General features: G+C 40.0%; 3 protein-coding genes across 3 annotated transcripts; 2 read left to right on the plus strand and 1 right to left on the minus strand.

Moving 5' to 3' along the window:
• Positions 1-465: 465 nt before the first annotated feature.
• On the plus strand, positions 466-13,901 carry LOC101403139 (antiviral innate immune response effector IFIT1). Its single transcript, XM_087432237.1, is given in 8 exon segments — positions 466-650; positions 3,055-3,228; positions 4,382-4,523; positions 12,216-12,424; positions 12,427-12,583; positions 12,585-13,290; positions 13,293-13,543; positions 13,545-13,901. Coding segments are annotated over 6 exon segments (1,452 nt in total). The 5' UTR covers positions 466-650; positions 3,055-3,228; positions 4,382-4,446; the 3' UTR covers positions 13,597-13,901.
• A 6,552-nt stretch (positions 13,902-20,453) lies between these two features.
• LOC101403399 (interferon-induced protein with tetratricopeptide repeats 5) lies at positions 20,454-36,136 on the plus strand. The gene is made up of 2 exons (XM_014785528.2): positions 20,454-20,625; positions 32,833-36,136. Exons 1-2 carry the CDS (start codon positions 20,621-20,623, stop codon positions 34,274-34,276), a joined length of 1,449 nt encoding a protein of 482 aa, XP_014641014.1. The 5' UTR covers positions 20,454-20,620; the 3' UTR covers positions 34,277-36,136.
• A 14,274-nt stretch (positions 36,137-50,410) lies between these two features.
• Positions 50,411-70,711, minus strand: SLC16A12 (solute carrier family 16 member 12). The gene is given in 7 exon segments (XM_004428152.3): positions 50,411-52,145; positions 52,147-52,391; positions 55,261-55,520; positions 57,481-58,060; positions 59,663-59,806; positions 63,035-63,138; positions 70,466-70,711. Coding segments are annotated over 7 exon segments (1,473 nt in total). The 5' UTR covers positions 70,576-70,711; the 3' UTR covers positions 50,411-52,115.
• Positions 70,712-72,089: the final 1,378 nt, after the last annotated feature.

Raw genomic sequence — 72,089 nt, forward strand, 5'->3', positions numbered from 1 at the left:
AGGGGGCAGAAAAATCAGAAAGATACAACCTCTCAGAGAATTGGAGCAAATTTGGGTTAAGACTCCAGTTTAGTGATTTGCAGAACTTTATACCATAAAAAGAACAGTCTCTGTTTCCAGTTGAGCAAACAGAGGCATGGATCAGGGGGCCAATTTTCACAGGTCTCCCTGGCTCTGGGTTCAGTAGACTCTACATAACTGGCATGTCCTAGCTCCAAGGCTTCTACAAGGTCTTGTAGAACCTGAGAGAGGAGTTAGCACATCAATAAAACTGCTTTTCACCAGCCTCTTCTCAATCAGTTTTCAAAAGAGAACAAAAAAAGCTATTACTGTTTAAGTGTCATTTTCCACAAGCAGGAACTCTGCCAACTTTAGTTGCACTTTCTACTTTCAGTTTTCATCTTGGTTTCTAATTTATCTTTGCAACAACATGCCCACAGATTACATCATTAGCTGCTGTTTATCTCCCTTATATATGTAGCCCTGCAGGTTGCTTCATTAGCTGCTGTTTATCTCCCTTCTATGTGTAGCCTTGTCCTGGGGCTCAGATTTATCTGAAAAGCCACAAGACAGGCTGGCCAGATCACAGAGGAGCCCAAGCAGCTAAACAAAACACTGCGGAACTGCTGCCACTTCATACCAACCAGGAGGTAAGGATTTCTCTGCTTCTCTGCCTTCCTGTCTAAAGCTTTTGGAAACATGTTAATCAATACTATCTCAGCAGACTTAGTTTCAGTGACGTCAATTTTCCTTACTCTTCTATTTGAGCATCTGCTTATGGACTGAATGTGTGTGTGTGAATGTGTGTGCGTACACACATTCACACACACACATAAACTCTCTTATTAATTCAGGCATTTTTATTTTTGTTAGCATTGCCCTGAGGAAGCTTATCTCATGTTAAAGCCCAAAGAAGAAGAGGGAAGTGGGAAAACGGTTTTGCAGGAAGGGAGAAAATGATCTCAATCTCTGAAATTATTTTCCACCAAACTCACTTCTGCCTGACCTAAGGAGGGAACGGACAGTTTGTCTGGATAGGGACATTGCTTTCTGCAGGCTCCTCTCACCATGGAGGAAAAGTAGGACCCACACAGCTGTTTGAGCCACAGTCATGGAGTCTCTCAGATGTCTTGAGGGAAATATCGTGGGGATGTGGTGGGAGAAGCTCACTGCTTAGAGAGCAAGGCCTTTCTCTGGAGGCTTCTGGTCTCACTATCTGCACTGCTGGGCGCCTAGGTCAGGTCTTCTCAGTCTGACTGGATTTAAGATTAGCAGATTACCTCTCCCCTAAGGAAGCCAGGTGGTCTGCAGATTCTTGATATCCTCCTGTCCACAAGGCTTGCCTGGAGTTCTGTGCTTGGAAATATCCACACCTTCCTTAGCTAAAGGGCCTAATGTGGGATTTTCTATATTGTCCAAATTGAATCTTGATTCAAATAACCCCCGATGTCAGCAGATTAAAAAAAAGACACATTCGGGCCGGCCCCGTGCCTTAGTGGTTAAGTGAGCGCGCTCCACTGCTGGCGACCCTGGTTCGGATCCCGGGCTCGCACCGACGCGCTGCTTCTCTGGCCATGCTGAGGCCGCGTCCCACATACAGCAACTAGAAGGATGTGCAGCTATGACATACAACTATCTACTGGGGCTTTGGGGGGAAAAAATAAATAAATAAAATCTTTAAAAAAAAAAAAAAAAGACACATTCATTAATATTGAACTGCAAATTTTCCCTCAGTGTTCCCGTGGGCAAAATTTTGAAGGGGCAAAATTTCCAGAAAATGTGCAATTAAGGGCTTATGATCAACTGTCCTCCCCCTCTTTGGCCCATAGACTAAGTTGTCACTGATAATTAAAATTATAAAATAAAAGTAGCTATCACTTCCTGAGAGCTTATTAAGTGCCAGCCTGCCTTCTAAAAGTATTATGTAAATTATTACATTTAACCCTCAAACGAAACCTGTGACACAGGTACTCATATTATACAGATTTTGCAATAACAAATCTTAGATTTAGAAAAGTTAAGATCACACAGATAATAAGTGATACAGCTGAAACATGAACCAGAGTCTCTAGTCAATGACACCTTATCGAACCCTTAAGCCAATGTTTCTTAAAGGGTACCAGAAAGGGTTTATGAGATCATTTCAGATGGCATACTCATTAGCTTTTATGTTTTAATGCTTTTGTGTTTATTTGAACATGTACTAGAAAATATACATATAATTTGTAAAGTTTCTGTTCAAGTTCGTAATATGATTTTTTATTATGATACATATAAGATGAAATTTACCATTTTAACTTTTTTTTTTGGTGAGGAAGATTGGCCCTGAGCTAACATCTGTTCCAATCTTCCCCTATTTTGTATGTGGCATGCTGCCACAGCATGGCTTGATGAGCAGTGTGTAGGTCTGCACCCGGGATCCCACCGCCAACCCCAGGCTGCCGAAGAAGAACATGCGAACTTAACTACTATGCCACCAGGCCAGCTCCCTTTTAACTATTTTTAAGTATACAGTTTGGTAGTATTTAGTACATTCACAATGTTGTGGAATTGTACCTCATACCATTAAGCATTCAATCTCCACTCATCCTTCACCCCAGCCCCGGCAACTATTAATCTGCTTTCTGTCTCTATGGATTTACCTATTGTGGATATTTCATATAAATGGAAGCAAACCATATGTGGCCTTTTGTGACTGGCTTATTTCACTTAGCATAATGTCTTCAAGGTTCATCCATGTTGTAGCATGTGTCAGAATGTCCCTCCATTTGAGGCTGAGTAATATCCATTGCATGTATATACCACATTTTGTTTATCCATTCATCCATTGATGGATACTTGGGTTGCTTCCACCTTTTGGCTATTGTGAATAATGCTGCTATAAATATAAGTATAAAAATATCTGTTAAGCCCCTGCTTTCCCTTATTTTGTGTATATACCCAGAAGTGGAATTGCTGAATCATATGGTAATTTTTTTTTTTTTTTTTTTTTTTTGGTGAGGAAGATCAGCCCTGAGCTAACATCCATGCCTATCCTCCTCCTTTTTTTTTTAGGAAGACTGGCCCTGGGTTAACATCCGTGCCCATCTTCCTCCACTTTATATGGGATGCCGCCACAGCATGGCCTGACAAGTGGAGCATCGGTGTGCGCCCGGGATCCGAACCCAGGTCGCCAGCAGTGGAGCGTGCGTGCTTAACAGCTACGCCACGGGGCCGGCCCCTCATATGGTAATTCTACATTTAATTTTTTGAGAAATCACCACCATCTTCCACAGCAGCTGCCCCATTTTACATTCCCACTAATAATGCATAAGGGTTCTAATTTCTCCACATCCTTGCCAACCCTTGTTATTTATTTATTTTATAATAGCCATCCTAACGGGTGTGAAGTGGTATCTCATTATGGTTTTGATTTGCATTTCACTAATGATTGGTGATGCTGCGCATCATTTCATGTGCTTATTGCCATTTGTATATCTTTTTTGGAGAAATGTGTATTTAAGTCCTTTGCCTACTTTTTAATCAGTTGTTTTTTTGTGGTTGAGTTGCAGGAGTTGTTTATATAGTCTGGATATAAATCTCTTATCAGATACATGATTTACAATATTTTCTCCTATTCTATAAGTTTTCTTTTCACTCTGTTGTGTGCTTTGATGCACAAAGTTTTTTTCTTTTCCTTTGGTGAGGATGATTCACCCTGAGCTAACAACTGTTTGCAGTCTTCCTCTTTTTTTGCTTGAGGAAGATTAGCCCTGAGCTAATATATGTGCCAATCTTCCTCTATTTTGTATGTGGGATGCCTCCACAGCATGACTGATGAGTGGAGTAGGTCCGCGCCAAGGATCTGAACCCATGAACCTGGGCCGTCGAAGCAGAGAGCCTGGAACTTTAACCCCTTGGCCATGAGGCCGGCCCCTGCACATGTTTTTATATTGATGAAGTCTAACTTATCTATTTTTACTCCTGTTGCCTGTGTTTTGCTGTCATGTTCAAGACATCGTTGCCAAATCCCACGTCACGAAGCTTTTTCCCAATGTTTTCTTCTAAGATATTTATAGTTTTAGGTCTTACATTGAGGTCTTTGGTCTTTTGAGTTCATTTTTTTGTATACGGTGTAAGGTAATGGTTCAGCTTCTTTCTTTGGCATGCAGTTATCTAGTTTTCCCAACACCATTTGTTGAAACACTGACCTTTCTACATTAAATGGCCATGGTACATGTGTCAAAAATAATTGGACCATTGTTATGGACTGAATTGTCCCCCATCCCCCCAAAAAATTCATATTCCTAACCCCCAATGTAACTATATTTGGAGATAGGGCCTGAAAGGAGGTAATATATAGGTTAGCTGAGATCATAAGTGCGGGGCCTTAATCTCACAGGGCTGATGTCCTTGTAAGAAGAGGAAGAACAGTCTCTCCATGCACCAGTAGAGGAAAGACCATGTATGGATTCCAGAAGGAGAGCCCTTCCCAGAAACCGAATTAGTGGGCACCTTGATCTGGACTTCAAACCTCAAGAACTGTGAGAAGATAAATTTCTGTTGTTTAAGCCACTCAGTCCATAGTACTTTGCTATGGTAGCCCTAGCTGACTAATACAACCATATATGTGAGGGTTTATTTCTGGACTCTTCATTCTATTTCTTTAGTCTATATGTCTGTCTTTATACCAGTACCACACTATTTTGATTACCGTAGATTTACAGTGAATTTTGGAATGAGCAAGTGTGAGACCTCCAACTTTGTTCTTTTTCAAGATTATTTTCGGTATTCAAGATCCCTTGAAATTCCGTATGAATTTTAGGATAGATTTTTCTATTTCTGCACAAAACATCATTGGGATTTTGATAGCGATTGCACTGAAGCTGAAGATTGCTTTGTGTAGTATTGATATCTTAACAATAGTAAGTCTTCTGGTCCATGAAGACAGGATCCCTTTCCCTTCATTTGTGTCTTTAATTTCTTTCAGCGATGTTTTATAGTTTTCAGTATACAGGTCTTTTGCCTCCTCGGTTAAGTTTATTTCTAAGTATTTTATTCTTTTTAGTGCTATTATAAATGGGATTGTTTTCTTAATTTCCTTTTTAGATTGTTCATTAGTAGTGTATAGACACAAAACTGATTTTTGCATATTGATTTTGTACACTGCAATTGTGCTGAAATCGTTTATTAGTTCTCACAATTTTTGTGCGGAATCTTTAGGATTTCCTACATACAAGATCATATTGGTTGTGAACAGAGATAATTTTACTTCTTCCTTTCCAATTTAGATGTAGTTTATTTCTTTATCTTGACTAATTTCTCGGGCTAGGACTTCTAGTACTATGTTGAATAGAAGTGGCAACAGTGAGCATCCTTGCCTTGCTCCTGATCTTAGAGGAAAATCTTTCAGTCTCTCACCATTGAGTATGATGCTAGCTGTCGATTTTCAATATATGGCTTTATTTGAGATAGATTCCTTATATCCTAGTTTGTTCGAGTGTTTTTATTATTAAAGGGTATTGTATTTTGTCAAATACTTTTTCTACATCAATTGAGATGATCATGTAGGTGTTTTTCCCTTCATTTTGTTAATGTTGGTGTATTAAATTTATCAATTTTCATTCACCGAACCATTCTTGCATCCCAGGAATAAATCCCACTTGCTCATGGTGTATAATCCTTTTAATATGCTGTTAAGTTCAATGTGCCAGTATTTTGTTGAGCATTTTGAATCAATATTCATTAGAAAATTCATCTATGGTTTAATTTTTTTGTTTTTGTCTTTGTTTGGTTTTAGTATCAGGGTCTCAGAATTTATGAGTTTGCAAGTGTAGTGTTCTTCCTCTTTAATTTTGGAAGACTTTTAGAATTGGTTTTAATTCTTTTTTATGAGGAGTTGCACTCCGGGTTTAAAATCTACGTGTGATTTTTCAGGCCTGACCATAGGTAATTACAGAGGCTTACCTGACAGGCCTCAGTGGGGAAAGCTGTCTTCCCCACACAGACCTGGTGCACAGCCAATGCACTGCAGTCTCTGAGCAGAGTTGTAGTCAAGGACTCATGCCCCTCTGGCTCATCACGCTCTTCACATAGCTGCATTCCTAGCCCAGGCATCTTCATTCCTTGGTCTCTTGATCTGAGGCCTTGGGGAGAGTCTTTTCCAGGCACTTTTGTTGACACCTCCTTATAGGCAGAAGGAGAGGAAAACTTGAAGACACTTTTCCCCACTCTGACTCAGTACCCTGTACTTTTCCACTCCTAGCTCACACTGCCCCCACTTCAGGGTCCAGAGACTTTTGTTCAGGGCTTTCAGCCATGTCTATGCTGATCTACCTAAGCATCAACTTGTGTGCTGTTCTGTTGAAGGAAATGGAACAGGGGTGTCAACATTTTCTCCAGTTTTCTCCTCTTGCTTATATCATCATAGTAATGATGAAAGGCTTAACTCTTTCATTTTTGCCTTGTTGCTTTAATGGGCTACTTTGACACCTGGCGGATCAGGTCCCTCTCTCTCCCAGCTTAGCTGTGCTCCTGACACTTGAAAGGCATGGTAGAATTCACCAGTGAAACCATCTGGTCCTGAGCTTTTCTTTGTTGGGAGAGTTTTTAAATTGTATACACATATACCTATTGTCTCCTAGATTATCATCTAATATTTTTATTGTTTTCTGGGTTAGGGTTTTTTTTTTTATTTAAGTCATTTAATTTGAGTGGAAGGTAGGGTAGTTACTTATTGAGATTGTAGTCTACCCAGTCTGCCTCTTTCCCATAGGAAGTATGGAATGACTGATGTAACTGAGAAGGCCAGAAACTGTCATCCATGGGCCACATTCTTACTCAGTAAAAGGCAACTATTTCTGACTTGGCTTACTTGGACATGCACGGTGTTTTCTTCTCCTCAGTTTCCTTTCCCCGGTGCCCTAGGACTGGCTGGATAAATTCAATATGACATGTCAGATCAACGCATCCTCATATTCCCTGATCCAGCTCTACCATTCGAAACCGTGGTAGGCCTAACTCTCTATTCTGGAAGTCAGTATCCTACGGAGAAGGCATAAGAGGAAGTGTTCTTTCCCTTGAATAACAAATCTAATTGCCTTACCTACAGAGCAAATGGAGAACATGGGGAAAAAAGCAACAGCACCTTTCCTCCACTCTTCCTAACACACACACACACACTCACACACACACATACCTTCAAACACAATCGTTATTCTCATTTCTCTTGATAGCATTTTAGGGATGGCAGTGGGATAAACCATATTAATACTTGGGCAAAGGACTTCTGCATCCAGAAAGATGGAGTAGATGTATATTTCCCATTTCCTCTTAGTACGTACAGTTAAAATATAAAACAAATATAAGAACATGCTGACTGGTGGATAAACGACGGCAGACCAGCTAGGAAACTTGGGACCCAAGGAACAACACTGCAGTGAGTCTTACGGGCATTCTCTTTTCTGCATATATCCCAGACTGAGTGCTGGAGAAGCCAGCAACCTAGAAATGCCAACAGGCATGGACGGAAATGTCTCATGAAAAGCCTGCTCTCTCTAGCCAGAGGACCAAGAAAGGGACAGCTTAGCAAGACAGAAAACTTATAAACAACAACCATTCAACTCCAGCCAAACAGCAAAGGAAAAAATAAACAAATAAACAAAAACTGTAGCCCCATTCTGAACAGTGCCAGCAAGGCTGAGTGGGGAGCCTAAACTTTTACCCTAACCAGGCTATTGCTAGGCATCCCATCTCTCTCCCTCACCCTCTGCCCACCAGGGTGATGCCAGACAAGGCCAAGTGGGGTGCAAGACTTTCACGGGTGGTAATGAGGGTCCCTCTCTCTGCAGTGTCCGTGAAGTCCACAAAGAGAGTCTGGACATAACCCCCACCTGGTGGTAATGAGATGCCCTCCCACTCCCCACTGAGGTGGTTTCAGAGAGGCCTAGTGGAGTTCAGGATTTTCACCACCACTCAGAGGTAATAAGGCCACATTTCCCCACTCTTCTCCCTTCTTGGCTTCAGTAAAGGCCACATGGTGAAGAATAACAAGGCACATCTGCCCCTCCCAGCCAGGGTAGTATCAGCAGAGGCCTGGGGGGAGCCTGACCTTCCACCCCCATCCAGCAACAATGAGGAGCCCAGGACCCCCATAAAGTGTTACTGAAAGACAAGTGGGTAAACTGGATTCCACCTTGACCTGGTGGTGTGGAATGAGATGGCCTTCCTCTACTCCTAGAAAAGCAGTATTAGAGGAGGCATGATTTAAATTTAAATGTGACTCAGAGTCTCATAATACAATACCCTAATGTCCAGGTTTCTACTAAAAATTGCTTGTCATACCAAGAACCAAGGAAATCCCAATGTGAATGAGAAAGAATAATCATCAGACAACAACAGTGAAATGACAGAGATGTTACCAGTGTCTAACAAGCATTTTAAAGTTGCCATCACAAAAATGCTACAATGAGCAATGATGAACAAACCTGAAACAAATGAAAATATAGAAAGTCTCAGCAAAGAAAGAGAAGATATAAAGAACCAAATGGGAATTTTTGAACTGATAAGTACAATAACCAAAATGAAAACTCAATGATTGGGCTCATGTGCAACCATGACATACAACTATCCACTGGGGCTTTGGGGAAAAAATGGAGGAGGATTGGCGATAGATGTTAGCTCAGATCCGGTCTTTCTCAGCAAAAAGAGGAGGATTAGCACAGATGTTAGCTCAGGGCTGATCTTCCTCAAAAAAAAAAAAAATGATTGGGCTCAACAGCAGGATAGAGAGGACAGAGGGAGGAATTCATGAACTTGAAGATAGCATTATAGAAATTATCCAATCTGATACTAATTTCAAGCAGCTGAGCAAACTCCACAAAGGACAAACCCCCCAAAATCCAAGACACATCATAGTCAAAATTCTGAAAACTAAAGACTAAGAAAAAAACCCATGAAAGTAGTAGAGAGAAATGACACCTTACCTGTAAGGAAAAACCCTGCAGTCCTAATGGCAGCTAATTTCTCATTAGAAACCATAGAGCCTAGAAGAAAGGAGCAAAACAATTTTCAAGTGCTTATGGAAAAGAACTTTCAACCCAGAATCACATATCTAGCAAAAATATTCTTCTGGAATGAGGAGAAAATCAAGAAATTCTCAAATGAAGGAAAACTAGGAGATTTCACATCAGCAGACCCACCTAAAGGTATAGCTAAAGGAAGTTCTCTAATAAATAAAAAAGGTATACAGGTCAGAAAGAAAACATAAAACTGTCTCTATTTACAGATGGCATGATGTCTCATAGAAAATCCCAAGGTATCTACAAAATAACTCCTGGAACTAACAAGTGAGTTCATCAAGGTTGCAGAATACAAGACTGACATACAAAAATTAATTGTATTTCTATATACTAGCAATGAACATGTGGAAATTGAAGTTAAAAATACAATATAATTTAAAATTGCTGAAAAAGACATACTTTAGTGTAAATGTAACATATGTGCAGGACTTGATGGCCTAAAACTACAAAATGCTGATGAAAGAAATCAAAGAAGATCTAAACAAACAGATATAGCATGTTCATGAATTAGAAGACTCAACATAGCAAATATGTCAATTCTCCCCTAATTGATACAAAATTCCTATCATAACTACAGCAAGATTTTTTATGGATATAGATAATATTAATCTAAAATTTATATGGAAAGACAAAAGAACTAGAATAACAATTTTGAAAAACAAGAATAAAGTGAGAGGAATCACCCTACCCAATTTTAACACTGATTATATGCAAAGCTGTATGGTATTGGTGGAGGGATAAACACGTAGAGCAGTGGAACAGAATAGGAATCCAGACATAATCCCACACAAGTACTGCCAACTGATTTTTTTTTAGTGAGGGAGATTGGCCCTTAGCTAACATCCGTTGCCAATCTTCCTCCTTTTGCTGAGGAAGATTGATCCTGAGCTAACATCTGTGCTCATCTTCCTCTATTTTGTATGTGGGATGCCCCCACAGCATGGCCTAATGATCCGTGCATATGTCCCCACCCAGGATTCGAACCTGCCAACCCCAGGCTGCCAAAGAGGAGTGCTTGAACTTAACCACTGCACCACCTGGCTGGTCCCTGCCAACTGATTTTTGACAAAGGTGCAAAAGCAATTCAATGGAGGAAGAAGACTCTTTCCAACAAATGGTGCTGGAGCAATTGGATATCCATGGGCAAAAAAATGAGCCAGCAACCTAATCTTCACATGTTATGCAAAAACTAACTAGAAATGGATCATAGATTTAAATGTAAAATGTAAAACTACAAAACTTGTAGAAGAAATCACAGGAGAAAATCTTCAGGACCTAGGGCTTGGTGAAGAGTTCCTGGACATGATAACAAAAGCATGATCCATAAGAGGAAAAGATCAATAAATTATACTTCATTAAAAGTAAAAACTTTCGCTCTTCAAAAGACCTTATTATAAAGGTAAAAGACGGGGCTGGCCCAGTGCCGTAGTGGTTAAGTTCGTGCCCTCCACTTTGGCGCCTCAGGGTTCACAGGTTCAGATCCCAGGTGCAGGCATATGCACCACTTATCAAGCCATGCTGTGGCAGGCATCCCACATATAAAGTAGAGGAAGATGGGCATGGATGTTAGCCAGGGACAATCTTTCTCACCCAAAAAAAAAAAAGGTAAAAAACAAGCTACATACCAAAAGAAAATATTTGAAAAAAATATACCTCACAAAGGACTCATATCTAGAACCTATAAAGAATTCTTGAAACCCAACAATAAAAAACAAACAATCCAATTAGAAAATAGGGAAAGAGATATTTCACTAAACAAGATATATGGATGGCAAATAAGCAGGTGAAAAGATGTTCAAACCACTGGCCATTAGGGAAATGCAAATTATACCACAATGAGAGATTACTGGAAAACCTATTTAAAAAAAAAGTGGAAATACCAAATACTGATAAGGATGCAGAGAACTAAATCATCCACACATTGCTACTAGGAGTCTAAAATGATACAGTCACTCTAGGAAATAGTTTGGCAGTTTCTTAAAAACATAAGCACACACTTAGCATATGACCTAGCAATTACACTCCTGGCATTTATCCCAGAGAAATCAAAATTCACGTCCATGCAAAAGCCTGTACACAACTCTTCACTGCACCTTTATTTGTAATAGGCCAAACCCAGAAACAACTGAAATGCCCTACAACAGATGAATAGTTAAACAAACTGTGGTATACCCATACCATGGAATATTACTCCCCAATAAAAAGGAATGAACTATGGACAAACTGAACAACTTGGATGGATGTAAAGGGCATTCCGATGAGTGAAAAAAGCCAATCTCAAAAGGTCACATACTGTACAATTCCATTTATATGACATTCTCAAAATGACAAAATTATAGACATGAAGAGCAAATTAGTGGCTACCAGAGGCTAGAGATGTTTGAGGAGGTAGGGAGGCAGCAGGTGTGACTATAAAGAGATAGCATGAGGGAGATGATTATGATGATGGGATAGTTTCTGTGTCTTGATCGAAGTAGTGTTTCCATGGATTTACTCACGTGATAAAATGACACAGACCTATACACATATTGTACCAAGTCAATTTCCTAGTTTTGAGATTGCACTCGAGTTGTGTAAGATATTATCAGGGGAGAACTGAGTGAAGGGTACACTGAACCTATATACTATCTTTGCAACTTTCTGTGAATCTAGAATTATTTCCAAATAGTAAGTGGAAAAAAAATTGGTCAAATATTATCTCTTTTAGGTGGTCTTAATTTGTTACATAATCTGCAGACTAAGGTCCTGAGGTCAATAATGTTTTCTAAGTTTCTGTATTTCTAACTGATCTCTGTCCTAATTATATTAATAGGAAAATAGGAAACTCTTATATAGTACATAATATGCTCTAAGTCTTTTACTATACAGGCCTATTAATCCTCACCAAACCCAGTGTACTAAGTACTATTATTATTCCCTTTTTACAAATAAGAGTCTGAGCACAGAGCGGTTACTTGGCTAGAAAGAGCTGGAGCCAGCATATGGAGCCAAGCAAATGCACTCAAAGTCTATGTGGATCTTAGACATACAGAGACTCTAAGGAAAATCAAAGCAGGTATTCCCTTTTCAAGGCTCAGCTCTAAATATGAGGTGTTTCATCTGGCTTTTTTCTGTTGGCTGTTCCTCACCAAAGAAAATCTGCTTTTATTTTTACAGTAAGAATGCCGATGAAGATCAGATCAAGGACAGGCTGGAGCAGAGGAGATGTCACTTTACATGGGATTTGCTAATTGAAGACACTGAAATGCCTGATTTGGAAAACAGGATCTTGGATGAGATTGAGTTCCTGGACACCAAATACAATGTGGGAATACACAACCTACTGGCCTATGTGAAACACCTGAAAGGCCAGAATGAGGAAGCCCTGAAGAGTCTGAAGACTTAATCCAGCGAGAACATGCCGACCAATCAGGCATGAGAAGTCTGGTTACCTGGGGCAACTATGCCTGGCTGTACTACCACATGGGCAGACTAGCAGAAGCCCAGGCTTACGTAGACAAGGTAGAGAACAAGAAGTTTGCAAATTCAGATGGACTGTGAGGAAGGATGGGCCTTGCTGAAATGTGGAGGGAAGAATTATAAACGGGCCAAAGCCTGCTTTGAAAAGGCTCTGGAAGTGGACCCCAAAAACCCTGAATTCAGCACTGGGTATGCAATCACCGCCTATCGCCTGGACGGCCTTAATGGAGCACCACACAATAGTGAGGAAATTTGTCTGAACCCACTAAAACAGGCCATCAGGCTAAATCCAGAAGATGCGTATATTAAGGCTCTCCTTGCCCTGAAGCTTCAGGATGTAGGACAAGAAGCTGAAGGAGAAAAGTACATTGAAGAAGCACAGACCAACATGTCCTCGCAGACCTATGTGCTTCGATATGTGGCCAAGTTTTACTGAAGAAAAGGCTCTCTGAATAAAGCTCTCCAGTTCTTTAAAAAGGCCCTGAAGGCAACAACCTCCTCTGCCCTCCTGCATCACCAGATAGGGCTTTGCTATAAAGCACAAGTGATTCAAATAAAGAAAACTGTAAACTGGCAGCCTAGAGGACAGGATAGAGAAAATGTTGACAGAATTGCAAGATCAGCCATATCTCATTTGGAATTTGCTCTGAAAGAAAAACCCACACTTGATATTGCTTATGTACACCTGGCAGAAATGTACATAGAAGCAGGGGACCACAGAAAAGTTGAAGACATTTATCAAAAAGTGTTATGCATGAACATACTCCAAGAAGAGAAAAGCTGCAAAGGATACATTTCTCCTATGGCCGATTTCAGCAATTTCAAATGAAATCTGAAGACCCTGCATTTATCCATTATTTAAAAGTAGCAAAAATAGAAAAGGCAACATTTGTAAGGGATAAAAGTATCAGTTCTTTGGAGAAATTGGCTCTAAAGAAATGTCAGAGAAATCCATTAGACACAGAAACCTTGAGCATCTTTGAGTCCATCCACAAATTGAAAGGAGAAATGAATAAAGCCCTGGAGGGTCCTCAGGCTGACTGCTGACTTTGAGAACTCTGTGGGACATGATGCCTAGGCACTGAAATATTGACCACTTCCCTATTTCAGCTGATTTTAGGTTAATATGTACTAATCATCTTATCTGCTTGCTGCTTTCAGATCAGATTATGCAATTCACTGTAAAGATGTGATTTTTGAACAATTACTCAAACCTAGTTAAATAGGTACATTCAGAAAATAGTGAAACAGAATATATTGTCTGTGTGTGTGAGAGAAAGGAAGAGAGAGGGAATGGAAGCATTTCTCTGTGAATGCTATATAGTAGAAAAAAACGGTTTGTTGAGTAGATTTGCAGCAAATAAAACAATGGACTTACATAAAATAAAATGTTTAATTCATTCATTTTATCAACAAATTGTTTTCAGTGCTAGATACCAAAAACACTATGGGGATGTAGGAGATGAAAAAATTCTTTTTCCTTTACCCTTCTTAAGTTCATTGGCTGGGGCCCGTAAATTAGACAAAAGACAGTTTATCAAGAAAAAACAAGTTTATAAACATACACATCACATATAAACATGGGAGTACCTAGTGATGAGTAACTCAAAGAAATGGTTAGAACTTGTGCTTATACAGCATCCTAACAAACAAACAATACATTTTTAGAGAACTGCTAAGACAAAAGAACTTTTGAGTTTCTAGGGTAGCAAAGTAAATATGTGAGGGAAACTAATGGAAGATGAGGGCTGGGTAGTAAGGTTTGTTGTGTAGATTTCTCTGGTAGTGACTCTGGGCTGATAAGATCCTAGAGTTATTTCAGGAGATTAACTTCTGTCCTTCCTGGTGGGGGGAGGAGGAGACACCTTTACAAATTTATGTTCTGCTTTTAGGCAGATATGGGGATGACAGAGAACTTTTCTAATATCTGCTTCTTCTCAATTACTTTCAACTCAAAATAACACTTATGCCAACGTGGTATATTTTGGGATGGCATATTCTGCTATCCATCAGTGAACAAAGCAGACATTTTCCCCAAACCTCATGTAGCATATAGTCTAGTGAGAGAGAGAGAGACAGTAAAACAAGAACACAGTCAATTAAAGGTCAGCTTTCTCCATGAAGCTGTTTGAAATTTAATTCATTGTCAAACTGTCCCAAGTAGTTTCTCTTGTTTTACACCATTTTGTTTGAAGCACTATTTATTCAGTCATTTGCTGGTACTGATCTAGTTGGATCAAGAAATATGAAAAGGATGCTAAATGATCTGGGAGATGATCTATAGCAATCACCTTTGATTATGACATTTTATTAAAAGGCAATGCACAACAAACAACATTTTAAAAAGGAAAACTAAGGAAACAATGTAATTGTTTTTTCATTCTTGGATTTGTTTTGGGAGAGGATGTATTAACTTCCTATTGTGGCTGTAACAAATTAGCACAAACTTGGTGTCTTCAAATGACACAAAGTTATTATCTTACAGTTCTGGAGGTCAGAAGTCTGCAATGAGTTTCACTGGACTCAAATCAAGCAGTTTTGGCACAGCCACATGCCTTCTGGAGGCTCTAGGAGACAATCCTTTTTGTACCTTTTCCAGCTTCTAGAGGCTGCCTGCATTTCTTGATGGGAATTCCTAATCCAAGAGAATACAAGTCCCCAAGGAATCACAGAAATGTTGGGGAGGGCTTTGGATATTTCGTGAAATTCTATAGGAATTGAAGTGAGCAAAATTTTTATCATTGAGGGGCAGGCATAAGAGTTACATAAAAGTAATCTTCCCAACCTCATTATCACTACAACAAGAGATTTGTTAGATTTAACAAAAATGATAACTTCAAGTGCTTGATTTGGGAGAAGGAGGCTGTGTGGTACTAAATAAGTCTAACCACTATGAACTCTCGCAGAGTCAGTAACACGAAAAGCAAATAATTATTGGATAATTGGTCAATTTGACTATTAGGCAATTCTTCCCAGACATTGCTATCCATCATTTGCACCCAGAAAGCAGAGCTCATGAATGCAAAATTAATCTCTGGATTATGTATTCTGTTCCTGGGAGGTGTGTCTGACAATCTCCAGAGATCAGGGTTACTTAGTGTTTCTTATTACCTTATACCATCTCTCTATCCAATCCTTCCCAACTCGACAAGAGATCTCTGCACTTCCCAGAACTCAGTAATACTAAAGTGTAGAACAGTCTGGATGTTCACAGAGAAAAACAAGCAGAAAATTCAGCAAAATAGATGCTCTTTGGTATTGAAAATACTATTGCCAAATTTACACATGAATATCTCCAGGCATTACCAAGAGGTCTCTTTAAATTGACAGCCTAATTTCAGAAGCTTGTTACTCCCATGAAAATGACTGACAGAACTTCAGCTGGTGTCCTTATTTAGAGTTCTTCCACTCAAGAATTTCTCCAAGTGTCCAGCGAGTGTCTCTATGTTACCCCTAAATCAGGCCAAACTACAGCTCCTGCCATTCACTACTGTTGTTGGTACCCCAGCCCAGGTCTTTGCTAATTGCTATCTACACACCACTGCAGGCTCTAGCTCGAGCCTTGGGGATCACCCGGGCCACCAATGTCTCCATTCTCATCATGCTGCTAGAGCTGGACCTGCACTGGTACAAAGGGCCTCTACCCTATAGCCTGCCCCAGCTTGAATTACCCACCCTCAGTCTGTGTCCATAGATCTGTATCTTGTCCCCAGTCAGACCAAATGTGATTCAGCCACCTCCACTCTGGAGTCCCAGGCTGAAGGGAGTAGGCCTTCTTTGACATTCCCCTTGATACCCAACCTCTCACCCAGGCCTCCTCCTGAACTCCAGTACCATCCTCAACTTCACTTGATCTGTATTCAACTTTTGCTCTCCTACCTGAAGTCTACCTCCTATCTCTTGCAGGCTGTGCTATGAGAACTAATTCAAATAAATTACGAATATACACGAGGGTAGTATTTACAGCAGTGATTCTCAACTCAAGGTGGGGGTGGGGTGGGGAGGTGTGCTAAGAGGAGAAAGGAGGATTTTGGCCTCAAGGGAAAAAGAAGTTGCATTTGGCACCATCTGGAGACAATTTTGTTTGTCACAACTGCAGGGTGCTACTGGCATCTGGTGGGTATATGCCGAGCATGCTGCTTAACATCCTACAATGCACTGGACAGCTTCCCACCACCTAGAATTATCCAGCCCAAATGTCAACAGTGCCAAGGTTGAGAAACTGACTTACACGTATTTCTTGTAAGAGTTATTAAGTTTCAGCTTCCCAAGCAGATTTTAGCTCAGTTGCCATGTTTCACTTTCTATTTCCTCTTTTCTCTAGTTGTCATGTTTCACAAGTCCAAAAGAATAAATTCAAAAGACAATACACCACTTCTTTTCCCAAGATTCCACCCAACCCAACAGTCTGTGAAAAAAAGATTGATATTCAAATGACATCCAGGAATTTCAGCATGTTCAACACCGACTCAACTGTCAGGTGTTTGTTTCTTCTCAATCCTGAAAATATATATTCCTTTAAAATTTTTACAGATAGCTTTTTTTTTTTTAAAGATTTTATTTATTTTATTTTTTCCCCCAAAAGCCCCAGTAGATAGTTGTATGTCATAGCTGCACATCCTTCTAGTTGCTGTATGTGGGACTCGGCCTCAGGATGGACGGAGAAGTGGTGCCTCGATGCGCACCCGGGATCCGAACCCGGGCCACCAGCATTGCAGCGCGCGCACTTAACCACCAAGCCACAGGGCCGGCCCTTTACAGATAGCTTTTGCCTTTCTAAATTTGAATTCCTAAACAATATAAGTATATAAGCAGGATTCTTCTTTCCTTTGATTTTTACCATTGATTGCTTAGTTGCTATCCATTTAAACCATAATAAGCAAAGACTGTCTCTTGGCCCAGATACAACTAAGTGAAAGAAATGAAAGAAGTAGAAGCAAGGAAGAGAAACATGATCAACGAACTGCAAATTTTTTCAAACCTTGGAGCTCTATTAAATTTTTCTACAGCCTTATTAGGAAGGAAATTCTGGGTTTATTTTTCTACCCAAAATAAACCATTCAGTACCTTTTCTAAAATATGGCTTCTCACTTAAGAAAAACATTACAATAGCCCAGAGGCACCCACCACACTCACATTACCTCTCTGACCTCATTTCTTATGACTTTTCCCCTGCTCTCTCCACTCCAACCACACCATCCACGCATGCCAAGTGTGCTCTCACCTCCAGGCCTCTGCACTTACTGTTTCCTCTACCTTGAATGCTTTTCCCTAGCCCCATATCCACAGTGCTCACTCCTTCACCCCCTTCAGATCTTTGTTCAATTGCCACTTTCTCAGTAAAACTTTCCCTCACCAACATATCTATAACTGCAAAATACTCTGCACTCCCACCTTCTCTATGCTGTTCCTCCATAGCACCATCTGATATATAATGTCTTATTTCTTCAACATCTTTATCTCCCACATTAGAAATTAACTCCAAAGAAACAAACAAGAGAGTAATAAAATCACAAATGCACAGCTAACTACAATTCTGTACCTATGTTACTGGACACAAACAGGTTCTTTACCCGCCCCACAAGAGGGGCCAAATAAAACTGGAACGCCAGGTTTACGGCAAGGAGAGTGTTTTTATTTCTGGTGATGTTAGCTGGGAAACGAGAGTGAGCCCTCAAATTTGTCTCATCTCCCCGAAAGATGGGAGGCAAGGGGTTTTAAAGGTTGCAAGGAATGTGGCTGCTTGTAGGGAGGGGGAGCCTGTGGCCTTGCTGGCCAGCGCTTTCCTACCAGCCTGCCTTTGGCCTTGTGAGGCTGCTTGCAGGGAGGAGTACTGAGAGATAAAGGAATCTGCAGGTAGGTGTCCTTGGTTGTCTGCCTCTGTGCTGGAGGGTGTATTGTGGTGCCAGGAAGCCAAGGAGTTGGGGTCTGGGAAGCTTCAGCTTCTTGATATTCTCTGGATATCACTTTCCCTGTAATAAAACTTCAAAAGACCCATAACTAGCCAAAATGTTAGCATGAGGCCACCTGGGCTCTAACAATTTGTAACTTCTATTTGCCTTGTGAAGTTCAGGGATACAAACGTTTAAAAAACTGATATTTACATATGAATATAACTTAGAGAAGCAGGGAAAGGGGATGAGTGCTTTTGCTTTTAACCCCGTATATGTTGGGTTTAATATAGGGGAACTGACATCAGGGCTGGCATCACCTACACTGTTTGCCATGTTTAACATGATTCTGGGGCAGCAGGAACTGACTTTAAACACCATTCTCTTTTTTCTGGCAAAACGGAATTAAAAAACAAAGTCAGCATTTTTTAAACTAGTAGCCACATAGTAAAAATTATACTTCATTGTCCACTCATTTACAAAGTCAATAGGATGATATAAAAGTTATAATCGGTGCCTTTTTAAAGGTTTTCTCAAAGTTTGAGTATTATCTTCGGCCTCTCTGCATAACCAGGAGCAAGATGCGGAAGACAGTGAGGAAGTAGGGCTTGTCCCTTGCGTATTTTATTCATTGCTATATTGACAGTGCCTTGAACAATGTCTGGCTCTTAGCAGCTGTTTAATAAAACTTGTTGAATGAATGAATGATTGCATTCAAAGGGGACAAAACTTTAGTGTATTTAGCATTTAGCATTTTCTGCTTAGATTCCCAATACCACCCTTCGAATTGGGACTTTATTACAGGAAACAGTTTAGGCAAGCACTCGCATATGATTGTGGGTGAAGGTGTATAAATCTCTTTGCAAAGCTATTTAGCAATAGCTATCAAACTTTAAAATGTGTATGTTACCGGATACATACCCAGGTTCTTTACCCGCCACACAAGAGGGGCCAAATAAAACTAGAATGCCAGGCTTATGGCAAGGAAAAAGTTTTTATTTCAGGTGACGTCAGCCGGAGACGAGAGCTCTCAAATTTGTCTCATCTCCCTGAAAAATGGGAAGCAAGGGGTTTTAAAGGTTGTGAGGAATGTGGCTGCTGGTAGGGAGGGGAAGCCTGTGGCCTCCCTGGTGGGCGCTTTCCCACAGCCTGCCTTTGGCCTTGTGAGGCTGCTTGCAGGGAGGAGGATGGTGGATAAGGGAATTACTGGTGGGTGTCCTTCAACTGTCTCTGTGTCCGTGGTGGATGGTGGATTCTGGCACCAGGAAGCCAAGGAGTTGAGGTCTGAGAAGCTTTAGCTTCTTGATATCAGTTTACCTGTAACAAACCTCAAGAACTGGTAATTAGCCAAAACATCAGTGTGAGCCCAGTTTGAGGCCACCTGGGCTTTTAACAATTTGTAACTTCTATCTGCCTTATGAAGTTCAGGGATAGGGAAAAAACCAAACAGTTACATATGAATGTAACTTAGAGAAGCAGGGAAAGAGGATGAGTGCTTTTGGTTTTAACCTCATATATGCTGGGTTTAATATAGGGGAACTGATATGAGGGCCGGTATCATATATGACCCAAAAATTTCTCTCAATTTAGCCAGTGGAAAGAATGGCACAGGTACACAGCATGGCACCTGTGTTGTTTGTTGACTCAAGAGTGGAAGCAGGGACTTCAGTTTCAGCTTAGGGTACAGAAAGCTGGAAAGAGCAACGCTGCCACCCTTACAAAAAACATAACGCTGCACAATCTCCTGTCACGTTATTAAAAACAAAAACAACTCAATCGAGAGGCCCGCGGACTCAGCGAGGCAGATGACAGCTAAGCCCAAAGTCCCCAGGCCCAGCTTCAAATTCCACCCCCAAGGAGCCCGTGCTCCCAGAACTGGTCCCCTCAGCTCCTCAGACCGGCCACGGCCCCACTCAGCTCTTCCATAAGTTTCGTTTCCTGGAGCTGAACTCCGCCTAGTCGGGGATCAGATTCACTTTCTAGTTACCTTTTCCCGCTGCTCGGTCCCGCCTTCGAAAAGACGAGCGGCGCAGCACCTACCCGGCGCCGCAGCCGCCTCGCGGGATTCCCGCGCCCGCACGCACGCCCGCGCCGGCGCACACGCGCACACGGCGGAGCGCGCCGCCGCCGCGGGCAGCCCGGGCTCCCCGTCCTGAGGAGAAAGCTCGCGGGGACTGCGGCCTCCCAGGACGGGCCGCAAGCCCAGCCGCCATGAGGTAAGGGCTGTTCCCCACCTCTCCTCCCCGACTCTGCGTAGGCTCTTCTTTCAAACCGGTGTTTTTCCTTTATTCCGATTCCAGCGCAGCGCAGCGCAGCGGCCCTTTGAGGGGCCGAGCCCCTCGCGCCCCGCAGCCGGGCGACTGCTTTAGGGCGCTGCCCGGGAGCCCTGTCCGGGCCCCGGGCATCTGAAGTCGGCCTGTCGGGGAGGGTCTTCCAGCGCCCCCGGGAGAGTCCCGACCCTCCCGGGCGTCCGCGGTCGGCCCTGCCGGGCCCTAAGGCCGGGCGACGCTCCCCGGAGGCCTGTCCCCTCCTGCGGCTCTTCTCGGCGGCCGCGGTCTGACCGAGCTTGGCTCGCGGCCGCCCCGGGACCATGCGGCGGCGTCTCCGTGGCGCGGGTCTCCTGAGGCCCGTGGCCTTCCCCTCCTTCCCCGCCGTTCCGTCGCTGCGGGCAGACGCGGTTGGCCGCGGCCCTCCCGGCGGCACGTCCGTCCGCTACTGCCATTTTGCCTTTCTGATTGCTGGCTCTGCGTTCTTCCCTTCCCGTGAGCTACCTTGTACCACGTACACATTCTTATTGCTCCGCCCGATCCGCTGTTTGATGAGGATTTCTCTCGCTGTCCCCTTTACTGATGTGTCGTGGTGAGGTCCTTTGCTTACCCATTTTGTATCCCCGGGGCTAGCAGCCTGCCCTGCCCCTGGTTAGCGAACCATCCGCCTTTCCTAAGTTGAGGAATGAGAGGTAAAGATCTTGGGCGCCTGAAGCAGGTAGTCAGTGCTTTGTTCTGAATCCTGACTGCACATCTGCTAGTGGGGTGACCCAATGCGAAGTTTGTTAAACTCTGTGAGTCTGTGTCTTATAGATTGTAAAACTTGATGGCATCCGTGACTTAGGACTGTGGAAAGGGTTAATTGCTTAGCACATGATATCTTCAAATGTTGACTATTATTATAAGTAAAAAAAGTAATAAGTGCCTCACTTCTAACATTCGTAAGAAGGGAGGGGAGGTATCAGGAAGGGCCTGAAGAAATAAGGAGGAAAGGGGGGGGTGCACTGTATGTGTATACAGGATGGGGTGGAAGAGGAGTGAACCGCACTGGGGACTGTCTCCCGAGGACGGGGAGAGACCGCTCCTTCCAGGCAAAAACCAAAATTACATAAATATAAATACCCGTTCAGAAACAATAGCCTCTCTCTGCCAGCTTCCCAGAGACAAAGGTTAAAAATTAAGTAAACAAAGTTTACAAAGGAAAACTCATGGCATCCAGTTGTGCACAAATCCCAGAGTCTGGGCAAAGTACTTCAGTGGCTGACTAAATGTCGCTTTAGGATCTCACAACCACATTCATAATACCTGAGGCAGCCCTCCTCATTGTCCTGGGGCTGGGCTGATAGAAACCTTCCCAACAGAAGCAGATGTTCCTTTTACTGTATGAATAGGCATGGGGCTAGTAAGCCCATATTGTCATGGATCTGGGCAGGCTGTTAAGCTCAAGGCATGAGATTTTGGTGCAATTACACCAGAGAGAGGAACAACTACCCAGGGACAGTCTTACCAGGGTTCCCCGGCAGGACCATAGGAAACAGTTCAAAACCTATTTTCAAAATCGAAACATGGAGCCACACACACAAAGCATGCCAAGACATAAAGACAAGTGGGATACGGCAGACTGAAGTGGTAGAAAGTTTAGAGCCGTTAGTAGAAGAGAAGAACTAGCAGGAATTCCCTCATCTGGCATTTAGGTGCTTTTTATGCTAGGCTTATGCCTCTGGGTTGGATGTGCCAGAAGTTGCCAGTATGTAACTGCATTCATTTATTCATTCATTCAACGAACATTTATTTATTGAGCTTCTACTATAGGCCTAGAATAATGGATGCCGGGGACATAAGTGAAAAAATAAAATCAAAACAAGGTCCCTGTTGTCATGGGGCTTACGTTTAAATGGGGAAATAGACAAACAATAGATAAGTGAGTAAATAATCAACATAATTCAGAAAGTGATAAGTGCTATAAGGAAAATAAAATAGTGTCATGGGCCAAGACAGTGACCTAGAATGGAGGGGGCTATCTTAGATAGCTCTGCCACAGGTAGCCTCTTGGGTAGGGAATTTGAGCTGAACTTACAAGAAAGAGCTAGTCATGCAAAAATTTAGGAGCAGAGCATTCCGAGTAAAAATAACAGGTGTAAAAGTCCTTGAACTTGATATGCTCAAGATGGGAAGAAGGTCAGTATGTCTAAAGCACAGTAAATGAGGAGAGTAGTAGGAGAGAAGGTAAACAGGTAGATGAGGCCGCTCCTTTAGGGGCTCGTAGGACATGGCAAGGGCTGGATTAATATCTAGGGGTGTTGAGAGATTTTAAGCCAGGAGACTGATATCCTGTTTACATTTTCAAAAGTTTATTAGTACTATATGGGAACTAATAGTGGAAGCAGGGAGATCAGATTTTTCCCCAGCTCAAAGGAAAGGTAATTGTGGTTTAGACCAGGACATTAGCAGTGGAAATGGAGACAAGTGGATGAATTTGAGATGCATCTGGTTGGTAGAATTAATAGGAATTCCTGTTGGATTGGATGAGGGGTTAAGAGGAGGAATCAAAGATTACTCCTAGGTTGTTTGGACTGTGGAACTAAGAGGTGCCAAAGAAGGTGGGGAAGACTGAGGGAGGAACATGCTTAAGGAATCCACATTTCTGTGTTGGAGATGTTTATTTCAGTTGCTAGTTGAACCTCTAATTGAAGACGTGAGCTAAAAATTAGGTAAGTCTGGCATTCAGGGGAGAGGTCAGAGTTAGAGAAAATACCTTAGAAGATCATCAGCAGATACAGCAGAAAGTCTTTAGTTGGATTATGGGGAAGAAAGTATTTTAATTCCCTTAATAATGATGATAATTATTCTTTGATAACTAAGATTCTTGCTTTTCCTTCGGATCACTTGTAATACATTTTTACCCATCTCTTGTCTTATTTGAGAGAATCATTAATCATCCTTAAAGAAAGAAATCTCTCTGCCACTTCCTGTCTGAAGCAGTCTGCACAGCACATTATTTTGAGAAGTTGATCCGTCTCAGAACAACTCCAACAATGTGGAATGTTGTGACTTTAGATTGAGGACTCATATTTGAAACCATTGTTTTCTTAACCTGAGACTTTTAAATATCTGGCATGTCTTTTCTAACGGGTAATCACACAGACCTCTTACTTACTCTTTAAGCTGCTCTAAAATCTCTTCATGTTTTTTTTTTAGGTCCTTGAGGCAAAATGAATTTTACATACATTAGATATATCTTATATTTTAAAGAAAACTATTCTAAAAAACAGCCTCCAATTTTTATATTAAAGAGGCAATATAGTATTATGCTTGAAAGGCATTTGCTTTTGAGTCAGGCAGAACTAGGTTTAAATCTCGGCTCAGCCCCGTGATAGCTGTGTAAGCTTGAACTGTCTCTCAGTCCTCATCCATAAAATTGTGAAAATAATAAGAGATTGTTATAAAAATTACATGTAATTTGTATAACATGCTTGGCACACTGCCTGGCGTGTGGTAAGTTATCAACGAATGGTAGCTTTAGTTATTTGTTTTTTTGAGTACTCATCTGATTCTAGATAGTATATTATAAATAGTGTAACATTTATACTATTGAGCTGAATCTGCACTGAGCCCAGGTCCTATGCATAAAGTTGTTTTTTCAAATGTATCCCTGTTTGCCATTTAATTTAGCTCTTCACCTTGAATAAAATAGCAAAAATTTCAAGTTAAAGGAGAGTTCTAACCTGTGGGCTTGAGGCCTTTTTATCCATTAAGCCCTATAGGCCCAATGTCTCCAACTAACCTGTCCCGTACAGTAGTCAGTAGACATATATGGCTATTTAAATGAATTAAATGTAAATAAAATTAAAAATGCAGTTCCTCAGTACGAGCCATATTTCAAGTGATCAGTGGCCACATGTGGCTAATGTCTACCATATTGTGCAGCACAGATAAGAACATTTCCCTCATAGTGGGAAGTTCTATTGGAAAGATCAAGTTTAGAACCTACAGTCACTAAAATCTGGGACCTGTATACATGTGTGTATGTAAGTACACAGACAGAGAAAGAGAATAAATAGGAAAAAATTATAAAAATTGAAATTAATCATTATAAGTTAAATGTTAATGTTTAAATAATGTTTATTAAAGTTGGAAAACATTTCATGGAGTAATATATTATAAATATGAAATGGTTTTATTTTCCCATCGCTGCCACTAATTGTGCAATTAATCCAGTTCTCTAACTCTTCTGTCATTTTTGGCTATTAGGACAGCCCTTTCCAGTTCCTAAAGACTCAGTCCAATTCAGTTTAAAACCTCAATCTCACATTTGATTCAAAGCACTCTTCTCCTCCTTCCCAACCCCCAGAAAATATTGATATAAATGCTATGAAGAACAGGAAAATGTGATAGACTAGATTTTAGGATGACTGGCAAGGTAGTTAGCTAAGGTGGCGAAGGGTAGGCCCCTGAAGAGCTGACATTTGAGCCAAAACCAGAATTATCATAATAAGTAAGCCCTAGAACTCTCTTAGGAAGAGTTCACAGAGGGAGGGAATAAAAAGCAGGTGCAAATGCCCTAAGGTAGGTACATACTTGGCATAAGAAATAAGAAACAATAAAATTTTTTTAGAGGCCAGTATGGCTAGAGTGCAGTGAGTGAGAAGAAAGTGGTACAAAATGAGGCTAGAGAAGTAGACATGGGCCAGATAAGGGCATAGCAGCTGTGGTTAGGAGTTTGAGGCTAGAGATAAAGATTTGAGCATTAACAATGGATAGCTTTATTTCTGCTTCATATTCCATCTGTCTTGCAAATTCCCCCCCCCACACACACACACAAGCTTCATTTTCTCCCTTAATACTGGATCATTCCCATTGGTATATCATTAAGTCATTAAAAATATCATGATTAAAATTTTTTTTGACAATTCCCCCAGCCTCCCTCCAGCTGTAGCTCTATATCTCTACTCCCTTTACAGTAAACGTCCTTGCAGGAGTGCCCTGTATTCCCCATATCCACTTCTTTACCTCCCATTATTCTCTCAACTCACTCCAATAATGTTTTCAACCCTACCATTCTATTAAAACATTTATCAAGGACGCCCACAAGTTTACTTCTGCCAGAAAACAGTAATCTCATCTCTGTCCTCATTTTCTCAACCTCTTAGAATCATTTTACACATCGAATATTCATCTTTCTTTCTTGAAATAAACATTTTCTTCCTTAGGCTTTCATGACACCGGGTTTCTTGGTTTTCCTGCTCCCTCACTGATTATTCTTCTTGGCCTCCTTTCCTGGTCCTTCTACTCTGCTTGACCTGGAGTCTCTTACAGCTTAGTTTTTGATCTTCTCCATTTGTGCTTACTCCTAAGGTAATTTCATTCTAGATTTCGTGGTTTTAAAGTTCATCTGCATGCTGATGACTCCCAGTTTTATATCCTTAGTTCTAATGTCACTCCTCTGCATCTCCAGAATTTTCTTCATTAATATCCAACTTCATACGTGACATCTTCACTTGAATGTCTAATAGACATCTCAAATTTAACATTTCCGTATAGTCCTCTTGATATATCCACTCAGTTCCTGAACTCACAAGCATAGGAATTATGCTTGATTCCGAACTCTTTCCCTCATGGCCTTCCCCCGTCCCAGTCCATCAGAAAGATACGTCAGCTGTGCCTCCAAAATATAACCATCCAGTCCTCACTAGCCCTTGACTACAAACCAAGTGTAAGCTTGCATCATCTCTCCCCGGATTCCTTCAACAGCTGCTTTCATGTCTGTTTCAGGGACATTTGCTCTGGCCATGCTATTTAAATTTTGGCTACCTCCCAGGCCCTCTGCCAGCCTCCCATTCCCCTCTTCTGCTTTATTTTTATCCTTAGCACTTATTATCATCTTATACACTCTATATTTTCATTTATTTTTTGGTCTTTTTATGGCATGCCCCACCCCTGTATTAGAACGTAAGCTACATGAAGTCAGGATTTTTTTTTCTGTTTTATTCACTGCTGTGTCCCCAATACTTAGAACATTGCCCTGCACATACTAGGGTCTCAATAAATATTTGTTGAATAAATAGCTTCCCCACTAGTTTCCCAATTTCCTCTCTTGACCCCCTATCATCCTTTCTGCACTGAGCAGCCAGAGGGATTTTTTTAAACCTACATCACACATTATCATTTCCCTACTTAAAAATCTCGCTCCAGTGGTTTCCTGTTGCAATTAGACTAAAATTTATGTTCCAAGCCCTGCGTCATCTGGCCCTGCCTACTACTACACCTCATCTCCTGCTATTCTCCTTTTTTTTTTTTTTTTTTTACTATGCTTCAGCCACACCTTTCTTCCTTCTGTCCTTTGATCTCTCCAAGTTTCTTCCCACATCAGACCTTTGTTCTCACTGGTCCCTCAGCCCAAACCAGGGTTTCTCAACCTCAGCATTATTGACATTTGGGGCTGGATAATTCTTTGTTGTTGGGGCTGACTTGTGCATTGTAGTATATTTAGCAGCATCCCTGGTTTTGACCCAGTAGATGCCAGTAGCATTCTTCCAGTGGTGATAACCACATTGTCTCCAGACATTACCAAATGTCCCCTAGGGGGCAAAACCACCCTGGTGGAGAAGCACTGGCTTAGACCATTCTCTCCTCAGATTTTTTATGACGGCCTCCTTTGCATTGTTGAGATCTTCCTTCAGTATCCCCTTTCTACAAGGGCTATTCCTTGTCAAGCATAACTAAAGTGCTCACGCCCCACTACCACCATTTAATCTCATTACTCTGATTTTTTTTTCTTCTTAATACTTATCACTGTCTGGAATTATGTTGTCCATTGAGTTATTTACATGTTTATTTTCTGTCAACTCCTTTTGTTCCCTCCTCACCCAGAATGGAATTACCATAAAGAAAGGGCCCCTTTCTGTCTTGTTTACTATTCTATCCACTGCAACTAGAATATTGCCTGTCAAGTATGACTCAGGTGATCGATAAAGGTTTATTGATAGAAATATTACTATAGTTCCCATAAATGTTTATACAAATATATATTGTACATACCGGGAGGGGGGTCCTTCTGCTCCCCACTCCCTGTATATTGTACATACAGGGAGGAGGGAGCAGAAAGGGAAATGAATATAACACAGAGTACACTGTTCATCTCATAATTAGAGCATTTCCCTCTTGGAGAGAAGCCTTAAGTAATTTTTTTGTGTACATTTCTTGTAACCCTTAATTATGGCCAGTAGTATATTTAGGGAGTCTTTCCTGACTACCTCACCACCACATCAGCAAAACAAAAAAATAAAACTGGGTATGTTAATTAGGACTTTGTCAGTTGCAGGCAGTAGAAACCCAATTCTAACTGGTTAAGCAAAGAGAGAGAGAGAGAGAGATTATTTGCTTAAGAAAATTGAAGTCCAGTGATGGACAAGGTGATACAGGCAAGATTGTATCCGGGTATTTAGTCAGTATTATGAGCAATCTGTCTTTCTTCCTGTCTAAGCTCTGCCTTCTGTATGTTTGGTTCTTTCTCAGGAAGGTTCTCCCCAAGAGTTTGGAAAGATGGCCACCAGCAACTCCAAACTTATAGTCTACCAGCTTAAAATTTTTAGAGGGAAGAGAAATAGTTTTAAGTGAAGTCTCGTTTCAGCAAAATCATATTTTAATTGGACTATCTCTAAATAAATCACTAGGACCAGGGAATGGCTGGAATATCTTGTACCTTCCCACAGACTGGAGTGAAGAGTAGACAACCTGTCTCAAATCACATGGACTGAGAGTAGGGGGAGAGGACATTCCACAGAGGAAAACCAAAAGAAGAGATCCTCATCAAGTAAAAGCCACAGATGTCCACAACACTGGACTATGTACCCTTCCTGGGTCACTTCCATGGAACTTTATTGGAATGCTGAGTTGTAATTGACTGTTTACTTGTAATATAGGCTCTATAAGCAGGGCTGTGTCTTGTTCACAGTTACATCCCCAGGGTTATTCAGAAGATCTTGCACATAAAAGGCTCTCAGTAATGAATAAATATTTCTTTTTTTGTTGTTTTGGGTTTTTTTGAGGAAGATTGGCCCTGAGCTAACATTTGTTTCTAGTCGTCCTCTTTTTTTCTCCCCAAAGCCCCAGTGCCATAGTTGTATATGCTAGTTGTAGGTTCTTCTAGTTCCTCTCTGTGGGTTGTCACCTCAGCATGGCTTGATGAGCAGTGAGTAGGTCCACACCCAGGATCCGAACTGGCGAACCCTGGGCCACCAAAGCGGAATGTGCGAACTTAACCGCTACACCTCTGGGCCAGCCTCTGAATAAATATTTCACATTCCTTCCTTTCCCCATCATCTTCCTATTTTCAGAGACAGTGTTTCCAGTGGGTCCTGCAGGGATTACACTATGCCTCACACAAAGGGAGCTCAACAAATATTTCTTGAAGTGAAGTGAATATTAAGACCCTGATAAGTAAGTGTTAGCCTTTATTGTTGCCCACAGCCCCAGCGGTCAGAAGGATGTGGGACTTACATCAAAACCTACTAAGTTCCTTTTGCCTTTTCCTCATCTTTCTCTAAATCTCTGTTACTCTCCTTTTGTCTGTCTTAAACTTATGCTTCTCCCTGTCTCTTCGTCTACCTGTTCTTGTCTGTTCCTGTGGCTTTTCTTTCTGTGGGGTTTCCTTCCTCCCTCCCTCCCTTGCTCCCTCCCTTCTTTGCAAAAATGATACTCATGTGGTTTCTCTCCCTTCTTCAATGTCTTATTCTTTTACTTCTCACCTTCTCTTCTCTCCTTTCACTACTCTTAATACAGTAATGGAATTTTTATATTAATTATTGACTGTATATATTTATTATTCTTAATTTTCAAGGCTAGGAAATAAAACATTTTAAATTCCCCTGTCCAAAAATAAGTAGTCCTTGTGAATTAGTGACTGCTAAAAGGAAATAGATACTCTGTAACATAGAAAACCCTGTCATCTTTCTAGAATTGGTTTTGTAATAAATAATGAGAATTTAATAAAATATTTCTAGGACATAACTGTACACAGAGGAAACTAGTATAAAGTTATTGGAGCCTACTGCTTGAACTGTAAGATCAAGTAAAAGATAAAATTGGTTTTAAGCAAAGAACAAGATTTAAGGTTTAAAAATGGATTATTCCCAGGGCCGGGCTGGTGGTTGTAGTGGTTAAGTTCGCGTGCTCTGTGTTGGTGGCCGGGAGCTTGCAGGTTTGGATCCTGGGTGTGGAGCTACACACCACTCATCAAGCCAAGCTGTGGCCGTGTCCCACATACAAAATAGAGGGAGATTGGCATGGATGTTAGCTCGGGAACAGTCTTCCTCAAGCAAAAAGATGAGGAGTGGCGACAGATGTTAGCTGAGGGCCAATCTTCCTCACCAGAAAAAAAAAATTGATTATTTCCTTTTTTTCTTGAAAACTAGAAAGGTTTTATCTTTTATTTAAAAAAATTTTTTTTAATTATTTTATTGAGGTCATATAGGTTTATAACATTGTGTAATTCCTGGTGTACGTTATTATATGTCAGTTTCTGTATAGACTACATCTTGCGTACCACCAATAGTCTAGTGTTTTTTTTTTGCAATTTTTAAAAATTTTTATTGATGTCATAATAGATTATAACATTGTGAGATTCCAGTTGTACATTATTATTTGTCAGTCACCATATAAATGCGCCCCTTCATCCGTTCCCCCTGGTAACCACCAAACTGTTCTCCCTGTTCATGTGTTAGTTTATATTCCATATATGAGTGAAGTCATACAGTGTTTGTCTTTCTCTGTCTGGCTTATTTCACTTAACATAATACCCTCCAGGTCCATCCATGTTGTTGCAAATGGGATGATTTTGTCTTTTTTATGGCTGAGTAGTGTTCCATTGTATATATATATACCACATTGTCTTTATCCAGTCCATCAGTTGATGGGCACTTGGGTTGCTTCCACTTCTTGGCTATAGTAATAATGCTGCAGTGAACATAGGGGTGCATAAGCCTCTTTGGACTGTTGATTTCAAGTTCTTTGGATAAATACTCAGAAGTGGGATAGCTGGATCATAAGGTATTTCTATTTTTAATTTTTTGAGAAATCTCCATACTGTTTTCCATAGAGGGTGCACCAGTTTGCATTCCCACCAGCAATGAATGAGGGTTCCCTTTTCTCTGCATCCTTTCCAACATTTGTTATTTTTTGTCTTGGTGATTATAGCCATTCTCAGGGGTGTAAGGTGATATCTTAGTGTAGTTTTGATTTGCATTTCCCTGATGATTAGTGATGTTGAACATCTTTTCATATGCCTATTGGCCATCTGTATATCTTGGAAAAATGTCTGTTCATATCCTCTGCCCATGTTCTGATTGGGTTATTTGTTTCTTTGTTGTTTAGTTGTGTGAGTTCTTTATATCTTATGGAGATTAATCCCTTGTCGGACATATGATTTGCAAATACCTTCTCCCAGCTTATGGGTTGTCTTTTCATTTTGATCCTGGTTTCTTTCCTTTGCCTTGCAGAAGCTCTTTAATCTGATGAAGTCCCACTGGTTTATTTTTTCTTTTGTTTCCCTTGCCCAAGTTGACATGGAATTCAAAAAGATCCCTCTAAGACCAATGTCAAAAAGTGTTCTGCCTATATTTTCTTCTAGGGGTTTTATAGTTTCAGGTCTTACCTTCAAGTCTTTTATCCATTTTGAGTTAATTTTTGTGTATGGTGTAAGATAACGGTCTACTTTCATTCTTTTGCATGTGGCTGTCCAGTTTTCCCAGCACCATTTATTAAAAAGACTTTCCTTTTTCCATTCTATGTTCTTAGCTCCTTTGTCAAAGATTAGCTGTCCATATATGTGTGGTTTTATTTCTGGACTTTCAGTTCTGTTCCATTGATCTCTATGTCTGTTTTTGTACCAGTACCATGCTGTTTTGATTATTATAGTTTTGTAGTATATTTTGAAGTAAGGGATTGTGATGCCTCCAGCTTTGTTCTTTTTTCTCAGGATTGCTTTAGCTATTCAGGATCTTTTATTGCTCCATATGAATTTGAGGATTCTTTGTTCTATTTCTGTGGAGAATGTCATTGAGATTCTGATTGGGATTGCATTGAATCTGTAGATTGCTTTAGGTAGTATAGACATTTTAACTAAGTTTATTCTTCCAATCCATGTGCATGGGATATCTTTCCATTTCTTTATGTCATCATCAATTTCTTTCAATATTGTCTTACAGTTTTCATTGTATAGGTCTTTCACCTCCTTGGTTAAATTTATTCCTAGATATTTTATTCTTTTTGTTGCGATTGTAAGTGGGATTGTATTCTTGAGTTCTCTTTCTGTTATTTCATTATTAGAGTATAAAAATGAAATGGATTTTTGTACATTGATTTTGTACCCTGCAACTTTGCTGTAGTTATGGATTATTTCTAATAGTTTTCTGATGGATTCTTTAGAGTTTTCTACATATAAAATCATGTCATCTGCAAACAGTGAAAGTTTCACTTCTTCTTTGCCTATTTGGATTCTTTTTATTTCTTTTTCTTGCCTAATTGCTCTGGCCAGACCTCCAGTACTGTGTTGAATAAGAGTGGTGAGAGTGGCCACCCATGTCTTGTTACTGTTCTCAGAGGGATGGCTTTCAGTTTTTCCCCATTGAGTATGATGTTGGCTGTGGGTTTGTCATATATGGCCCAATAGTCTAGTTTTTATCCATCACCATACATATGTGCCCCTTTACCCCTTTCACCCACTCCCCTACCCCCTTCCCCTCTGGTAACAACTAATCTGTTCTCTTTATCCATGTGTTTGTTTATCTTCCACAAATGAGTAAAATTATACGCTGTTTGTCTTTCTCTGTCTGGCTTATTTTGCTTAACATAATACCCTCAAGGTCCATGCATGTTGTTGCAAATGGGACAATTTTGTCTTTTTTATGGCTGAATAGTATTCCATTGAATATATATACCACATCGTCTTTATCCAGTCATCAGTTGATGGGCACTTGGGTGGCTTCCATGTCTTGGCTCTTGTGAATAATGCTGCAATGAACATAGGGGTGCATAAATCTCTTTGTATTGTTGATTTCAAGTTCTTTGGATAAATATCCAGTAGTGGGATAGCTGGATCATCTGGTATTTCTATTTTTAAGTTTTTGAGAAATCTAAAAAGGATTTTATCTTTGACAGTGAAATTCATGAGGACTCCTTGAAGGCCATTCTGTTGGAGTTAGAATGTCACTTTACATGGAATTTACTTAAAGAAGACATTGATCTGTGTGAAGTGGAAGACACAATTGGGCAACAGCTTAAATTTCTTACCACAAAATCCAGACTTACTCTTTATAACCTATTGGCCTATGTGAAACACCTAAAAGGCCAAAATAAAGATGCCCTAGAGTGCTTGGAACAAGCAGAAGAAATAATCCAGCAAGAACACTCAGACAAAGAAGAAGTACGAAGTCTGGTCACTTGGGGAAACTATGCCTGGGTGTATTATCACATGGACCAGCTTAAAGAAGCTCAGATGTATATAGACAGGGTAGGGACTGTCTGCAAGAAATTGTCCAGTCCTTCCAACTACAAATTGGAGTGTCCTGAGATTGACTGTGAGAAAGGGTGGGCGCTCTTGAAATTTGGAGGAAAGTATTTCCAAAAGGCTAAAGCAGCTTTTGAGAAGGCTCTGGAAGCGGAACCTGACAATCCAGAATTTAACATTGGCTATGCCATCACGGTGTATCGGCTGGATGATTCTGACAGAGAAGGGTCTGTAAAGAGCTTTTCTCTGGGCCCTCTGAGGAAGGCTGTTACTCTGAACCCAGACAACACCTACATTAAAGTTTTTCTGGCACTGAAGCTTCAAGATGTACATGCAGAAGCTGAAGGGGAAAAGTATATTGAAGAAATCCTGGACCAGATATCATCCCAACCTTATGTCCTTCGTTATGCAGCCAAATTCTACAGGAGAAAAAATTCCTGGGACAAAGCTCTTGAACTTTTGAAAAAGGCCTTGGAGGCGACACCAACCTCTTCTTTCCTGCATCACCAAATGGGACTTTGCTATAGGGCACAAATGGTCCACATCAAGAAGGCCGCTCGCAACAGACCTAGAGGAAGGGATAAACTGAAAGTTGATGAGCTGATTACATCTGCCATATCTCATTTTGAAATAGCTGTGGAGCGAGACTCTATGTTTGCGTTTGCCTACACGGACCTGGCCAACATGTATGCTGAGGGAGGTCAGTATAACAAAGCTGAAGAGATTTTCCAGAAAGCCCTTCGTCTGGAGAACATAACTGATGATCACAAACATCAGATCCACTACCAGTATGGCCGCTTTCAGGAATTTCACCGTAAATCAGAAAATACGGCCATCCACCATTATTTAGAAGCCTTAAAAGTCAAAGACAGGTCATCGCTACGCACCAAACTGACAAGTGCTCTGAAGAAATTGGCTGCCAAGAGACTTGGTCACAATGCTTCAGATGTGCAGAGTTTAAGTGCCCTAGGGTTTGTTTACAAGCTGGAGGGAGAAAAGAGGCAAGCTGCTGAGTACTATGAGAGGGCCCAAAAGATAGATCCAGAAAATGCAGAATTCCTTACTGCTCTCTGTGAGCTTCGACTTTCCATTTAAATACATACTCTAGGAAATTAATGGTAAGCTTTTCTCTCCATTTGAGTTCTTATATTTTTGTTTATTGTTTTAATCCATTGTTCATTGTAGAGCCAATATTATTGAATGGTCATTATGCACCAGGCATTATGCTAAATACTTTATATACATTATTATGGATCTTTTGCTATTTTCTATTTTAATTAAAATATTGTAATCCATTGAGAAATAGCAACCTTCTAGCTGTTGTAATTTTTTTTTTTTTTTTTTAAAGATTTTATTTATTCAGCTTTTTCCCCCCAAAGCCCCAGTAGACAGTTGTATGTCATAGGTTCACATCCTTCTAGTTGCTGTACGCGGGACTCGGCCTCACGTTGGACGGAGAAGTGGTGCCTCTGGGCGCTCCCGGGATCCGAACCCGGGCCGCCAGCATCAGAGCGCGCGCACTTAACCGCCAAGCCACAGAGCCGACCCCTGTTGTAATTTTTTTAAATGGTATGGCCGTTGTGACTTTATACACTTTATCTCTGCTACTTATAATTTCTGATTAAATTTTGTCACATTCCCATATTATTCATTCATGCAGTGAATATAATCCTACATAAGCCTTTGAACCTAGGTCAGGAACACTCTTTCAGGAATATAAGATTAGTTAAGCTCTTAACTATGCAGCTTGCAAAACATGGAACCTTCCAGTTACAGATGTTCTGACTTTGATGAGGATGTTTAACCATCAACCTGATAGTCACCTAAAGAATCCTCTTTGTTGAAAGAAAGAAGTTGATAATAATAAGTTTGTCATCTCTGCTGACTTCAATAAAAGGAGACAAACTAGAGCATGAGAAAAAAGATTTCCTCAAATGCAGAACTTTAGGGACCCATCAGAAATCTGAAGTATTATATCCCAAAATGTTCATTGACTATCTAGAAAGTTATGAGAAAAAAATGAATAATAAAAAATCATTAGTCTCAAGTTTCTCTGGTTCTTTTAACTAGAAGAATAAACCTAGTTGAATAAAGAAGAATAAAGAAGAATAAACCAACTGAATCTAGTTGGAATTAATTTTATTCCTTCCAATTAACATTGCAGTATTTTTATGTGAAAATCATTGAGATAGAAAGCAGATCAATTGAGAAACTGGGCGAAATGATGAACAAATGGGTCAAGTAGATGTCCCTAACCAAATCCTAGATTGCCAAGATTTCAGGTATTTAGTTTTGGGTTTGGACTGGGTAGAGTTCTCATACTCCCAATTTCTGGCCTTTGGTTAACTGTTTTAGTATTCCAGAGTTACTTCTTGGAAGCTTTTTCTTTTGTCTGATGTTTTCAGATTGATATGTTTTCTTGTAGATCCTCCAGGAATAGTTAAGCCTTGCTTTCAGTTTTAATATCCACCTTGAAGAGTCACTGGTTAAGAGCTCTTATCCCAGGAGACTTTTTAAATTGGAATGTTACTAAAAGTGGCTTCTCTAATGTTTCTTTGATTATAGACTACACAATTATATTTACCACCACAGTATTAGTGGAAAAGTGTGCCATGTGATTTAATTCTTCATACTGCCAGTGTAGCTCTTAAAACTATTATGTATGTATGTGTGTGTTTTTTACTTTTCATTACTATTTTTTTATTTTTTACATTTAGATTATGGTTTTAATTATTATAAAAGTAATGAATTCTCATTGTAAAATTTTAAGTATACAGCAGTATATAAATTTAAAGGTGAGAGCACTCCCCTCACCCTACCCCAGTTCCCCACCCCCAACATAAACTGTTGACAATTTGATATGTATCCTTCCAGATATTTTTTCTATGCATATGCAAACATACATGTATACTGCAGTGTATCTCATGAATTAAATTCTTTTAAATGTTAGTTTTACTTAAGTCTCTGCTGTTTTTGTTTATTTTGCTCATTTCATTTGTTTATTCAACAAGGAAGAACAGAGAAGGGAATGATCTTTACTCAACTATTTCAGAAAGTTAGGACTGAAGGGAGAAGTGTCAGTAGAAGCATTTGTCCCATTTTGCAGCAAATATTTTATTTTGCAGCAAGTCATTATCTCCCATTGGGAATAATGTAATTAAGATTATGTTCCCAAGTAGAGACTTCACATGCAATGAAATACAGTTATATCAATTCAAAGATACAACTATAAGCCTCTATATTTAAATATTAGACTTTAAGGTCTATTAAATAACTTTAAAAATCACTAGATATTAAAACCTTGAAATACAAAGAAGTAACATACTAAGAAAGTATAAAATTAGCATGTGAAAAATACAACTATAAAGGTTGAACTAAATATGTTTATAATAACTTTAAATTTGGTCAATAATTGTGCTTTCCTTCCTAAAATTTATAATTATTTAGAGTTAATTTCATAGACTTTTGTTTTAAAGAAGATCTCAGAGTTCACCTTTATCAATTAACCATCAAAACTGAGGTTTGATGGCCAGCCCTGGTGGCCTACAGGTTAAGTTCGGCGTGCTCTGCTTCAGCAGCCTGGGTTCCGTTCTTGGACACAGACCTACACCACTGGTCAGTGGCCATGCTGTGGCAGTGGCTCACATACAAAATAGAGGAAGATTTGCCACAGATGTTAGCTCAGGGCAAATGGTCCTCAAGCCAAAAGAGGAGCATTGGCGACAGATGTTAGCTCAGGATGCATCTTCCTCAGCAAAAAAAAAAACAAAAAACAACTGAGGTTTGAGTAATCTTCCTAAGTGATAATTTCATCTTCAGATAGTCCTTATTCTTAGAAATTTGTTTCTTCCATTTAACTGAAGACTTTTGACCTGAAGTTTATAGATTTTCAACTGTCATTAAGAAAGTCAAAGATCCAGTCCTTTTCAGAGGTGACATTTTGTATTAGTTAGAACTCTTGATGCAAATGGCAGAAAACCCAGCTCAAATTGACCTAAGCAAAAATGGGAATGTAATGGCTGATATAATTTAATAGTTCAGGAGCAGCACTAGTTTCAGATAAATATGAAAGGACAAATGAGTTGCCCAATACATATCAGTGGCTACTAATGAAAGTCAAGTGATGCCGAGTAGCCAAAAACCAAATGTCTACTACACGTCTTAAAGTATTTGAAGACAATTGCCGTATGTCTCCTGAGACTGCTTTAAGTCTAACATGCCATTTCCTTTCACCCATCCCCATAAGACATATTGAAGTCTCCTCCCCATTGTGGTTAATTTGAATTTTCTCCAAATGTTCTTTATCCTTTGCTAATGGTTTGTGCTCAGGGTTTAACTTATTACTTAAAGTGAGGTTTTAGGACTGTGGTAGAATGATCCCTTCTTTTTACTTCTATTAATGTAGCCTATCAAATTATCCACTTGGTATCTACATATGTGTAAGTTTTTCTGTACATGCCATTTTTTGTGTGTGTGTGAGGAAGATCAGCCCTGAGCTAACATCCATGCTAATCCTTCTCTTTTTGCTGAGGAAGACTGGCTCTGAGCTAACATCTATTGCCAATCCTCCTCCTTTTTTTTTTCCCCAAAGCCCCAGTAGATAGTTGTACGTCATAGTTGCACATCCTTCTAGTGCTGTATGTAGGACGCGGCCTCAGTATGGCTGGAAAAGCGGTGCGTCGCTGCACACCCGGGATCCGAACCCGGGCCACCAGTAGCAGAGCACACGCACTTAACCGCTAAGCCACAGGGCCGGCCCCCATGCCATTTTAAAGTATGGCTTTCACATCCTATACTTGAGCATTTGGCTTTTGAAAATGTTTTATGTCACTTAGTAGCATTCAGCACTTTGATTCAGATGACCAAATCTCTTAAAGAAGTTGAGGAAGTATTTGTATATAAGATGCTATTCATTGCAAATAACAGATAATAGAAAATCCAGCCTAAACTGTCTTTAAAACAGTAACAAAAATAACAAAACAGTAACAAATCTTGTTTTCAAATTGATTAAGCAACACATAACCTTTTTAAGCAGTGTGACTAAGATACAATCACCGTCTCTACTTCTCAGCTCTGATTTATCAATTTGGCTCCATTCTGAGAAAGCTCCGCCCTTGTGATCCTATGTAGTGTGAAAGAGCATATCTCCTTCCCCAACCATATATGAAGTCCAGGTTTCCAGTCTCATAGGACCATCTTAGTTTGCATGCCCATTCTCAATTCAGTCATCATGGCCAGAGAGGAAGGTATCATGCTCATTAGTTAGGCCTGAGACACATAGCTGGCCCTGAAAGCCAGGAACTGGGAGAAAGTTGACTTCCCTGGAAGCATATGGACTGCAAGGTGCAGGAGTGGAATGATCAAGAAAATTGCCATTGGATACTGGCAGCCAGAAACACCAAGGGAATGTAGATTCAAATCAGTACCTTCTTCCCCTACTCCATACATTTCTCTGTAGCAAGTAAAGTATTTCAAAAAGGAACTAGAGTCATTCTTAACACTGAAGCCCCCAGTAAACTTTGTTGGGACTTCAGGTGCTGTGTCTCTTCACTCTGGTTGTCTTATTCCTTCAGATGTCTGCTCTCCACCTCAGCATTATGGAGTTCAGCCTGGTAGGGTGGTGGTATATGGAAGACGGAGCAAGGGAAAAAGTTATACTCACATTGTAGCAACTACTACCAACTGTACTTCAGACGACTTCAATGAATGTGTCTGAAGTACCAAAGATGGCTGTGTTGACTGAAATAACGACCTGTATCCAGTAAAGCTGAGCAGCCCCTGAAGAAGCCATCACCAGCTTATTCACCAGGTGCTGTGAGGTCTACAGGCCTTAATAGGACTAGTCCAAATTCCAGGTAGCAAAGGTAGATGATAAATGTGGGCATGGGATGATCTGGACATCAAAGGACTAAACCAGATTACCCACGTGGTCAGCCTGCATATGTATATGTTTGTGATGGCAAAGGCCCATATAAAAATACTGCTTTGCATTCTCTAGATTAGGCCCTTTAATATGTTGCCTTATTTAACTCTCTCAGCACTGCAAAAGAACAGAGCAAGGCTCAGAGAAGTTAAGTAACATTCTCAAAATCACACAGCTACTAAGGCATTAAATGGTAGGATTAGGATTTAAAACCAGATCTGACCTAATTTACAGCACTCTCTCCCCACTTTATCACTGGTTCACAAACCTAACCCTAAATCAGAATCACTGGTGAAACTTTTTAAAAATCAAATTCCCAGGTCCCACCACAGACCTACTAAACCAGAAGCTGTAGGGGTGGGGCCTAGAAATATATATGTTTGTAGAGCACCGAAAATCATTCTGAGGATCAGCCAGGTAAGGAAATGACTATTACAGCCTATAATACCTTTGGTAGGGGGGCCTTGTCTGATCTATATCCCATGCATTCCATTTGTAAGTAGAAATCCTAAGGGAAACTATATATATGTGGAAGCTCTCTGAATAAAAAGGTTAGGGAAAATAACAGAAGGAATAAGCAAGAATAATGAAGAATCAGGTTTGGGGAGGATCTTACTTCAAATGTCAGCCTGACACCCAACTCTGGAACCACATCAGCTAAGGTAGAATGAGATAACCCAAGATTACCTTGAATCTCTTCCCAAAATTCCACCTCATCAATTATGTGAAGAGTCTCCTCAAAATCCATCAGAGTTGCCAACTAACAAAAATATTAATCTGTTTCTCTGACAAACACGAGTGTACATTTACATTGTGAAATTGGATTTTCAGGTTCAACTCTCCATCCCTTTCCTTTCCTCAAGGCCTTTCTCTGGAGCCACACTGTGAACTGTAGAGAGCCGCCTTGTTCTTTTAACTTCAAGTACATAATAACTCCAACATTTGCCGCATAATTCAGAAAACTCTCACAGTCAGGGGCCATTCAGACAGTGAGTCATGGAAAAGATTATTTGCTTCAACTAACCTGTTTTTAGAAATCAGCAGACAGGAGCTACTTATAGACAGAACAAGTCTTTGGGAAACAGTCTACCACAGCACTTCTCAAACTTAATGTGCATGCAAATCACCTGGGAATCTTGTTACAAGGCAGATTCTGATTCTGTAGATCTCACAAAGGGCCTGAGATTCTGCACTTTAAACAAACTCCCAGGTAATAATGATGTTGCTATTCTTCTGACTACATTTTGAGTAGTAAGGTCTACAACATTGTTGCTCGAACTTGGCTGCACATTGGAATCACCTGAGAAGTTAAAAAAAACATACTGATGTCTAGGGCCCAGCCCAGAGACTGATTTAATTGGCAAGGGGTACAGCCCAGGCATTATGATTTTTAAGTTTACTAGAGGATACTATTGTGCAGCAAAGTTTGAGAGCCACTGATGTACAATATGGAAAATATAAACAGAATAAAATTAACTAGGCTAATAGGCTTAAGCCGGGAAATCCTCATTAATCCTGATTAATGTTTGAATCTCTCAGCATATAGCACAGTACTTGGTATATAATAGGTCTAATAAAAGTTGCCTGAATTGAATTGCATAGAATCCTGCCCCCACCTCTGAAAGCTGGCCTTACAAATTGACTCAGAACCTCCAAAATGGGTCCAAATCCTACTAGTTACATAATCTCATCCTATGGTCCTGATAAAGTCCAATGATACCAGCCCCAAGTTGTTTTCCATGCCTATTAGACAAACCAAAAGCTAAGTGATTGTAATTGCCCTTCAGAGTAATTTGACCCTTCAGAAAGAGAGAAGTGCCTCTTTCCCAAATTTCGAAGGTGCTCCTGGAAACTATTTTGTTCAGCACTAAAGCTATGCTACCAGCCTCATACAAGCTGAGAAAAGCCCTTTCAAGGAGTGAATCCCCTGGCAGGAAAACTAGCTGCAGAGTATTGTAGCTCTTAAACATATTTTCTGTCGTCTCTGGAGGCAGAACTAGTCTTAGCAGTTGATCACGTGCTATTTGCCAGAGTTTCAAGGACAATATAAGCAGCCACTATTCCTCTCCGGATTGAGTCGAAGGGGCAAATTAATTCAGTTCAAGAAAAACTGCACAGACCCACAGACCTTCAGAACCAGGAGAACCCTGATAAATGCCTGCTCCAACAAACTTTATTGATAAGAAAGTTGGGACCCAGATTGGTGATATGACTTAAGATTTCACAACTGATTTGTGGACTATAAGTTTTTCTCCATGCTCCTGGTTCAGCAGCACTCTTCCCTATTTGACAGTTTCTACCTAAAATCAATAACATTTCTTATGCCAGGTTAAACCTTAATTGACAGTTTATCTGACCGTGATGTGACTATACCCTCATGACATCCACCACGACACAAGTAGACCCAAGGATGGTTCTTATGTGGAATGTGTTTATTGTTGAGATTAAAGAACATGACAGAAGTATAAAACAAATTAAAATGTGGTGTGCTTTTGTATAATTGGTGGATTATAAGAAATGAGAATCCATTTGGCTTTGACAATTAGAACAGTCTTCTTTGAGTAGTTCGGGGTAATAACATTGTAACCCTAATGTGGACACCATGAGAAGCACCTCTCAGATCTCCAGCTGCAGGGATTATAATCGACTGAGGGTCCCATCTGCTAACACTGACATCCATCATTGCATTTGCACTGAGGCCATGCTTCCCAGCATGGCAGGGATACTAACTCAGGCCCTGACCTGGGAGATGCAGAACTCCTCTGACAGGCAACTTGGGCTCAAGGATTCCCCACCAGCCTTGCTTCTGCCCAACTTTTCTTCCTTTTCTCTTTCCTGCACTTGGAGTCAGACCTGCATCACAGTCCTATGGCTCGCCCAGCCTCTCCCTGCTCCCATCCATTCTCTCTCACAGGTGTTTCCCTAAATTTCTTGAATTCATTCCTATCTTGGTGTCTGCTTTTGGAGGTCAGCTTAACTCACCTAGTGAAAGAAATGCAATTAGATGATTCTAATTGGCTGTAAGATAAACCACGGTTACGTAATATAAATGCCATTTATCGTTTTTCAACTTTTTGGATCAGTACTTATGGTTAAAGAACCATAAATCTTTCCAACCTCGATAAATTTGATTTGGAAAAGAGGGAAAAGAGGTTAAGGGAAGGGTAGAGACCAAAAAGAACCCCTCATCTTACAAAAAGGGAAGTTAAAAGATACAGTTAATTCTTGAAGGAATAAGAAATAAAGTTTTAAGCATGTTGTTGTAAATGATAAAACTAATTGATAAAGTAACTAAAAATTGAGCCATAACTGTCAAAAACTGGGAGGAACTGGAATAGGGGGAGTTCTTTAAATTCAATAATTAAATCCTCACTTAACATAGCAGGAAATCAATAGATAAAGTCTTCATTAAATAGATTAAGAAATGGCATTATAAGCACATCCTAGGCACCCATTGCAAATTGGGATAGCCTCCTCCCCAAAAACTGACCTTTCTTCTTCTTTCCCTCCCTACAGAACAACAAAGCTAGTTTATATTTAATGGCCACAACTTTTTATCACTTAACTTTCTGTTCTAACACTCCCTCTTTCCTCTCTCCCACTTCTCTCCCATGACGACAGCCTCTCGTTCCTCTCCAGTTCTCTCTCTTCTTAGCCAAGGTTCTCTGGATCATTGAGATTCTCCTCCTTAGCTTCCTCTTTTCCCTTGATCAAGCCACATGGACCTCATCCCACCCCAAACAGAACTCTCACCTTCTCTGGCAGTTTCATAATTACTAAGATAAATTTGTTCATTAAGCATTTTGTTGTATTTCACTTTGTAGAAAAAAACAGCATGTAAAGCATGCACAGCAATGCCATGTATATATTCCCATATCTGCTGTGAACCTAGGGGTCCTCTGTAAATGATGAACTAGAATTCTCAATATCTCATTTCTTGATGGCATTTAGGCAGAGTAAGCAACAAAATAATGAAGGTGAGATGTATTGTGTTGATAAAGCCATACCTCATGGGGACACAAGGTAAACTCATCGATAAACTCTGAAGAACAAGGATGGATTGATGTCACTTGGATTGAATACTGAAGACACTGAACACACTGGCCTTTCCTATGCTTCAGAAAAAGCCATTCCTGTGTAAGCTTCTTCTGTTCCTATATCAGAGGGTAAAACAGGGTAAAGATAAAGAAAGATGACACTCAAAAGTTCAGGAGTGAGCCTACAGATCAGTTCCATCTATACATGTTCCTAACTTCCACAGATTGGAGCAAAGCCCTAAGAAAGAGGGAATGCTAGTTTAGCCACATCTATAGACTCTAGTGACACGTGAATAATCAAAGCTAACTCTTACACAGTATATAATATGTACCAGGTGCTATTCTAAGTGCATTACATGTATTAAACTTATAAAATGCTCACAAAACCCCTACAGATAACCATTTTTATTATTTCCTTTTGCATATGTGTAAACTGTAATTTAGAGAGATTAAGTAAGCCCAAGCTCACATAGTTAAGAAGAGGCGGAAAAAGGATTCAAACCCGGGATGTTTGGCTCTAGAATCTAGCACTTAACCACTATACAATATTATCTAAATAGTCTTAAAATTTGGAATGAAGGATGTGAGAAGAGAGGACCAATCTTTACAGAGACTGTAGGATAATGCTACAAAGGATCACACGGAGCTCAGATGTTCTACAATCATATGTCCCTCAACACTGTTTTACATGGAATCCCAAAAGTACCTGGGAGGAATTATGAAAGAGAACTAGTCGTCCACATCAGCTGCCACTTGACTGGGCCGATTCAAAGCTTCTCTGAGTCTCTTGGAGAGAATGGCCAAGAAATCAAGGGATTCAATGTAAGGGAGTGGCTTGTCTCAAGAGTTGGATGTTGGAAATCAGAGATTTGGAATAAATTCCTCAAAAAAGGAAGCAAACCTCCTTTGGAAGGCTGACGAACCAGTAAACAATTGGAAGCCAGAACACCCAGTCTTTTGTGCTTGGGAGGAAGGATACATCTCCCATGCACACACTAACCAGCATCAGAACATTCACCCAGTGTGGAGAGCAACACAAGAAGGCCATTAAGGAGAGTGCTGTAACACACATAACAACCAGAGGTAGGCTGGGATCACCTGCCCCTTAGTATATCCTGGGTTTGCCTTGAGCCTCCAAGCCATGTACTTTGGAAAGTGGCTCTGAGCCCCTAATTCCATTGAATATTAATTTAGTTTAAGAGTAACTTCACTTTTCTTCACATGCTTTCTCTTTTCCGTCCACATTAACGCCAGCAACCTTAGGCTTCAGTCTCACCCAAACAAACAATAACAAATGGAAAAACCTAAACACCAAAAATAAAAACCACTTAGGTAGGTCATTTGTGTATAAAAACCCTTTATTGAGAAGGTTTCAGGAGAGAAGAATCTATAACTTAAAGCTTAGTATTAGATAATCCCACCCCCCGTTTCTTTTTTTTTAAAGGAAGAGAGAGGGACAGAGCATAGAAGGAGGCAGGGGAGTGGGGGAAGGAGAAAAAAGGAAAGAAAGAGAAGAGAGAGAGAAGAAAGAAAAAAAGACTCTCAACCATTTCTTGATATTCCTGCCTCTTCCCATGATTCTAGGCCTTACCTCTTTCCCTATCTCTATTCTTCTTTCTCTGAAATAAGAACCAATTCCTCTATTTTTCTTAAACAGAGCAATTCAGTTCTCTTTCAGTTCTCTTCTCTTCACACTCAGCCACAGAGTCACTTATGCATAACCAAATTCATCAAGTTGCTCAGTTCAACAGAAGGGTCTTTCATTTTAACAGTAATACACTTGTCTCTGAAGGCAATTGTTGTTATAAATAAATAGCATCCCCTTGGGGCCAGCCTGGTGGCGCAAGCAGTTAAGTGCGTGCGCTCTGCTGTGGCTGCCTGGGGTTCTCAGGTTTGGATCCCAGGCGTGCACCGATGCACCACTTGTCAAGCCATGCTGTGGCAGCGTCCCATATAAAAAGTACAGGAAGATAGCATGAATGTTAGTTCAGGGCCAATCTTCCTCAGCAAAAAAAAAAAGAAGAGGATTGGCATTGGATGTTAGCTCAGGGCCGATCTTCCTCACAAATAAATAAATAAATAAATAGCATCCCCTTATAATTTCACAGGAATTACACATTTTAAAGTTAATTCAATCACTAACCCTGTTATAATTTGTGTACAATATAATAAGCATGATGTTTTATTTTTCCAAATTGACACAGATCCCCTATATCATTTGATTGCAACATTTCTCAAAATCTGACTTCTGATATGTGTTTGAGATGCTGTGTTTTACACTTTAATTGTTTATCAACTCATATCAAATCAATTAACACATGACTAAGGGACCAAGAAGGGGACCCAGAATGGCAAACTGGGTTCCCAAGGAAGGCAGAGGACTTCAAGAAAAAATTTTTTTACATTAAAATTTACCAATGGTTATCTCTAGTCAAGCCAATCAAAATCATCATTAATGTTAACTTGGATACTCCACATAGAGAACTGACCTAGGCAATCAAAATGCTGAAAAATACAACAAAGCATCTTTATCCCTATATTCGTACTTGCAAGAGGAAGAGGATAAATGTGGAATGGGTAATGAGCAGAGACTGGGGGTAGGAAGAGAAGGAAACAATAGCAAACTTTAATGTTTGTGTTAAGGCTGGCCTTGTCCAGTTGAACTATAATTGGAGGCGTCACCAGCTTTTGGGAGGTGGTCTCACTAATTCCAGCAGATGGCAGTGCTGCATAATAAGATGTCAATTAAAAAAAAAAAAACTTTCCGGAAGCTCTGGACTCTTTAAGAAGAGAAAACTTACAGATGACTCCTTTTTAGAGTTGAGGTGAATATTGAAGTATAATCTCATGCCCTGAAAATTCCTGTTTTCAGTTTAGAGAAGCCAAATGCAACCCCAAATCCTAGCAATCCCAAAAGTCCCGGATACTCTTGTGGATCCCCTCATCAGAACTTTATTAGTGTCAACTTGTGTTGGGTTCTACATTGGCCTTAGGTATCTGCTGGAACCTCAGGTAGCCACATGAAGCAGCTGCCCCACATCCCTTTCCCATACTCCCAGCTTCTTCCTGGGAAAAGAGTAGTGGCTAAATCCAACCCTTTTGATCCCATACCTGGGTTCCTCAGAACCGCCTCAAATTTCGCGAGCCCATAAGAATTCTTCCTCTCCTAACGCGTGGAGTGTTCAGTGCCCTCAGCCTCAGGTCAGTATTGAATAACTTCATGATGTCGTTCTCACCTGTGAGAAGTTAGTTTCAATTTACCAATTAGGCAGTAAACTTGAAATCCTGGAAAGGGAGCAATAGGTATTTTAAATTCTCCACCATATAGAACCTGGTGCCGGATTCCAATGAGATGCTTAATAATTAGTTATTGGTTGATTAACTCCTCTCACTAACTCTTAAAAATGTTTGCCAGCATGCTATCTAATTTTCAATAACACCCTCTCAGTTAAGAGGCCAGCCATAGAACTGGGCAAAAGACCCTAGTGAGGGACTTGTGCTTCTTGCCGGGTAAACCCTGGCATAGAGCTTTTGTGTAAAAGAAGCTTGTGTGGTGCCTGTAACTGAAATCCCATCTTTTTGTGCATGAGGCACAATGTGCTCCACCTTTTCCCAGTGTTCCAGGGCTCCCTTTGTGAGCAGTGCCCCATCTCTGGGCCTTCCACTCATTTGTGCACAAAAGAGCTATTTAATTAAGCCTGTCTGGGTTGAACACAGTCATATCATTTTTACATTCGGGCCTCAATTAAAAGATTTAGTTATTTAATACATTTCTACCAACTCTTCTCTTTGCCACCTTTATTCCCTTTCCCAAACCTGCCCCATGACACTCAATGCTCCGGAGCTCCTGCTATTTATGTGATGCTTCTCGCCAGGTGTCTTATTTAGGCCCACGGCATTGGGAACATCTAACGTATCCTATCCATTCTGGGTGCAACTTCAAGCAAACTTGACTCTTTAATCAGCCCCATCCTTGCTGTTACATTTCTCTTCAGCAGTTTCTTCATTCATTCTTTTTTTCATTTGTTCGTTTATTCTTTTCATTCATTTATTCATTCACCAGGTATTTATTGAGTGCCTGCTATGTGTTAGGCATTGGACTCAGTGGTGCATAAGTCAGTATGATCCCTATTCTCAGAAAGCTTGTGGTTTTGTGGAGGAGATGACATTTTAAACACACAAATTAATGTGTAATTATAATTAAAATTCATACTTTGAATGAAAAGAACAGGGTGTTATGAGAACAACTAACGTGGATGGTGATAGTGGGGATATGTAATTTAGTTGGGGGCAGTGGTTAAAGATGGACTCTGTAGGGAAGTGACATTTAAACCGTGGCCCCAAAGATGAGAAGTGGGTATACTGAGGGATCAACATACGCAAAACGACCTGGGGAACCTATAAAACAGGGCACTGCAGTGTAGTGAGGTTTAGAGGTCAGGCAGGAGCCACAACCTGCACGACCTTGTAGGCCAGATTCCAACATGGGCACTGAATGCTCACACCAGATGTATAACTTTTGTGATTCAAAAAAGGCTTTCTCCTTCCCTGTTTGAACTTTAGAAATTAGAGTAAGATGTCCAAATTATTCCACCTCTACTTGGGCAGAGAATGGCAAATTTAGACACCCAGAGGCCTCTGGTGTCCCCTGGAACCTCAGGTGGCTGCACATCCCTTTCCCCGACTCACAGCTTCTTCCTCACCCTGAAACACACCCAGACTCTGCTCGGGGCCCAGTTGTAAAAATAAGCTCTCCAGGAATGAAAATAGGTCTTCACCTTTCCAAGCGTTGGGACCTCTAACTTTTCCATCATTACATCTGTCAGTGGGAAAAGACCTAACTTATAATCACAAAAGAAACAATTTTATGGGAAAACTTTAAAAGGACTATATTTTAAAATACTAATTTTAATGCTTTTTAATGTCAATTCAAATCTTAAGTGGACCATACATTAACTCCTCAAAAATAAAGTGCTTTTCATTTAATTTTTGACCAATGCTAGGTCCCAGACCCCTCAGAGAGGCCTCTGACACTTAAATAATTAAGAGTAATAATAAGAGTAATAATGATTACTCTCATCAGGAATTCAAAAGCACTTCTCACTAATTGGACACTTCCTTAGGCTTCAGGGAGATAGATCGTATGGGGGCTGGGGGAGAAGGAGGAAGAGTTTTAACCTGCAATTCAGACACCCAAAGCCCACAGCAAGAAAGAGACCCCAATCTGCTTTGTAAGTAATGATGTGGTGCATTAAGAGGTAATACTAACCACCCAAACCTTCTGCTAGCATGAACAAGTTATGCTTGCCAAGTTCAGTTATTCCTTGACAGCTAAAGGAAGACATGTCCTGTCAACATGTTAATATATTTCAAATAGCTTTATCAAGGGGGAGGGGAATGGGTAGATAATTGTAGATGCTAGGGGATGGGTACATCAAGTTCATGTTTCTTTTCTTTCTACTTTTGTACATGTTTGATAAGTTCCTTAATAAAATGTTTTGTTTTAAATGTCAGTCTTTTTATCATTATTTAATATTTTCCCACTCCCCCCACCAAATATTTCTCTGCTATGGGACAAAATCTCAGTCACCTCTCACTGGTAGCTGCCCTGGCAACAAGTATAAACATCTATTGTTTGGTGGAGTTAAAAAAAAAAAGAAAAGCTCAAACTTTGAAGTATGAGACTAGAAACTCAGATATCTACCTTGAATTCACACTATTTCATTTCAATAAACAATTTCAGAATTAGACCTGTTGGGACTAGGAAGATGAGTGCCAAATAGACATTACCATCTTTGTCATTACTGGTCAAAGTTGCAGGCACTTCAGAAAGAACTCAACACCCGACTGAGAAAGCATGACTTTGGTAATGTAGAAGATGGAACTCCCTTTTGGAATAAAGTGTGCTCCCCAACCTTCCCCTCACACACATACACAAATCCTCCCAAAGAGAAGCCTGGACCAACAGACAGCAAATTAAACCTCTTAGCCTGGCAGTAAAGGTATTGATAGATCCAGACTCTTGGGAAAACTCTTGGAAGTTTCCAATCTAGAATCTTCCCATCTATACTAAGTGGAACATCGAAGCATAATCCAAAGGATTTTATCTGCCCAAGGGAGGGCCTGTTTCCAAATGGCTTCTTGAACCCACATAAGAAGATGATCCAAGTAGGCACAAATAGAAAGAGGCAGGCTCCAGCATCAGATAGCTTCCTAGTTTTACGAAATTTCACCAGAGGCACTGGAGTGCAGTGGCTACCGAGTCACTAGCTGTGGGACCTGGTCCCTCAGTTTCCACATCTCCAAAATAATGATAATATAGGTTAATATGGGGATTAAATAAGACAATGCATAGGAAGCACTTAGCGCAGTAGCTAACACATTAGAAGTACTCAATGAATGGTTTTGGTTTTTGTAAATTATTTGATTGCTTACCACATCTTTGTGTGCCAGCTACATCTTAGCATGATCCAGATAGGCCTACTCACCATCCAATCCAAACACCTTGTGCAGAGGAAAAATGTTTTTCCATACACGACGATAAACTCATTTTATTATGCTTTTGAAATAAGAAAATATTAGCATAAATATCTGATCTACTAGTTGAAATCACAATCTGAAAAAAGGCCCAATAGTACAGTGTTTCTACAGAAGTTAGTTTCTTTTGCTTTTCTACTTTAGTCAATTTCAAAGCAGAGCTTGCAGTGATATAAGAAATATTTGAGATGTAGAATCATCCCACCACAATTTTTTTCTGATTCCACAAAATACATTATTCCCATGAATCCCTCCATTTTGAAATAAACAGTATAGGCACATGGAACCTTAACAGTAAAATTTTGTGTAGCTGACAACGGTAGACTCTAAGATTTACATTTTTGTTACTGGTTTTCTAAAAATGCTGCTCCAAAAAGGAAAGTAAAATATAAATTTATGCATGTATAAAGTCAAAATATCCCAAATATTTTATACAAATTTTTAAAAGCTCTGATCTCTATGCTTATTTTTCATGAATACTTATAATACTTTAAAGAAATTATATTGCAGAGCCAGATAAACAAAATTTTACTGTAGTCATCACTGGGAAAAAATATGTATAAGAATATTTATAACTTTATATTTCAAAAAATCTTTAGGCTTGAACATTCAAGAAATGACATTTAGTGTAAAGTGCTATTCCAAACACATAAAACTTCATTTTAACTTTGACTCTTTAGATATTTTCCAAATATTGTTTTTAAATTTAAAAATGACAAAGTAAATGGGTTCAAAACTAAATTCTCAAACTAAGTAAAAAGATAACAGGAAACATTTAAACAACTTTGGAAAACAACTATAAATATTACAGTGTTCTCCCAGCAAATTAAGTCAATATTTCATTCTGAAAACAATGTATTAATATGTAATTTTATGAAATAATCCAGTTATAGGCAAACACTTTTGCTGAACATGCTTAGTCAACCTAGGATCTTCCTCATTGCTGTGTTTTTTCTTTCAGGACCCCTGGCAGGGCATTTGTGAAGTCTCTCTGGGGACAGTGGATTTCCTTGAGGAATATTTCCTTGAGGTTCAGATTTTAAGTTTTTGAATAATTAAAATCCCCCTTTCAATTGTATAACTTGCCCCTATGTACAGGTGCAACATGATTTGGGATTCAGAATTGCAATTCTGTGGATTTAAAATAGTTGGTGTCAGGCTGTGGGATCTGGCTTTTCTCTTCTCTCCCCATGTCCTCTCTCTTCAATCTGAAGACTCAGAAATTATCCTAAACCATAGAAAAGTGGAGTACTTGGGAATAAGTACACTAGTCTAATTCAATGAGTTAGGTACGTGAAAGGGTTCTATCAACTGTAAAACATCACACCACTAGACTTCTTAACCTTCTCCTCCCTCTCCTCTGACCAAAGCTATAATTTATGAGAGTACTATGATGCTGAGGTTAACCCCTGAAGCCTTCTCATTCAGCTGAAAAATTCCACCAAATTTCTAATGACTATTCATAAAGAGATGAAGAGCAGTGGACACTGGAACAAGAATTAACACAGGGAGAAAGGAATTTCACCTTTAGAATATCTCTAGAATAATATTTTTCAGGCAAAACTCCAAGTCCTGTTTTGGATAATGATGAACCTAAGTATCTGATCTGAAAAGAAAATAACCATAGACCTGCTGATTCAAGAATTCAATTCCTGCCCAGTTGGAATACTGCCAACATTTTTCTGTTCCTAACAGGAATGTGTCTGCAATTTAAATAAAAGCTTTATTTCTAAAGAAAAAGAAGGGAAGTGTTGGTGTTGACATTTCAGGTAAGATTTAGAAATCACCCTGTGACTCGGTGTGTTCTGCTAAATTTAGAGTTAAGTATTGTATGTAATAAAGGTGAGCCCGTGATCAGAGGTGAGCCTCAGACTTAGGAAAAGAGCTTTCAGTGGTGGTGGAAGACGAAGATGCCAAACCTTTTTCATAGCGGAGTTTCTCATTAGGACTTTAAATAGGGTTGTTGAAGAATACTTTCAATTCTTCAAGAGGCAATGATTCTTGCAGACTCCCCTTCTCCAAAAAGCATAAAATAAGCAAAGCTACATGTCAAATGTTTCCGTTTACCTTCTAACTGAGGGGGGAAGATGGAGGGGCAGAAAGTTTGAGACAAAGCTGCTGCCCAGTGTCATCTGTTTGGTCATGCCTTGAAATTACTCCTAATTACTGCTAATTATATCAGCTATATCCTAACGTTCTCCATGGAGTGATGCTCATTGCTTGAAAGATGTGAGTTCAATTTTGAGTACAAATCTCAAATGAGAAAACTCTGAGCCAGTCCAGCTTGCTTTGTTATTTGCTGTTTTCCCCTACAAATATGTTAACAAAACAATAATAATAATTTCCTTGGAAGGCAATGCTTCTGCCAAAATAAAATGCTTTAGAAACTTGTATAATCCAGTGGTCCCACCTCTCTCAGACCTGAAGGTGCCCAGGCTCAAGGCCACTGGTCATGTGGGGTTGTAACCAGGTGCTGCTATAGCCGCAGACTCCCCATCTTTCTGATCTAATTCTCTTGCTACAGAATAAGCCACCGATCCATTGGTCCACAGCTGTAGCTTGGGATCAGATTCTTTGGCAAGGAACCGCAGCTGGGTTTTTCTCATCTTCTTTACAAGTCTAGCAAAGCCAAGCAACACAGAACTAAATATCATTGAAAATCCACAGAGAAGAAATGCTGCAGTGTAGCTGCCAGTAGCATCTACAAGCCAGCCTGGAACAAACAACAGCAAAATTATATTGTTGAGTTGAAAATTCAGTTATGTACCTACTCTCAAATCTAATAATTTGTAAGGATAATAACAATAGATTGCTAGCACCACTGTTACAATTTTGACACAAAAAGCAGATCTCCTAAAAATACTGCAAAGCAACTGAAAAATATATTCTATTTTTCTAGAGAAACTTCTAAAATGGATTGTTGTTACTATGTAAAATGCTTGGAGGAGTGTCACAGTCTTAGTAATCATACAATTAGTATTAGTTATTATTATTAATCCCAAGAAATATGGTAGAAAAGATAAAAAATAGCATCCTTCAAATTATTGATGTTGCGATCATTTATCTAGGGTATGATTATATTCTCTTAGAATATAATCTCTTAGAATATAATCATACAGAACACTAGTAGTATTCCCAGCACCCATATACTGTCTATCTTGAATGACGTAACATGCTTCTGGATAAAGCAGAATTCAGTTTTTCAATTGGATCTAGTCATTGTACCTTATTCAATTTGAAAATCACAACTTTGGGCCATCTTAGAAGTCGCATATGCAGACTTTAGAAGGCATAATTCTGTAATCACATCTTTTTTTTCCTTTATCTCTTGTTGCAACAAGTTAATCTTAATATCTATTCCAGCTCTAAATTTTGAGGAGAACCAGGACATACGATATGCAAGATATGGGCCATAATGATGAGAGAATCAATGGGTTAAAATTAGACCTTGGCAGGCAATTATTTTGTGATTAAAAAGTTTTAAAAAAATTCCTTCAAACTGTATTTATATGCCAAGAAAATCCACCAGAGAAGTATATGGTTTCTCCTCTCACCCACTTTCAATCCATTGGTCAAAAATGGCATGTAGAAATTGTTTATAAGCCCCACAAAGTTCCCTGCAATCCAAAGTACTCTCAAATATTTCAGTTATGTAATTTACTTATGCATTTCTGCAGCGCCAAACAGAAGAGACTGAGTAAAGAGCTGTCATTTTAAAGGTAATTAAATAAGAGAAGTATTAACTCACAACCCAATCCTCTAATACCTAGCAATGAGTATAATGTCTGATTTGCCAAATGAAGGCCATGGGTTGAAAAAAAGATCCAGGAATACCAGTTTCATTTATGTTCTATGACTTTTTAACAGAATTACACCACTCCTAAACACAAAAATTGGCTATGGAGGGAGGAGGTGGGGACATTTTGGGGGCAGTTTCCAAAAATGAAGCACTAAACATATAGTCCTATATCGTAAAGTTTAAACTGACCAGGAATTTTCATCTGTAGCTGTCAAGCAGCCACAGTTTCCCCTAGTTTGCTGTTTTAGCAAATGTTGGGTTTGGAAATAACCCTAAACTGTCTATTCCCAACAGCAGCTCAAGCAGAAATCCTGCCTTCTTCAAAAAATTCCCTTCCTTTCTTCTAGGCAAATGTTTGACTCATTTCTCTTTTGTCTGTCTTTAGAGACCTTCTTCACTCTCTCGGTTTTAATTTAGGCAGGTAATAATCTCACCAGTTATTCTCAATCTTTTGTGTGCATGGGCATCACAAGAAAGCTAGTTGCGAATGTAGATTCCAGGAACTCGCCTCCCAAAATTCAAATCACAGTGGGACGGTCAAGGAATCTGCATTTTAACAAGGGCCCCAGGAGATTCTGATGCAGGTGGTCCCACCACCTCATTCTGAGAGACACTATACCAGACCACATACTCCAGGAAGGAGGGGCGGGTTCTGACCTGTTTGCTGCTCTTCCAAGAGCACCAAGCACAATTTTGGTGTACACAAGCAATAAATATTTGTTGAATTACTTGTTTAATGCATGCAATAAATATTTTTTGAATTACTTGTTTAATCATGCTTTAAATTTCTATAGCATTTTACAGTTTACAAAATATTCTAGATGCTTTATCTGATGATTCCCAAATCTGTATATCCAAATCTGGCCTCCCTCTCGAGCTCTGTTGGGCATTTTATTGGGTATTTCAGATATCTGAATATGTCTAAACTTTACATTCATTATTTTTCTACCAAAGTCACTTTCTCCAACTTCCTTATTTTTTTCAACCATGCCATTATTTTCTAAGTTATCTTTGACTTCTTCCCCTCCTTCACCTCCATATGCTAAATTCAGTTGATATTTTTTTCCCAAAACTTCCTCCTTGCCCATAGAGCTCATTTCCATTTCTGCTGTAGCTGCCCTAGTTCAGGCCTTTATCAGTTCACTCCTGAACTATTAGAATGGAATCCTGACTGCTTCTTCCGTAAAGTAGCAGATCAGTTGCTACATCACATTTTCTAAAATATACTCTTGGGGCTGGCCTGGTGGTGTAGTGGTTAAGTTCGCTCCACTTCCGCAGCCTGGGGTTCACGGGTTCGGATCCTGGGTGCAGACCTATGCACTGCTTATTAAGCCGTGCTGTGGCAGGTGTCCCACATATAAAATAGAGGAAGATGGGCACGGATGTGAGCCCAGGGCCAATCTTCCTCGGCAAAAAGAGGAGGATTGGCACAGATGTTAGCTCAGAGCTAATCTTCCTTACCCAAAAAAAAGTAAATAAATAAAAAATAAATAAAATATACTCTTTACCATATTACCCTTTTGCACAAAAACTGCAATACTATCCATAGTCTCTGAAGAATATAGGGTCCCAGCTCCTTTGGCTGGCATTCAAGACACTCCACAATGACACCCCCACTTATCATTTCAGCCTCACCACCCACTGTTCTCTATTGGAATCCTGTACTCCCACCAGACATCCCTCTGAATGTACCCAATTTATTTATAAGTCTGAACAGCTATTCTATTCCATTTTCCATATGACAAAGAGAAGAGGTGGTTGGGGGTTCTCTCTAGAAACTTACCTGCGATGGGTGGGCTCACCAAGTATGGCACTGCATGAAGGAAGTACACTACACCGAGTGCTGATGACAAAGAGGTGGTCCCCACTACTTCTGCAGTGACTACTGGGATCAAAGTCACGTAGGCGCCATCAAAGTAGCCAAAGGTACAAGAGAAAGGCACGAGCAGGGGAAGACTTTGAAGCATTGGGAGGCAGAGATAGCAGAGCCCATCTAGTCCCACGGCAAAGAGGTAGCAAACATACCGGTAATTCTTCAGACACCTGTGGATTTGAAGAACAAGAATGAGTGTAGTATGTACATGTTCTATCAAAGAGCTTTAGAACTATGGCCGTGAAGCAATAAGCATTGCAGCTATTTATAGAGATGGCTTCCCCATTATGTGTTATGTATGTTGTCTGCCTATCTTCCTTTTAGTACATAAAATGCAAGAATTTGTCTCCCCAGGAAGCATCATGTGGTAGAAAATAATATATGCTCTAAAATTAGAAAGATAGAAGTTTGAATCCAGTTCTGTCACCTACTAACCGCCTAACTCTAACCTCTATTTCTTTAGCTATAAAATGGGAAGGTTATCTATCTGACAGGGTTACTCTAAAGATAGTTGTAAAATAACATGTAAAGGGTCAGGAGAGTAGTATTTTCTAGCAGTATACCATATTAGATGCTTTCAGATATGTTATCCATTGGTATCTGGTACATCATAGAAGCTCAATAACCCAAGTGGTTAAACAAAAGAGAAGCTGAAATATGAAGGCATCAAAATAATTTTCCAGAGATTATGAAGGTCTTGTACTAGGATTGTCTTATTTCAAGACCTCCCCAGTGGTACTGCCATTCCATTTTCCCTCTGTAGCTCCAAAACCATAGATGACACCAGTTATTTCAAAGACTCTGTATATATCAGCACCAGCAGTTTATGCTTTACAAACGTTTTCCACCCACTGTCTCATCTGAGCCTCACAAAACACTGAGGTCACCAGGCAAATATTGCACTGGCCTGTTTTACAGACGAAGACCTTTGAGGATCTGAGGGTTGGGTGATTTTCCCCAGGTCACGGGGGAAATAAGGGGCAGAGCCAGCAAAAGAACTTAGGTTTTATATATCTCAGACTAGAGATCCCTCTATCAGACCTACACCAGGCTGCTTCTTGTTGAGTTATTTGATTGTAAAGACAGAACCCCTTGCTCTCCCCCTTCTTCTTTAACCATTAAAAATGTGGAATTACCCCTAAATATTGTATTCATAACACTGGAGAATGGCAGTTGGATCTTGATTAAATACCAAAGACATAATGTGTGAGAAGCCACATGCTGACAGCTCTCCCAGGTCATAGATCAAGCGTGAAGAGACCATCATTTAGGAGAATATGAGTGGCTTTGTCTCCTCAATCCAAATAGGTAAGCATTAGCTGAAGAAACTACTCAGATTTCTTATAACTTTGGTTTCTAGGCCTAAAATTATAATGAAGTATCTGCTATATGCAGTGTCAAACATAAATATGTGGCTAAAGATAATGTGTTATTATTGCGCCCAATCCTTCTGCTTGGACTGGATTCTGCTCTCTCCATTGCCAGCGAGTCTCTGGGGTGGTTCAAAAGAAACTAAAACCACAACACCCAGCCAGAAGTCAGCTTACATGAGGACTGACTTGACTTAGGATGGAATTAAATCTGTCACCGGAACTTGTTGTTACCCTAGGCTTCTACAATTTAGACATACCCATCATCCTAAACCATCTAGAACAGGAGCTGGCAAACTATAGCCAAATGCAGCCCACCATCTGTTTTTGTACTACCTGTGAACCAAGAATGGTTTTTCCATTTTAGAACGGTTGGAAAAAAAATCAAAATAACAATAATATTTTGTGAGATGTAAAAATTACATGAGAAATTCAAATTTCAGTGTCCATAGATAAAGTCTTACTGGAACATAGCCACTCTCATTTGTTCACATATTGTCTTTGGCTGCTTTTGTGCTACAACAGCAGAGTTGGGTAGTTGTGATCATATGGCCCACAAAGCCAAAAATAATTACTATCTGTCCCTTTACAGAAAAACTTTGCTGATCTCTGACTAGAAGAACCAGCAATGGAGTTGCCTTCGGATACTGAAAATTTGTTATTATTCAGACCTATGTATTCTACAGGGTAAGGGGATAAGGGGAAACTCAAAACCTCAAGTCCCCTAGTGGGGAACCAATTGTGGTTTCACAGATTTTACCTTCTGTCGGTAAGCCATCCAAATGTGATATTGCCAATAATGTCAATCACCCCAAGTATGGACATAAGAAAAGCAGCTTGCTGGTGACTCACTCCGACACTCAAAGCATAAGGCACCAAGTACACAAAGAGAGGGCTGCAGCCATAAGCCATAAACAGAACAGAGACGGCTAACACAACAAAGTCCGACATGAGTAAAAAACTGTATTCCTGCTGCAAAGAGCAGCAAAGGCAGGTCTGCACCCATTCATTGGTCAAAGTTGAACAGGGAGACACCCTCTTAAAGTCTCGTGTCTGAGTTCTACAGACATGGTTCTGCTCTGGAGTTGTATGGTCCTCCTTAAGAGTAATCGGCCGCATCAAGGCACCACAAACACAGAGATTCAAAACGAAGCCCCCAAGAATGAGTAATGCTCCCCGCCAGGAAAACTGTTCAATCAGGAGCTGAACCACAGGAGCCAGGACGAAGGTGCCAATGCCACTTCCCGACATGGCGATCCCATAAGCAAGGGCTTTCCGTCTGCTGAAATACTTGCCAACCATGGCAATAGCTGGAGAGTAACAAAGTGCAAATCCAAGACCTGGGGATAAAGAGAACTCTATGAGTGCTGGTACACTATGAACAGCCAAGGAAAGAAAATATCCCAGAATAAAATTATTTGGATTAAAGAGAATCTGACTTTTTGTTAAAGCCTTTTAAAACTGTTTTCTACATCAACATGAAAATGAATCTACCCTCACCAATCATCCACAATTTGGAAATTATAGCATACATATGACTTTCTTCTTGGGAAGAAAAACCTTAAGGAAATATGACTTCTTAAACAAAATGAAATGAAGAACTTAAAAACCATTATACAAACTAAATTTGAATTAACTAGAAAATCAGGATAGTGCTGACCTAAGAAACTTATTCTCCCAATCCACACCTCTTTTTAACTTAAATTATCCAGAGAATTACCTCAACTCTTCACTGCCGGTGAAGACACAATTCTGATCATCTGGAATTGGGGTTTAAACAGCATATATGACCCCATGAAAGTTCCAGAGTAATTTCACATAATTGGGAAACATTGTGTCAATTTTATACATAAACAGCATGCACACATAGAAACCTGAAAATATTCCTTCAAGTCAGCAGAAAGCCTTTTATAGGTTTTCAGCTTCTATTCCTTTTAAGTCAAGAAAACTTGAAGGGCTTTAAACCTGGAATTCGTGGTATCTAAATGTCAAGGGAGGAAAAGAACTACCTTCAGCTCCTGTTCCTGCCTGCAGTACAGGGTGACCAATGATCCCAATTTGCCTGGACTGAGGGGTCTCTCAGATGTGAGACTCTCAGCTCTAAGACCAGGACAGTCCCTGGTAAACTGGGATGATTGGACACCCTGCAGTTGGGCTCTTTGGGTGACATGGGACAGATGTCTTTTTTAGCTGACAGAGCTAGATGTACAGTGTCACTGTGAGATTATATCCTTTACTGGCCTGATCACACTACCTTGTATGGCTCAATGCCTGGACATGAGTTAGTGATACTCTTCACACCCCTCTGAATGATGGGGCAAACTGCTACTCCAGTCCCACCAACCAACCCCACCTTGATCCTATGCAGTCCTCTTAAGTGTAATTTATAGAATGCACGTATATTACTTCTCTTCCTACAGTGTTCATTATGATTCTCTAAAGAATACTTCCATAATATTGAGAGAGAATGTGTAATATAAGAATATTCACAACAAGAGGGCTTCTTTTATAAATTGTAAATCCCCATTTATTGGACAATGATATTCACTATAAAGCAGGGGCAACTCGGGTCGACCGCAGATAGTATTTTAATGCCTTGGCAAAGATGTTAGGAGAATGATCATTGCTGAAATTTTATGTTGCCCTGGCTAATATCTCGTTGCTTCTGAGTAAAGGATCTCAGCCATACACTGCTGCCAAAGGGAAAGCCAGCAGTTACTTTTGTCATGTGGGTGAATTAAAGTGGGGATGCATTTTCATTACAGTAGTACAATCAATTGCATTTCAAGCTCTTTTGTTTAACTGCTAGGTAGGCAGACAAAAGCTAGGTCAGCTAAATTACGCATGTAACAAATGAATAGTTTATGAATTACTGCTCTGTTGATGTGCTTGACAACCCCTGAACAGTGTGGGGTGAGACAAGTGGTACAAAGTGCCCTTACCTGTAACAACTCCCAGAGTGAGGTAGAGATGCTTCAGACTGGTGGCAAATGAGCCCAGGATGAGACCAGTAGATGCAAGCAAGCCACCCAGCATGATTCCCACTTGACAGGATAAATGGTTACTGACAACACTCCCAAGTGGAGCTTCAAAAACAATAATAAATAGGTTCAACAGAAAGACCTTGAGGGCACTGTGAAAAGGCTGTAGTGTTGCATGAGCAGGGCAGAGAACGAATGACCTTTAAAGCATTGAGCTGACCCCACTTATTCTACAGATTTGGAAACTGAGGGGAGAGGAAATGACTTTCCACAGTCACAGAGAGAATAAATAGCAAAGCTGGAATTAGGATCAAGTCTCCTGACTTGCATTTCAGTGCTCATTCCACTTCTCCATTCTATTATAGTCATAATCCCAGGACTATGGGGTGTATTTTATTTTATTTTTTCAGTGAGGAAGATTGGCCCTGAACTAACATCTGTTGCCAATCTTCCTCTTTTCGCTTGAGGAAGAGTGGTCCTGAGCTAACATCTGTGCCCATCTTCCTCTATTTTGTATGTGGGATGCTGCCACAGCATGGCTTGATGAGCAGCATGTATGTCTGCACCTGGGATCCGAACCTGCAAACCCCAGGCCACCGAAGCAGAGCATGCAAACTTAACCATTACGCCACTGGGCCGGCCCTATGGCGTATATTTTAAACAGTGAATCAACTCATTATTTAAACTACATGTCACTTGCACAACTATGTGTCTTGTATGTTTCCTATAATATTAATCATACATATTAGCAATAATTATGACAGTCAAACGGTGGAGAAGGACAGTGGGCAACACTGTGTAAACAGCAGTGTTATGCCGGAAAAGGCCAGGGAGAGAGATCATAGACAAATTCCACCATCTGGCTCTGCTTTCAGGCTTTAGGAAACCCTGTGGATGAGAAATCAAAGCCCAGAAAATCCAGAAAAATGCTTCACACCCATGGTGACATTTTGGTTGGCCTCACTCTATTTGTGGCTTAACAATGTGTTATAATTGTACCAACTTCCAGGTTTATAGAATATTAATTAAAGCTGAAAGAGGCCAAGGAAATTGAAGTTCAGGGGAATATGACATACCCAAGATCACTAAGAAATATAGCTAAGGGCACCTGACACTGAGTGCTGGGTTATTCTACCCTGTTACTCTGGCTCCTTGGGTCTCCCAGACTGACGGCAGGGGTGATGGGTGGGGAAAGCGTGTGAATTTCTTTCTAAGGAACAATTCATGCTGACATCAGCACTCTTAGTAACAAGATCAGAAGAGCCAATTCTCTGGGTATCTGTGGAGTATAATTTTTTGTATTGGTCAGGTTGAAATTTGGGCCTAACTCAAATGTACATAACAGAATCAGTCATCAGTGTGATGTCTCTTATCTAGTTAAAACAGTGGCTGGCTGTATCTATAACCTCCGGAGAATAGGAATGAGCAAACCTCCTGAAAATATATCTAATTCTCTAGGCTGCTGCTGCTATGATTATTGGAAAGTGACAAAATTTACACCAAACTCAAAGAAAAATGTTCATTTCTCTGTTCATCATAGGGCAGATACGTCCCCAGTGGATATCCTAGATGTGATTCTGCAGCCTCTTGTCCATACTCTGAATCAACTAATGTTGCCAGGTGAGTAAGTGGGTATAGAGTCATTGGGTACAACAGGCCTCAAGACCTTGCACAGAATTTAAATATGCTGCATCTAACATGACCTTGCTTTAGCTCAATGCCTTACACGATCATTGTGACTATATTGCTCACTGAAGCCCATTTCTTCCTCTTTTGGGGATTATAAATATTGTCCAAAAGATAGCAGTGAGGGAAATGTCACCTATATATCCTCTGAGAAAGACAAACATGGCTCTCTCGGAGTGCTCATACAAAGGCTGTGACTAATCATGTGACCCTGAAAACAAGTGATTGTCCTACTGGTGGAAAAAAAAAAAGGCCAGAAAACCCAGATATATGATTTTTTGATCCCTTAAGACCTTCCAGTGTTATCAGTAGAAGGAGTCAACTTAGCCTTCTCATGAAACCTGCTTTTAGTCCTAGAATTGCTCTCAAATTCCTCTCAACCAAGGTAATACATTTCAGCACAATTCAACTGATTCCTGAGTATGTACATTATTTTTCTAAAAATAAATATGAATCAGTACCTAGAATGGAATCAGATGACATTATTTATGAGTTACGACATAATATACTAAGTATTTCCCTTTTGCCACCAAGACATGGCCTGAGGAGATAATAGTCTTCTAAAATATTCAGGATTCATCTAAATGAAAGGATTATATGAGTCTAGCCTGCAAATAGATCAGTTCAATTTGACTCAAACTCAGAAACTCTCTAAGACACTAATTTAATAACTTTGGTTTGAAATTTATAAAAAGAAAAATCTCAAGTTTAGTTTTCCTCTACTATATAGATGGAATAAGAGAGTCCATGAATTTTGAGAACACTCTATACACCCTATATAGCACCTTTGGAGTTTCTTTTTTTTATTATTGTTTATTTATTTATTTTTGGTGAGGAAGATTGGCCCTGAGCTAACATCTGTGCCCTTCTTCCTCTATTTTGTATGTGGAACGCCACCACAGCATGGCTTGATGAGCAGTGCTCATGTCCATGCCCGGGATTCAAACCTGCGAACCCTCGGCCGCTGAAGCAGAGTGCCTGGACTTAACCACTATGCCACCAGGTCAGCCTCACCTTTGGAGTTTCTTGAATGAAATTATAGCCATGGTGAATGTGTTTATCTCATGATTTCACCATCCTATCCTTCCCCAATATTTCTCTAAGAATGAAGATTTATGCACGAAAAATAATGAAATCCATGAGCCAAACTTTGAACCCTCTGGGAAGACAACAGAATGAAAACAAGACTTGAGATGTGATGCACATATTGTTGGCACTCATTTAAGGAGATACATATAGAAATGACTCACAGTGCTATACAATGACTGTTTACGTGACTGGAGAACGAGGGGACCACAGCATTCGGAAGAAAGAAGCCAAGCATATACTGTATGCTTAACTGCTTCCAAAATCAGGACAAGTCCTGTGGTGCCCAGCATCCTATCTCTATACGCAAGAGCCAAATGTTATGTGTCCTTTTGAGTGTATTAACTACCTGTTCCATCTGACTTCAGCCAAGAACATTAATTCCAAGAGCACGTCTGATGGGGTTTGGATGAAGGTAGGGTTGATCTTTTCTTTTTGTATAGTCTTGGCCAATTTTTACCATAGTCCTTCTACTTAGAAACACTGGTAATCAAAGCAGTGGAAGGTCATTGTCATGTACAATTCAAGAGTAACTGTCTATCCCTGGAAAGTGATACTCACCACAGAGCATGGTCATACAGTCTACAATGGAATGGATCCATGCTGTTTGTGCATAATCCTGAGTGAAGTATGTCTGGAACTCCACAAAAAAAATGGAAATACATCTGAAAAATACAGTGCAAGCATTTTGTACAAAAAAATTGAATGAACGTGGATTTGAATCAGAACTTAAAGTTTTGGCTCAATCAGCTGTTCCAGTCTCCATGGGTTTTAATTGATTTTAAGTGGTACATTACTGGACCATAATAAGTGGGAAATCAGAAGCTGACCATTGGGCCATTCTAAAGGATAAGAACAAGTGTTTATCCACTACAGGGGCTGCTGATGCCAAGTGGATGTAGAGAACACTGCTGTAGGGACAGTCTTATGGCAAAGACAGCAGGTCAAAAACATGGATTCTTACTCATCTTAATATTTCACTAACATCTGTACCTTCTAAGAGGTGGCTATACAAGGTAAAATTTGAGAATAGAGTTATACATCACACAGCAATTTCACTTCTAAGTTTTAGCCAAAGGTATTAAACAGATGATGATGATGATGATGATGATAATAATAGATACACATATAAGGATATATTCTGAAGAGCTATTTATAATAGCCAAATATTGTAACCAACCTATTTGTCCATCAATAGGAGACTAGTTAAATAAATTATGGCATAACAATAAAGTGAAATATTATTAGGTATTAAAAATTATTTGATTTGTATTTATTGATTTGGAAATAAATTCACGACATAATAAGTAAAAAAATAAGTTACAAAATAGTTCATATAGTAAGGGCTTATTTTATAAAAACATAGTTTATGTAAAAAGAAAAAGCCTGAAAACGTATAAACCAAAATGTACCCAGTCATTATAAGTGAATAGTGAGATTATAAATGATTTCAGTTTGTCTTTATTCTGCATTTTGAATTCTTTTACAATGAACATGATTTCTTATACAATCAGAAATACGTGTGTGTGTATATATACATATATAGAGAGGGGGGTGCATACAGAAACAGAGACAGAGACAAAGAGACAGAGAAATTTTTGTGTTGAAAAAGTTACTTAGGAAAAATAAGACATAAGTGATCCAGAAGCAATAGTTTTTATCACTGTACAACTTGGAAAGAACTTCATACAGATTAGCATGGTGTCCTAATTCAGGACAGGAAGCTTTCAGAGCCCAGTGAGAGCACGGGAAGAAATCAGGCCTGCGGCCTAGTTATCAGTCTCTTTGGATAGGGCTACATTCCAACTCACATACTTCCGCAGCCCATAGTAACCTCTTATTTCACGTTCCCTCTCCTCTCCAGGTGCTGATGGATGTGGAAGGTGGGTGATGGAGAAATTAAAGAAGAGGGAAGAGAATCAGGTTTAATCAGGACAGCTGTGTTATGCAGGTCCGGCTTTAAGGGCGCGCAACCTCTACCGTCGCACAGAATCTGGCACTCAGAAGCATAAGACTTGGTTTAACTCAGCTGTCCCTGTCTTAAAATTCCTAATAATTTTATTTTGAATTTGCATGTTGTAACTGAAGTCCCACAGGACAATGGAGCATGCATGTGAGCAAAGAGGAGATAGATGCACGCTGTGTGTCTGTGATTCTTTGCCTTTCCATTTGCATGTAGTGTTAGAGATGTCCCATGAGCACATAATTCCAGTAGATTCGTGATGTGTGGGAGTTCAGTAAGACTGACTACAAGGCAAGTGTATTCCATTACAACTGAGTAAGCATGGGGGTAGGTGGAGTGAAGGCTCTCCCTCCCAAGACAGACCATGCTTGCCTTTCAAACCAAAACTTGCTTCACATGCAGAAAGATGGCAGTGGTGTTCTAAGCAACACAAAGGACCAAGGATTTCTATCATATCCTTTCTTATTCATGTTACTTCTCTGTATTAGCCGACCATGTATGCTGAAAATGATGACATAGAAGGAAAGGGAAAGACAGGGCTACCTGTAATATAAAGATGAATGGTAAACTTGTGCTAGTAGTTTAACATTCCATTTTTTTTACTTAGAACAACACTAAATGGCAAATTAAAGACACTATGAAAAATAGAGATAGATGGCTAAAGAAAGGAAAAGTTTCTATTTTAGCACTTTTAACAGCACTTTTTTCCTGCCTTTTGAACAAGGGGTCCAGCATTTTCATTTTGCACTGGGCCCCACAATTATGTTGCCAGTGCCGGTGACAGGAAAGAGAAAAGGTGGGTACAGGGTGCTAAATTCTAAGTCCCAGCAGATGCAGGGATGGAGTCTGACGTGCAGAGTATAGAGTAGGGATCAACACTTGTGGAAGGAAGGGGACAGAAGCAGGATTAGGCAGAGAGAGAGGCCTGACAAATCCTTCACCAATCCCAAGTGAAACGGTCGGGCCTATATGTACCTCCCTCAACCAATCACTGGATGTAGGTACCCCTGGAAGGGTGTGCTCTTGGGAGAGGTGGCTCTCGCAGGTGAGAGAGACCCTGAGGGCACTGACAGCTGGGCCATCTGCTGATGTACCCCCTTCCCCTTAGGCTGTCTGAGTGGCATGTCTCCATGTTCACCACAGTCCAGTTCTTGTTCTCCACCCTGAGCACTGTATGTAATGATCTCTGTCAAAGGGATATAAAAAGTGGTCCTTCTCCATCCACTGATTTAAAAAACCAGACTACATGCTGCAATAGGTCTCATGCTAGATCAATTTTTATATCAGAGTTTGGAGTACTGAAACATAGTCACAGCTAGCAATACAGAGAATGGTAACATAAACTACCTGGCTGATTATATAAATTTAAATTTAATTAAAATATTGCAGAACATTTTTAAAGCATGAATTAATTGCAACGGCCTTACACTAGTTTTAATTCAGTGCAACAACAAAAAACTCTATGATGTTTCTTAACACCCTAAAGATTGCTAGACTAGTACTAAAAAGTCTATTACTTTCTCCTAACCACTAGGCCTTCAATTTAAGTGAATAATGATTTCTTGGATGTAGCCACATTATCAAAATAGTTAAGTTATCCTTAGCCCACGGTTTCTCAATGGAAACACTACTGATGTTTTGGGCCAGATAATTTTTTGTTGTGGTGGTCGTCCTGTGCATTGTAAGATGTTTATTTAGCAGCATCCCCAGCCTCTACTCAAAATGTTTCCAGACATTGCCAAATATCCCCCTGGAGATCAAAATCAGCCTGGTTGAAAACCACTGATCTAATCAATTGTCAAGTTCTACTTATTCTACCTTATATATATATGTCTATATATATACATATACATATATATACACACACACACACATATATCTCAAATGTCTCCATGTATCTCCATCCCCATTATCACTCATCATTCGTGTCAACACCTCTCTCCTGTACTGCAGCCAAACCCTCCTAACTGATCTTCCTGAATTCACACTTGGCTGCTCTCAGTACATTCTACACTCAATGGTCAGAGTGACCTTACTAGAACACAAATCAGATCCTGAGGCTTCAAACTTTTTAATATGACTGATGTGACTCTGTGTGAATTGGCCCTTCTTAGCGTTTCTCCTTTCTTCCCACCTGGTGCATTCTTCACTTCAGTCAGACTGAACTTCTTTCTACCACTTTCAACATACCACCCATGCTTTTTCACACCTTGGAGCATTAAAATATTTTTCTTTTCTAGAATGATCTCTCAGTCTCCCTCATTCTTTTAATCTCAAGATAATAGTCAACTCCTCCAGGAAGGCTTCCCTGACTACCTGAGTCTGGGCTTGATATTTCTCTTAAGTGTTTCTACATGCTGGACACTTACCATATGGTATGGCAGTTCCCTTTGCATTTGTTTGTATTCTCCACTAGACTGTTGCTCTGTGACAGCAAAGTCCATGTCTGTCTTATCTTGCACTGAATCCTAAATATCTAGTACCGTACCCTTCACGTACTGGGTGCTCATTAAACATTGTTCAAGGTTCAAGATAGGGAAGGAAGGAAGGAAAGTAGAAGGGAGGACGGATTAGAGTTGGTAGAGAAGTGACTGGAAGATAAAGAAGTGAAAATTGTTGAGTAGCAACTTCGAGAACATGAGCGAAAAAGGGAAGAGCAGATTGGATGGTAGCTGCATAGGAACATGTGCCTAGATAAGGTAGAGATGTGAGGAATCTGAGTTTACAAGCTAAGAGAAAGGATTACTAAGAGGCACATGCAGAAGGTGGAGATGTGGAAGGACATAGGACTGCTAAGAGAAAAGGGTCCCAGAGGATACGGTATTTTGGGATTGTAAATCATAGTTTCCTTTCTTTTCTCTTCTCTTCACTAAATTCTTTTGAGGGATTTAATATTTGCATGATTATATTTGTCTCTTGTGACTTGTTTGTTATCTAGTTTTGCTGTTGTTTTGTTTTCTGCTTAATGGTTTTCCTAACTGACTTAACTAGTCACATCAGTCAAACTTTATATATCTAAAATTCAAAAATAATACCTGAGATTCTTGTCTAAACATGTGAGTAGACTTGCCAGAGGTAAAATTTAATAACCAGATACACACTTCTGAATGACTGTGACTTTCGTGAAATATGGGAAGAATTATTCTATCACTTATTTGTTCTCAAAAGAGAAAAGTACCAAGAAACTTTTCAAATGGTAAAGTTTCATGATTTATGCCTTCTAAACATAGGCACGATCTTAAAGAAAATAAATTTTATTGGGAACACGTGTGCTTCTCCCTCCAGAAATTATTTTTGTTGTCCTGTGGAATATTTGTACATCTGACAGATGTTAGGAGAGCTGAGTTCTGATCTCTGATTCTCATGCTGAGTAACTGAGAGCTTTGATAAATCTTCTTAATCTTTCAGGGTCTTGGTTTCCTCATCTAAAAAATAAGCATTTTGGTAAGCATGACTGTACCACTTAGAATGGATTAGATCATGCTGCAGTAGCAAACCCCTCCTAACATCCTTTAGGGTTTGATAGGCTCTGTTCTTAGTACCACCCAAGTGTCGTCTGTTATGAAATAACATTCTCAAAGATACTTTTTCTCAAAGGACCAACATGCTTGCTGTCTCCATCTTGCCACTCTGCTATAAAATTCTCCTCTGGCCCTCTAAAGCTGGATGCTGACAACATCTGGTATTTGGTAAAGACTTTTTTCTGGTTGATGAAGTTATCCATTAAGTCAACACAGGAATGATCCACTGGGCAGTGTAGCCTAGTGGTTAAAAGCACTGCCACTTACTAATCATGTGACTTTGGACACGTTATTCAACTGCTGAATAAAATGATTAAATGATTTAATCAATGAAAAGTGCTTGGAACAATACCAACAAGCACAGAGTGAGTGCTCAGCCAACATTAGCAATTATTTACAGGAATTCAGCTACTGTTAAAAGAGCTCCACAATTCCACAGGACTCTAGACATCTATTGCAACTAAGTTAATTTGGATCCAGAAGATTTAGAGAAAAATACATCTCAGATGTTTTCTTTAAACATTTAAATCAAATGTTGCTTTTCAAGTATCAACTCTAAATCAATCTGTCAGTTTACTTATAGAATGTCATGCAATTTCACAATGAAATATGGTTCATAACATAGATAATGTGTTTATTAATAAGATGTCTAGAAGAAAAAATAAGCAATCAATGCACATTAACAAACAGAGGGAGTAAATAAATAAGAACGACTGCTTTAATAGCCTGCCCAACTTTAAGTTTAATGTAAATTTTATGTGTAAGGCAGCATCATCAGTTACAAGGCAAGAGCTGAAATATGATTTTAAAATGGCTGGAGTCCTAATTGTAACATTATTTGTAAAGCAAAAACCAGGAAACAATATAAATGTCCATCAGTAAAAATGTGTTCAATAAATTATGGACACATCCATATAGTGAGATTTTAAGCAGCTATTTTTGAGTGAGGTAGAGCCATGTATGCCAGCCCTGGTGGTCTAGTGGTAAAGATTCGGCGTTCTTACTGCCTCGGCCTGGGGTTCGTTTCCTGGTCAGGGAACCACCCCACCCGTATGTCGGTTGTCATACTGTGGCGGCTGTGTGTTGCTGGGGTGTTGAAAGCTATGCCACTGGTATTTCAAATACCAGCAGGGTCACCCATTGTGGACAGGTTTCAGTGAAGCTTCCAGGCTAAGACAGACTAGGAAGAAGGACCTGGCCACCCACGTCCAAAAAAATTGGCCAAGAAAACGCTATGAATAGCAATGGAGCACTGTCTGACATAGCGTCGGAAAGTGAGAGGATGATGCACAAAAAAAAAAACACCGGGCAGCATTCTGCTCTGCTGTACGCAGTTGAAATCAACTCGACAACACTAACAACAGCAAATCTTCCTCTCAGCCTCTCCCAGTAACCTCTGATAACAGGCCTTTGCTGCCAGGCAAACCCCCTTTCCTGGTTTCCAGCAGCTCTTCTTATAAAGCACTGAGCTCACTTCCAGAGCTTTCCTGTCATGGGAATGATGGAAGCTTCCACATGTAAGAACGAAGATGAAAGAGATTCCTTTTAACTCTATGACTTCCTTACACCCAGAAGACAAGATTCATAATATAGATGGAAGAAAAATCAGACTTAACACCAATCATATTGTTTAAAACAAATCTACAGTTTATCATGACACATAATCAACTAACTCTTATTGTAGCAAAAAACAAACATCCTGCTTCTTTCCTGCATTATATATTTGTTATGGGAGGAACATCGATACTTTTACTGATGATGCCATCAAATAAAGTTATTAGTGCAAATTACTTTCTTTTGCTGCCAAGGGTGTGTTGCCAGGGAAGGGCAACAAAGAGGTTGATTGAATGAAAGCACCTGGAGAGGAAAGGGCTAGCACATACAGATTTCAAGTAGGTGTTTATTCCAAATATAAATGAGATGAACGGATCTCAGTGTATACACGTTTAACTGAAGCATATTCAACACTATGCCCTTGGATAAAAGAAAAAGAGGGAGAAGGAGATGTGAGCAAGTGAGAAACCAGAATCCCTGTATTCATGCTATTGCTCTCCCTCAACTTAGAACTCAGTCTCCACCACCATAGCCCAATGCAAAACGAAGCAAAAGAATTTAAATTCTAGGTTTTAAGCCTCCAACAGCTCAGTATCTGGTGAGCCAAGAGGTTTTCAAAGACTATTTTGACCTTATATGTTTTTCCTTTCTGGGATGAGCTGCTTATGAAAACAAATGGCCAGAAGAGCCATAATATTTAGTCTAAAAATGTCCTAATACTCCAGGTTTGTGTGTCAGATATTATAGAAGAGACCACTATCCAGGACTTTTAAGTGTCAGAAAATCACACTCCTTGCAAAGAAAAAGATAACTGAATAGTCAAAGGAAATACACACAAAACATACATATACACATATATTTTCACAGTAACAAGTTCAGAAATAGAATGAAGTAGACTTAGAAAAAAAGACAAGCTGGATCATCTTAATAAATCAAGAAGAAAATCCCACCTACCTGGTTACTGCCCGGGTGCAGATGGTAACAAGGAAACACCCAAGCACAATCATCCAGCCCCAGCCTCCATCTGGAGGGGCGGTAGACCGAGCTCTATTTACTTTTACCATGGTTTCGATTCTTTTTTCTTCTTTTCCAAGTTACTCCAACAGCCCAGTTATGATCTTGGAAGAGTCTGCTGTCCAGTGACTTCCTGTTGGCATTCAAGATTGGCATAGAATGCTACCTGGCACATGGGTTACTGGCCATCTAAAACCAAAAATCAGAACATATTTGTCTTTTGTTGCCATATTCAAAGGTTGATTTTTCATGTGGCAAAAATGATTAATACTTTCCTGTTAAATATGATTATCTGTACCTATGAATATTGGACTGGGGCAAAGACCATTAGTTGTTGTTGGTACCTGTCCTCCTTCTTTTAAATAATAGATCCTCTCAAATTTAGCCAAATCCACATGCACCCAGTTTGATACCATTTTGCCTAGTCTTTCTTGAAGGTAGGTGTGGCAACGTGGTTTAGTCTAGATGAAAGTGATGTAAGAACAAGTAATACGTGTCACTTCTGGTTCATCAGCTCAAAGCAAAGAAACTCACCCAGGACTTCCACCACCCTCCTTCCCACAGACTGGAACATGGATGTGGAGATGAGACAGCTCCCACCACAGACCAGGACATTGCCCTAGGGGCTGGTAGAACTACAGGACAGAAGGAGCCTGGGTCCCCAAATGACTCTGTGGAGAAGGGCTGCCTCTCCAGCTCAGGACTTTACATACCTCTCACTGTTACAGGAAAGACAAACTTTAATTTTATTTGAGCCTCTGTATTTTGGAATCTCTCTGTTACAACAGCTTAGACCATGTCCTAATGATTATACTGAATGAGGCTGACAGTAATTTCTTTGGCATTCTGACTAAGAATGCTATACTTTTTTTTTTTAATTTTTTTACTATTTATTTTTTTGTGAGGAAGATTAGCCCTGAGCTAACATCTGTGCCCATCTTCCTGTACTTTATATGGGACGCTGCCAAAGCATGGCTTGACAAGCGGTGTGTAGGTCTGTGCCGGGGATCCGAACCTGTGAACCCCGGGCTGCCGAAGCAGAGCATGCGAACTTAACTGCTATGCCACCGGGCCAGCCCCTATACTTTTTCTTTTTTTTTTTTTTTTTAAACTGTGTGTTTTAAGTTCTGAGACTTTTTTTTTTTTTTTTTTAAGATTTTATTTATTTTATTTTTTCCCCCCAAAGCCCCAGCAGACAGTTGTATGTCATAGCTGCACATCCTTCTAGTTGCGGCATGTGGGACTCGGCCTCAGGATGGACGGAGAAGTGGTGCCTCGATGCGCACCCGGGATCCGAACCCGGGCCGCCAGCATTGCAGCGCGCGCACTTAACCACCAAGCCACAGGGCCGGCCCGCCCCTATACTTTTTCAAGTGAGTAATTGAAGCAAAAAGAGAATGACAAATACATGAAACAGAATAGAGAGCTCAGAATCTAGTATATAATAATTCAATATAACTAAATAAAGTAGAAAAGATTGGTTGAGAATAAAAGATTACTCACTACATCATTTTACAGCCCTCCATTTAGTTCTTGACCTTCTAGCTAGATCAGAGTTAAATGT

Source organism: Ceratotherium simum, chromosome 6 (genome assembly GCF_057802395.1).
Source record: "Ceratotherium simum simum isolate JZ-2026a chromosome 6, ASM5780239v1, whole genome shotgun sequence".
Lineage (NCBI taxonomy): Eukaryota > Metazoa > Chordata > Mammalia > Perissodactyla > Rhinocerotidae > Ceratotherium > Ceratotherium simum.